This window comes from Hibiscus syriacus, unplaced genomic scaffold, assembly GCF_006381635.1.
Source record: "Hibiscus syriacus cultivar Baekdansim isolate YM2019G1 unplaced genomic scaffold, ASM638163v2 tig00017808_pilon, whole genome shotgun sequence".
Classification (NCBI taxonomy): domain Eukaryota; kingdom Viridiplantae; phylum Streptophyta; class Magnoliopsida; order Malvales; family Malvaceae; genus Hibiscus; species Hibiscus syriacus.
This window is the reverse complement of record NW_024062417.1, coordinates 1,350,451-1,422,539: the sequence shown is the minus strand read 5'-3', so window position 1 is coordinate 1,422,539 and position 72,089 is coordinate 1,350,451. Positions and strand designations below refer to the sequence as shown.

Sequence of the window (72,089 nt, the reverse complement as noted above, 5' to 3'; positions counted from 1 at the left end):
TCAAAAGTAGACATGTATGTCATACTGTTACTAAATTAGGTGACTCTGACTTGATGTCTGACGATCTCCTTACTCAGCTGATATTCAACCTACGCGTGAAATGAACACACGTTAAGTATTACTTAGTGAAGCATACATAATCATAAGTAGCTTATAAACATAGTATAGAGTAACAATTTCTAATATCGAGCAACTATTTACAATTTATTGTAAACCTTATAACTTTGCACCATTGGTGCTATTACAATCATTTTCCCAATTTCTATTCAGGTTCGTTTATTAGAATACACATTTAGTGTCTATACGAAAATTCACCAACTCATGATGGATTCTATGGGTTGCACAAATAATGTTTATACGGTGATTCATCCACTCAGGATGAATTCCATGAATATGCACACGAAGTGCATGTACGGTGATTCATCCACTCAGGATGAATTCCGTGAATATGCACACGAAGTGCTTGTATGGTGATTCATCCACTCAGGATGAATTCTGTGAATATGCACATGAAGTACCTGTAGTACACATAATACTGATATATTGATGCAATATATATTTTTAACAACATATCTCTATAAACCTTAATGTACAAAATAAATGCACTCACTTGACTATCCTTGCTATGTATCCAAAAGTTAAGGCTAATTACTCTGGTACTTTTCCTTTGGCCTTAGTTTTGCTTGTTTCGGGAGCTTGGTTTTGATCTACTCAAGCATCCATAAAAAAACATATACCATACCCAATGTTAGATAATTTTCTAACCATTATACTTAAACAATACTCAAAAGAACATATCATTAATTTTATATACCAATATCAGCCTATTTTAACATTTTTGGCTCCATAGTATCTATACTACTACCCTAGTACTGATACTTCTATACTATTGTACCGATACCCCCTTCGGGTATCGATACCAAAAATAGGTTCAATGTTGCCTGGTATCGATACCCTTACCATGGACCGATACTACCCTTCTACAGTACCGATACCCCCTACCGGTATCGATACCAAAATTAGATTCGATGTTTCTCGGTATCGATGCCCCTCATCATGGTATTGATACCACCTATTCGGTATTGATACTGAATGAATTAGTATCGGTACCAATTATCTAGTTTATCTCATTTTAGCCAAAAGTATCGGTACTGTTCTTAGCAGTATCAATACATTCACCCAGAATTTCCAGTTTTCAGCTCGAAAATCACCCAAATGGGGTCAAATTTCTTTATATTTACCCCATTCAATACTATTAAACTCTTCCTTAACTATCCATACTATCATTACTTCATTTAGCCTCTTAGAACATCTAATATCATTCCCGAATATTCGATTTCAAGAATCAAACCACTTTTTCTAATATGTTTTTAATCCAATCCAAGGCTTCTAATCTCTTATATATATCTTTTTCAACTCAAAACTACCAACAAACATCCATATACACTCCTATTTTAGCATATCACTCAAAAACTCATTTTCTTTAATCTCTAATATCTCATCCATAACTTAGTTTTAATCCCATTAAATCCTTCTTTAATCTTCTAACATACTCAATGCTTCAAAACCCAACCAAAAGAAAAGGAATAAACTACTAAATTGAAAACTCACCTTTTAGCTATGGAGGAAGATATGCACGGGAAAGAAGAAGAAGGAAAAGAGTTGACCAAGTTTTAAAACCCCTTTTCTCTCTACTTTAATACCCTAATAGAAATGAATTTTAAATTCATTTACTCCAATTGACCAGAATGTTCTTTATATTCTTCCATTACTACAATTTAGTTTTAAACTACTATTCCCAATTCATTCTCATCTTTTATCATTTAATCAAATAAATCTTCATATTTTTAAATCATTTCAATAAAGTCCTTAATTCAACATTTGGGGCATTAAAATTGTCCCCCACTTAATAAAATTCGTCCTTGAATTTAAAGAAGTACCTGAAGCAAAGAGATGTGGAAACTACTTTATCATATCCTCTTCTCTTTCCCATGTAGCCTTTTCAACCTTATGATTCTACCAAAGCACTTTAACCAATGGAATCTGTTTGTTACGCAATTCCTTGGTTTCCTTAGCCAAGATCCGTACAGGTTCTTCCTCATATGTCAAATATGGTCGGATCTCTATTTCTTCAGGAGTGATAATATGCGATGGGTCTAGTCTGTACCTCCTAAGCATCGATACATGGAAAACATTGTGGATCTTGTCCATGTCTGGGGGCAAAGCTAACTGATAAGCTGCGGGTCTAACACTTTTTAATATCTCATACGGTCCAATGAACCTCGGACTCAACTTTCCTTTTCACCCAAAACGTAACACCTTTTTCCAAGGCGATACTCTCAAGAATATTGTCTCCCTCCCATAATTCTATTTCTTTCCTTTTTAAATTTGTATAGGACTTCTGTCGATCTGAGGCTATCTTTAAATTGCTCTGAATAATCTTTACTTTATTCTCCATATCTTTCATCAAATCTGGACCAACCAATTTCTGATATTTCAATTCAAATCAATTTAACGGTGTTCTGCATTTTCTCCCATATAGAGCTTAATAAGGGGCCATCTTAATATTGGATTGATAACTATTATTATATGTAAATTCTGCTAAAGGCAAATATCTTTAACAAGATCCCATAAATTCAATCACACATGCCCTAAACATATCCTCCAGTATCTGAATAGCTCGCTCTGACTGCCCGTCTGTCTGGGGATGAAAAGCTATGCTAAAGTTCAATCGTGTACCCAATGCCTCATGCAAAGACTTCCAAAATCTTGAAGTAAACCTGGGGTCTCGATCGGACACTATTGATATCAGAAATCCGTGCAATCTAACTATCTCTTTTATATAAAGCTCAACATACTTATTCATTGGGTAATCTACTCGAACTGGAATGAAATGAGCCATCTTAGTCAATCTGTCTACAACTACCCAAATCGAGTCCTTTTTACCCGTGACAATGGTAGCCCTGAAACAAAATCCATCGTGACTCGCTCCCACTTCCATTCAGGAATGGATATTGGCTGTAACAACCCATATGGCACTTGATGTTCAGCTTTCACTTGCTGACATGTCAAACATTTGGCAACAAACTTTGTAAGAACTCTTTTCATGCTAGGCCACCAGTAACGACTTTTCAAATCCTGATACATCTTATTTCCACCTGGGTGAATCATCAAAGGGCTATAATGTGCTTCACCAATAATATCTTTCCTCAATACATCATCATCAGGAATGCAAAGTCTTCATCGATAATATAAATATCCATTATCCCTAATTTCAAAATCCTTGGCCTCTCCTTTTTCCACTTGCGTCAATATCATTAAGCATTTCTTATCTCTATTTTGCTACTCTTTAACCCGATCCAAAAACATCAGCCTTAACCTTAATTCGGCAATCAAAACACCATCTTCGTTTAAATGCATAAGTTCATCTAAATCCCTTAAAGCTACAAAAGTCTTTCGACTGAGCGCATCTGCTACCACATTAGCCTTTCCCGGATGATAATCAATGACTAAATCATAACCCTTTAGGAGTTCAATTCATCTTCTCTGTCTTAAGTTCAACTCTTTCTGAGTCAATAAATACTTTAGACTTTTATGGTCCGTGTAAACATAGCAACGCTCACCGTACAGATAATAGCACCAGATTTTTAAAGCAAACACTACGGCTGCTAATTCCAAATCATGAGTTGGGTAAATTCTCTCATGATTCTTCAACTGTCTTGAAGCATAGACCACGAATTTACCCTCTTGAATAAGTACACATCCTAATTCGTTATGGGATGCATCACTTCAAACAACATATTCTTTACCTGACTCAGGCTGCACAAGCATTGGAGCCACATTTACTATTCTTCTAAGCATATCAAAACTTTCCTGGCATCTTTTCGTCCAAACAAAAGGCATATCTTTCTGCAACAACTTAGTTAGCGGCAGAGTTAACATAGAATTTTTTTTCACAAAATGCATATCGTAACCAACAAGCCCCAAGAAACTCCAAACTTCAGAAACATTCTTTGGGGGTTGCCAATCCACTATAGCTTGAATCTTTTTGGGATCCACTCTTATGCCTTCTACAGATACTATATGACTAAGAAACACAATCTCAGCTAACCAAAATTCGTATTTAGACAGCTTCACGTACAACTTCTTATCGCGAAGTATCTGGAGAACCACTCGAACATGAGCATCATATTCTTCCCTTGACTTAGAATATACTAGAATATCATCTATAAACACTACCACGAACTGATCCAAGTACGATTGAAATACTCTATTCATTAAGTCCATAAATGTTGTAGGAGCATTTGTTAATCCAAACGATATTACTATAAATTTATAGTGTCCGCACCGAGTCTGAAAAGTCTTCTTGGAAATATCCTCCTTTTCAATCCTTAACTGATGGTACCTCGACCTCATATCTATCTTATCATCAATCCATGGAAGATGATACCTATTCTTTATTGTTACCTTCTTTAATTGATGATAGTCAATACATAAACGCATTGACCCATCATTCTTTTTCACGAATAACACAAGTGCTCCACAAGGAGAAACACTAGGTCGGATGAATCCTTTATTAAGCAGCTCCTGCAACTGTGCTTTTAGTTCCCTTAACTCCGTTGGAGCCATTCTATACGGAGCCATAGAAATAGGTTCGGTACTTGGGTAAACCTCAATTCTAAATTCTACTTCATGATCCGGAGGTAAACCCGGTAATTCTTTAGGAAAAACCTCTGGAAACTCCCTAACTATGGGGATATCCTGTAATCTCACTTCTGACTTTCGAGTGTCAATCACATTAGCTAGGAAATCTACGCATCCTTTTGACATCATTCTCTTGGAGGTTAAAGTTGATATCCTATTGAACAGGGATCTTTCCTTCTCACCTACTGCCACAATTTTGGAGCCTTCAGCATCCTTTAGGAATAATCATTTCCGACGATAATCTACCTATCCATGATTTGGAGACAACCAATCCATTCCCAAAATGATTTCAAACTCATCAAAGGGTAACTCCATCAAGTTTTCCAAGAATACTACCCCTTGAATTTTAATTGGCCATTTTCTACACACCCTAGTCACTCTTGCACTTTGACCCATAGGATTTATCGCTATCATTTCACTATCAATTGGTTCTAGAGAAATTCCTCTATTTCTAATCAGCTTGATACTAATCTAAGAGTGAGTAGAACACGGGTCAACTAAAACAAAAACATGCTCATCAAATAGGTGAAATGTATCTGTTATAATTTTCGGATCATCCCTATCTTCATTGGTCTTTATAGTATAAACTCGAGCCACTCCCCGAGTTTCTTATCTCTGACTATATGCATATTAACCTCCTGATCTTCCTCTTCCTCTACTTCTACTTGATGCAGCTACCGATCTTTCTGTTTACACTGGTCTATCTCGAACTTTTGCGGACAATTCCGAGCATAATGACCCACTTCGCCACAAACGAAACAAGCGCCAAAAAGCACTCTACATATTCCCTGGTGAAATCTGCCACATATCTGACATTGATTATTTCTTTCTCCAAAATCTCTACTTGAGCTCATAGCAGAAGAATGATACTACTTAGACTTCTATGTAGCTGTAGCAGCATCTTCTCTATTAGTATATCGATAACCTGAGCCTTTGCCTCTCTTAGCATGAGACGTAGATGAAGACATCCCAATCATTTTTCCTGACTATACACTCTGCTCTACTGCCAATGTCTCCTCTTGAGCTCTTTCAATCACCTTAGCTCTATTTATCACTTCCTGTAAACTAGGCAAACTCAAGGCCAACATCATCTCTTTCAACTTTGGCCTCAGCCCCTCAATAAACCAATCTTGTCGAGCTTTGTCATTAGGGACCACTTCAGTAGTGTAACGACTAAGCTTGTTGTATTCAACTTTATATTCATGCACCGCTTGGTCTCCTTGTTTTAGGTTGAGAAACTTCAATAACATTGATCTCATGAATTTCTCCCTTATATAATTGTTTTTAAACTCCTCTTGAAAGAACTGTTAGTTCACTTGCTCGGCTAACGCATACATTGTCATGTTTGTCCACTATACCTGAGCCGATCCTCTGAGTAACGATACAGCTCCTCCCAATTTCTCATGATCAGAGCATTGAAGGTTTTCCAACATCATCAATACATCGTTCAACCATAAGTCTACGTCCATAAGACCTTCACCTTCTTCTCCTCTAAACTCTGGAGCTCCCAAACTTCTCAGCTCATTCAGAATTAGCATTCACGGTACTGGAGGAGCAGGGGAAGGCAGAGAAGGTTGGAACCTTGTCAAAATTATGTCAAGAGCTTGCATAAAATCTCTAAATTCCGATACAGGCATACCCTGGGGTACCGATGTACTGGCATTGTCCGACGGAATCTGATGTTCGTTATTCTCTTCATAGCTTTCACTACCCGATTTGTCTCTACTCTTTTGACCAGCCGCTCTTCTCAAATTTGTAGAATCCAACATCTATCATAACTTTCATAAAAAATAATACTTAAATTAGTAAGAAGAGACATCTTATCATATCTATTTTATACCCTATCAGTAACCTTGACATCTTAGTGGCATGTAAACTCTTTTTACTTTAAAAATTTACACTCGATTCGGCCAAAAATTTACTAAACCTATAGCTCTGATACCAATTAATGTAACACCCATCTCCCGTATACCTTTATGTATACGAGCTACATATGTCACATCACTTTTAAAACCGTTTCCCATTTGAAAATCCATACAAAATTATTTCATTTTATAAAACCATTAGAATTCATTTATAATTAAGACATGCATTAACTTACATATACAAATAACAAGTGATGTTCCACAATTTAACGTTTTACAGTAGTTAAATTCAAAAGGTTTATAGAGCGTTTTAATAAACCTATTACATGCCAACTAAAATATATCAAAAATAGACAGGTATGTCATATTGTTACTGAATTAGGTGACTCTGACTTGATGTCTGACGATCTCCTTACTCAGTTGGTATTCAACCTACGCATAAAATGAAAACACGTTAAGTATTACTTAGTGAAGCATACATAATCATAAGCAGCTTATAGACATTGTATAGAGTAACAATTTCTAATATCAAGCAACTATTTACAATTTATTGTAAATCTTATAACTTTGCACCATTGGTGCTATTACAGTCATTTTCCCAATTTATATTCAAGTTCATTTATTAGAATACACATTTAGTGCCTATACAGAAATTCATCCACTCATGATTAATTCCGTGAGTTGCACACATAGTGTATGTACGGTGATTCATCCACTCAGGATGAATTCCATGAATATGCTTCACTAAGTAATACTTAACGTGTGTGCTCTTTTTTCATCTGCCCAGATTTTCGGGGAGTTGTTGGTGCCTTTTTTATTTAACTATTTACTTGATTTAGATAGATCGAAAAGTTTAAAGACGGTGGCCATTGGATTCCATGACGACGACATATGGAATCGACAAGTGGCGACAGTGATAGCCAATGGTCCGTGGTGGGGATGGGGTAGTTAATAGGTTTAAGGTTTTTGCAAACTTAGTTTATGTATGAGCTATTGGGCCTGTTTGGGTATGTTGGAACACGTCTCCTTGTATTGAATTTGAAAAAAAATACACAAAGGTTAAATATTTAATACTTAATAAATACATAATTATAATAATATTCTTATATGAGTACTATGATAATAACCCACTATTAAAACTAATAATAGTAATAAATTGATATTAACTAATATAATATAAAATAAAATAAATTTAGACAAAAATTTGTGTCTACAACTATCTCTCTTTACCCATTGGTGTGAAGACACGAATAGGGCAAAGACAAAAAGATAAACAATTTTCGTTTGGTTTCATCTATTGCTTTGAAATTCGATGTTGTTTCAAGTGAAATTGGAAATGATCTTTATTTAAAGGGATGTATTTTTTCAAGGTTTTGTTTCAAAAGAAACATTCTCAAAAAAGTTGAATTTTATTCTTTTAAAGAGAATATTGTCATAAATTGTGCTTTCAAGAGAAAGAAATTTTAAGCAATATAAAATTTGTTTAAAGAGAAATGATGTCAATATTTTGGATTCCAAAAGAAATTGTCTCAAACACGACAAAAATTAGTTTCAAAAGAAATTATCTTATGTGAGATAAAATTTTCATTTTTGAGAAAGAACTATCTCAAGTGATGCAAATTTTTTGTTTAAGTTTGTGTTTCAAGGGAAACTATCTTAAGCGAGATAAAAATTATTTTAAAACGAAACAAATTTTTTTGTTCTTGTTTCAATGGAAACTATGTTGAACAAGATGAAATATTGTTTCAAGAGAAACAATCTCGAGGGAGACATGTGACTTGTTCTTTCGTTGAGGAAGTCTAATCTTTGTTTGATGATTCAACCTTTCATTTAAAGACATCATGTTTGTTGATGACGTTGTTCCTTCGTGTTGAGGATGACTAGTCGCATTTGGATGACTGTGTATTTGAAGAAAATTTGTTCCTTTGTGTTAGGAAAATCTGATTATTTGGAGATAATTTGATTTTGAAAATGAAATTGCTCTTTCACGTTGAAGAGATCTGGTCGTTTTTAGGTGATTTGCTCAATGTCAAATCTGATGATGATATTGCTCATTCACGTTGAGGAGGTCTAGTTTGTGGACGACATTGTTCCTTCTTGTTGAGGAAATCTAGTCGTATTTGGGTGATTGTGTATCTAAAGACAATACGTTGAAGAGGTCTAATTTCCTTTATATAACTTGCTTGTCGGAGGTAACATTGCTCTTTCATATTGAAGAGATCTAGTTGTCATCAATCATTTTTGAAAGGTTTGTAAGAAATTTGCATGTATGAATACAACTATCTTGAATGTTTTCATGAATGTCGGGATTAAATGCATCTGGTTTTTGATCTTTTGAAAATGAGATTTCAAATTTTTCCTCATGAGAGGTGAAAATGGTCTTACCTAATACAAAACTTCAAGTGAAATTTTAAAAGGACCCTCGTGAGAGGGAAATATAAGTTTATTATGCTGCATGTGATGATGAATGTTTGATGAAAATATACAAATTCATGTAACGTGTATATATGTGTTGATGGATATTTTCTCAATTCAATGGTCAAGCACAGATGCATGAGCACTCTTCATTCTTTTCTTAATTTGATTGTCTTCGTTATTTTTCATACTAGAGAGTTCCTTTGTAATTTTTACTTGTAAGAACTTTTTCTTCTTGCTCCAACTCTAGTCATAAGCTTCTATATCTGAGAAACATTTGCCAATTTTCAAGATCTACTGCAAGAGATCGTCTTATTTGAATATGTTCTTCCTCCTTTCTAATTTTCAAAAGGTGAAAAAGTTTGATGAATAAGTTTTGAAAAATCATGCCCCTTTACCTTCAGTTCACAATTGAAACAAATTGTAAAATAAAAGTTCATTAAATATCAAATAAATCAACTGCTCTTTTAATCGTTCAAAATTATAGCTCTTTGACAAGTGTCAAGATTATGAAGATTGATTTTTAGGTTGACTTATTAATTTTTTATGGTTTCTCTCTTCGATTTGTTATTCCCTTCTTTGTCAATGTGAACATTGTGACATGCCCCTCCTTCTCGGCTTGGCATTTCAATATAATGCGAACAAAATGATGCAACTAGCATACTCAATTGCTAAACCTTTTTAGAACCCTTTTATTTCTGTTCTCTAAAGTTTTCCATTTGTTCAAGCTTCATAGACTCCTCTAGCAGAGGTAATGTAGAAATATCGGTCTAAAAATAAAATTCCTAAGTACTAATGTGAAATTGACTATAACATGTGTTTCTCAACTCCCTTAGTCTATTTTCCACCTAAACTGATTTGTAATTTAACCTTAGGCTTTTTCGTCTTTATTGAATCACATAAATTAATCATCATTTTTCCTTTTTATTCTCTTCTCTCTCTCTTTCTCTCTCTCTCTTTCTCTCTCTCTCTTTCTCTTTGTGTATTTTTTGCCTCTCATTTTTCCCTTACCTCGTGGATTTATCATGTCTCAATTAATGTCACGGTTTGAATATAACCACTTCATGAATCTCATACTTACCTCTATAGTTGTTTGAAATTGTTTCTAAGTTATTAGCTTATTTCTTTCAGTGGAGTGGCCCTATTTTATTACACTTGTAAATTAAACTTTTTTGAGTATTCAACTTCAAGATTTATTAAACATATTGAGAAGAACTTGTTATAGTCTGGATGTCGTTGAAGGTTAGGAAATCTCATATTTAGAGTTCAAATCCCAAGTAACTAACCTAAACTAAATTCATCCACTCCACTATTTTATCTGTGAAGATTATGATCATCATCAAATGTCCTCAATAGAAACATAATCCAATTAGTTTTACAATATCATATGCAAGAGATTCCCCATTTTGTTCGCTCCTATACATACCTGAATGCCAAACCCTTTGATCGTCTCTTCATGAGAGAAAAAGGCTATCTTGATCCATGCAAGAGAATGGTATGATGATTGGGTGTATCTTCTTGTAACACTCCTAACCCGTATCCTACCCAAATCCGAGTCCGAGGTGTCACATTGACTTTTCAAAACATATACATTTATAAAAACTATAGGAAAATTTCCACTTCTATTAAATAAAAGTTCATAATTCATATTATTACAAATATAATATCTTCAAAACTGATCAGAGCGTATATAATTTAAAAACATTAATTACATGCCAACTACTTTCAATAAACAAAATAAAAATGATTCAAAACTCTTGTCTGATATGGTCATCGTAAAGGAGGGGCTGACCTGTCTTGCTCCTCTTAGCTTCTCTTCTTGCTTCTCAGAACCTATGTGTGAAACATTCACACGCTAAGTCTATGACTTAGTGAGGCATAATAAAACTTATAACGAAATTTTAACTAATGAACAATGCATGAAATTTCATATCAATGATATCAAACAAAATAATATCACATCAACATAAAGTCAATTGTATACATCTACATATCTTGTCACTATCATCATTAACCTCGTTTTCTTATCTTTATTATATTCATTCATATTTCTTAGTCATATATTTTTGTACTTAACATTCTTAATTGTCATATGATTCGTTCACACAATACACACACAACTTCATATGATTCACATAATACATTTCATATCATAACAATATATACATCATATAATGCGTATATCATTTCACAAGGACACACATAACATCATACCAAGTTTATTTATTTTATCTCTTTATTAGCCCAAGTACATATGTGAGAACTTAAGGTATGCAATTACTTTAAGGTTGTGCACACATATAATGTCACCACTACTCGTAAAAGGGTCCACTGAGTGGCATGTGAAATATGTCCCGAAGGACCTATGCATGTGTCCCGAAAGACCTATGCATGTGCCCCAAAGGACCTATCCATAAGTACGGAAGGACATAGGTAATCCTGTCCATATGTCCCAAAGGACATAGGTAACCCTCGACTCTTGGCATGCCAACTATACCTCTAGCCCTCATGACACTTAACATGGGCATTATTATTATTTATATCATTTCACATATTCACATGTACATGTCGCTTTTCATATGATTTCATATTCATATGTCACTTATCTTATAACACTTCTCATGTGTTCATATAACATGTATGTTATTGCCATATCTTGTTCAAATATGTTTCCCATATATCATATATACACGTATATCATTTTCACGTAGAACATTTTCATATAATTCACATATCACATGGTTTATAACTTGTTCTTTTGTCTTCTCATAAACATATGTTCATCTAACTTCTTTTCATATCATTCTCATCATTTATTTTCACATAGCTCATAGTTATATGGATTATCGCATAGCCATATTTTTCATATAGTTCAAATCCTTTCTCACACAATTACATAACTTATTTAACATACATAATATATCATGTAACTCATGCAATAACAGATGACACATACACTCATATTCATAAGCTATAATATGGAAAATAGACTTATCACAAGTCTTATTTCCATCACACATCATATAATAACTAGTATGCACTCACCTGGCCTCACTAGTCAATATCGATCTCTTACTTCTTTCTTGCTCGATCTTATCTCGTTGATTTATCAAATACTCACTTTCGATCAATATCTACACAATCATACATTTGATATGCATATCAAAATTGTAAGTGTTATAATTTGATCCTTAATAATTCAATCTAATAAAAATGCTTAATACAATTTTAACTTTGAATAGTATTGGTACCACCATGCATGGTACCGATACTTCCCTAGCTATGGTATCGATACCCTTTTTGCATTCGAAATCATTGTTTCAAAAATGGGTACCGATACTGACTTTATGGTATCGGTGCTCTTGGTATCGATACTACCCCTTTAGGTATCGATACCCCTTGAATAACTTTACAAATTTTTACCTATGGTATCGATACTAATTCATGGAGTATCGATACCCTCTTTCATATTAAGTAAAAAGAGTTTTTAAGTGAATTATTGAAATGGAAGGAGTTAAGAGATTTTGAAGTTAAATTTGACTTTTCAATGGGTAAATTAAGAAATATAAGTGTTAGAATTGGAATTTGAACATGTTGCAAAGTTGGTGTAATTCTTGAGTTAGAAATGATGGATAGAATTTTGAAGTTAAAGATGTATGGAATAAGTATAAATGGGCTTAAGTATGTGTATTTGAGTTTAGTATATGAAAGGGGGTGAAATATGAAGATTTGAAGTTGAAAAGAATGAATTTTCGAGCTTAAAATTGATTTTTGGGCAAGGGTGTATCGGTACACATTCAACAGGTACCGATACCTCAAGAGAAAAATTTAGGACATTCAAAGAGTATCGATACCCCCTCGAAATGGAAAATTTCAAATGTAATTTGGGTATCGATACCTAAGGAGTGTATCGATACACCAGTTAAGGAATGTACTGATACCCTTTAAAGTGTATCGATGCCTACGTTAAACAAGAAATGAATTAGCCTTTCCTTTAGTTTAAGAAATGAAATATTTGAGTATGCCAAGCGTAATACTGATATGTATAATGTACGATTATGTAGATATAAATCAAAAGCAAGTCCAAATCAGCCGATAAGTATTAGGTATCGAAGAAAAGATAAGAGAACGATATTGACTGGTGAGGTCAGGTGAGTGCATAGTATTAGAATATGCATACTACCATATGGAAATTAGACTGGTGACAAGTCTGTTTCCAATAGTTTAATAGATGATTACATGAGTAGATATATGTTTATGTTTGTATTATGTTAATATGCTTAGTTCACATTATATGTTATGTGGTGTGAATGTATATGATATGTGTTATATGGAAATGATATATGAAACTATATTTGAACCTTATATGAGATATATGAGTATGTAATATAAATTACAAGATCAAGAACTATGTAAAATAGTAAATGACATATGTAATAACAATAGAAAGAAGATAAGTTATGTGATTATCTAACAATATTATATAAGTAATATGATTTAGACATAAGGGATTATATGAACCTATGATATGTGATTAATTATGCTACTTGATATATGTGAACTGGTATAAGGGATCTATGTGATATATAAGAAATGACATGAGGTCTATAAGTAAAGGGATATAGGTTATGGTCTAGGTAAGTATATGAAAATGTGATATAAACAATATAAATATGAGCTAGGCAAATATCTGATTGAATTGTATATTAATTTATGTGAACCAGTATAATAGAATTATATGATTAACTAAGAAGTGAAATAAGGTAAATAGTATTGACTATAGGATACTATAAAAATAGTATATAAGTTAGGAAGCATGATATAAATGATTATATGAATGTGTAAGATAAGTTATATTGGAAAATTTATGTAAATAAATGGAACTAGGATATGGGGTAAATGGTAAAGATCTATGAAGTTATATGAGAAGATTCTAGATGTTATGTGGAACTGAACTAGGTAAATAGATTATGTTTATATAATTGAAATGGGTACATGTGTATATATGATAAAATGTGGGATTATATGAAAATGTGACATGAACTATGAGATAATAAATGGTGTGTTTATATATATATATATATATATATATATATATATATATATATATATATATATATAGTTGAATGAGTTATGTGATAAGAATTGATGTGAGTAAATGATTAAAAGATATAAGCTATGTGATATATGTGAATTATATAAAAAGTGACATGAAATACGTGAAAAGAAGCTACGTGATATGTGAAAGTGAACTACGTGTTTATTTGCATATGTGAAATGATATAAAGGATAATGCCCACGTTATATAATATGAGAGCTAGAGATATAGTTGGTATGCCAAGAGTCGAGGGTTACCTATGTCGTTCGGGACATATGGACAGGATTACCTATGTCCTTCGGGACATATGGACAGTTACCTATATTCCTCGGAATATATTGATAGTGGTCCTTCAGGACATATGCATTGGTCCTTCGGGACATATGCATTGGTCCTTCGAGACATATGCATTGGTTCTTCGGGACATATTTCACATGCCACTCAGTGGGACTTATACGAGTTGTGGTGAAAACATATGTGTACAACCTATATGTACTCTCATATCTATAGTTATCACATGTGTACATGGGCTAACAAAGAGATAACATCAAAATATATTATATGTTTTTGAGATATGCAACATATTACATAAATTATATGATTATATGCATATTGTTTGGATTGGAATGTTAGGTATCATATTGTATGATTAAGAGATATGAATGATATTAATGTTAATAATGATAAGAAAAATAACAAGGATAATAAGATGATATGTATAGGTATGTATTTATGTTTAATGCATAATGTGTTTATACTTAATATGATTCCATGAAGAGTGCATAGTAGAAATGTTCATTCATGATTTTGAGTTAGAGTTTCAATTATATGTTTTATGCCTCACAACGTCATCGACTTAGCATGTGAGTGTTTCACACGTAGGTTTCGGAAAGCGAGAAGAGAAGCTAAGAGGAGCAAGACAGGTCAACATCTTCCTTATAAAGTTCAGATCAGAAAATAGATGTTTTAGATGTATTTTGTTATTTTGAATATAATTGGCATGTACTAATAGATTGAGTTGAATATACTCTGATAGGTTTTGTGAAACCAAACAGTTTTAATTATGTAAAATAATGAATTTTATTTAATGGAAGTTTAGATTTTCATGATTTTACAAGAGACAAATTTTGAAAAGTCAATGTGACACCTCGGACTCGGATCCGGGTTGGATACGGGTTGAGGGTGTTACATTTAATGGTATCATAGCTAAGGTTTAGTCAATTCTAGGCTTAAACAGAAGTTAAATGAGTTTTGAAATGTGTATATGCCAACTCAAAGTGAAAATTTCTAATCTGATAGTGTAAGGAGTATGTTGTCTTGCTAATATAATAACATTAGTATAAGATAGTTACGAGAATGGCCGAAGTGAATCGAGAGGCGATAAACTTGATGGTGGTAGTAATTCACCTACCCTGGCCAGGCAGGACGAATAGCGGACACCTCAGAAAGTGCCTCATAAGAGGAAAGGTTGATTTCAGAAAGTTGAAATCATATTAGAATCGTGATAGAAGGTTTTCACTGTTTTGAATCAAAAAAATGATATGGAGTAGTTTTTGTTATTATATGGATAAGATAGAATATGGTGGACGAGTGTTACCATAAGAACGTTAAAGGATCAAATGATGTAGTTAGAATTTGTAAAAGAGTTCAAGAATAAGTGCGTCAGTGACAAATTTATAAATAAATGAAATCAGAGTTATGAATTTGAAACAAAGTGATAGTACTGTGTAGAAGCAAGAGTGTGGATATGATAAGGGCTTGCATTCTAGATGGAAAAAGTTACCGTTGGCTAAAAAGAGTATGAGATGGAAATGTAAGGCAGTAAAGGAGATAAGGGAATAGTAGAGTATATGAATGAGAGTGTAGGCTTGATAAGTGAGTACATTATACCGATTTGATTTCAACTGAAACTATGTATATAATTAGTTTGATTAGGGCTTATGCCCTAGGTTGAAAAGTTGTTACGGATAAGTTGTAATGGTATGGACAGTAGAGTTATAAGATTTGAAGGAAAGATAAAGTTAAGTTAATCAAGTATGATATAGATCTGGATGTGGTTGTGTATTCTACTCATATAGATATGATGTAGGCAATGAGACAAGTATTTATGTGTTTTAAAGGGATCCTTGAGGAAGGCAAATAAAAGTACAAGAGATGGTAAAGAATAAGGTTTTGTATAAGTGAAGTTGATTATCAAAGTTATGAAGAGGTGATACAGATTGGTAATCAGAGATGAGTATAAGTAATAGGAAAAGAGTATTTGAACATGAAAGAAAATATATGATTTGTGTATAAGGAGAATTTGATTTTTAATTAATAAAGGAATAATGGAATAAGGAAATGAAAGGATGAAGTTTAAAGGATCAGATATAATAAGGGTTATGTTGAGGTATAGATTATAAGTTTGATTAGAAATAAGAAAGGTATGTCGGGTGATACGAGAGAGTGTTTGATTATACAAAGCGTATGTTTTAATCATCTATGATGAAGATATAAGGTTATATTTCTAGGTCAAGTAGACGTAGTCAAAAAAAAATAAAGAAGGATTATATGTATTAAGGAAGTTTTTGAGGTAGTCAAGTGAGGATGAAACAAAAAGTTTGGTTATTATTGCAAGACAATTGAAGATTGATAAGGAATTTGATTGAATTATTATTTTAAGTACTAATAATTGATGTTAATTTCTACATGATAACTGGCAGTAGAGGGAGGTATCAAGAGAAAGGTAGTTGACAAACTAAATGAGGGAAAGGCAAGTTTCTGACAATGACAGGAAAGATTAAGTAAAGGAAGCAACATGAGAACATTAGCATATATGCTTTTATTGATGTGTGCGATGAAAATTCGAGGACGAATTTTCCTTAAAGGAGGGGAGATTTGTAACATTCCAAAAGTCGAGTCAGTGACCAAAATAGAAGTTTTGAAAACTTAGTGACCAATCTCTGAAAAGATTAAAAGTTTAGGGATTTAATTAGAAAATTTTGATGTTGGATTTAATAATAAAATTTGAAAGTAATAAGGGTATTATAGTCATTTTACAAGGAAGATTTTTATTTCTCTTTATAAAGGGTATTAAGCACGTAGAATAGGGGAGGAAGGGAAAAGAAATTTTTGGAGGCTTGTTATCTTCTTCCTCCAATGGCTTTAATGGTAAGGTAAGTAGGATTCAACTTGATTGTTTTCTTAAGTTTAAGGTTTCTTTTGATTCTTAGAGTGACAAGAAAGCTTAAGGGAAGTTTTAAATGGTTTAAAACTCAAAGATGAACAAGTTATGAGAAAATAAGTAAAAAAAATTAAGTGAATTATTGAAATGGAAGGAGTTAAGAGATTTTGAAGTTAAATTTGAATTGTCAATGGGTAAATTAAGAAATATGAAGTGTTAGAATTGGAATTTGAACATGTTGGACAGTTGGTGTAATTCTTGAATTACATATGGAGGATAGAATTTTGAAGTTAAAGATGTATGGAATGAGTATAAATGGGCTTAAGTATGTTTATTTGAGTTTAGTATATGAAAGGGGATGAAATATGAAGAGTTGATTGAGTTTAGTATATGAAAGGGGATGAAATATGAAGAATTGAAGTTGAAAAGAATGAATTTTCATGCTTAAAATTGATTTCTGGGCAATTGTGTATCGGTACTCATTCAACAGGTACCGATACCTCAAGAGCAAAATTTAGGAAGTTATTCAAAGGGTATCGATACCCTAAGGAGTGTATCGATACCCCCTTGAAACGGAAAATTTAGAATGTAATTTGGGTATCGATACCTAGGGAGTGTATAGATACACCAGTTAAGGAATGTACCGATACCCTATAGAGTGTATCAATACCTACGTTAAACAAGAAATAAATTAGCCTTTCCTTTAGTTTAAGAAATTAAAGATTTGAGTATGCCAAGCGGAATACTAATATGTATAATGTATGATTATGTAGATATCAATAAAAAGCAAGTCCAAATTAGTCGACAAATATCAAGGCCGACCCTGACATTTTAAGGGCCCTAGGCAAAATAAGAGATAAGGACCCTTAAAAAATTAACTTAAAATTCAAGAATAAATTTCGATAAACGCCAAACAATTTTTTTTATTAAAAATTATACGAGTAGATTCGATTACTTTAACCAATATTATTTTACCAAATATATAAAGAGACATCACAATTTTTAACTCAATTTACTCCTATTATGTCTTCAATCATCTCTTAGAATCGTTTCTCTCAATCGAAAATTGACGCCTCTCACCTACAAAACAACATACAAAAATTCTCATAAGAAACGGTTTCTTCTAGCATTTTTAAGATGCAAAGTCATTGATAATAACATCAACATCAATGTTTCCTATCATCTCTTTCTCAATAGCTAATGTTGTTAAACCATTCAACCTTTCGTGTGACATTGATGACCTCAAGTACATTTTTATTAATTTAAGCTTTGAGAAACATCTTTCGGCTGAAGCTACGGTCATAGGAACAGTTAATAAAATCCTATAAGCAATTGAAGCATTCGGATAACAATCTACAGATTTGACAAACTTAAGAATTTCAATGGCGGATAACAATTCTGTCGGCAAAGTCATTTGTAAGACTTTCAATTCAAAGAAAAGATCATCTAAGTCAACATCCGATGAATTGCCATGAGAAAAGGTAGAATGAAAATGAGCACAACATTCTTTTAACTCATTATCATCTAATGACTTTAACTTATTTGAATCATATAAAAATCCAAAAATACTTTCAAATATCTTTAATTGCTCAAATCTATTCTTCAAAGAAGTAATTGCCATATCTACCACAACAAAAAAATAATTGACTCTAAATGACTCTTCAAGCGATTCAACTTCGTTATCCTCGTTATTCTATCCAAAAAATGTCTTCCTAATCACACGTCATTTTGTGGGAAAGATAGACTCCACATCCATTTCAAGTGCAAGACTTTTAGCTACAATCATACTAGTTGTAAAGCCTTCATCTCTATATTTTTCAAAGTAGGACATCACACCTTCTAATTGCCTTATGGTAGTATCAATGCACATAGACTTAGATTGTAATTTCTTGCTTACCATATTAACAACAAATAAAATGTCATACCAAATCACAACACCAAGCAAAAACTCAAAACTTGAGACTGCATTCACCAAACTTTCAGCTTCACTTTTTGACTTTGCATCATTTTCACAAGATTCATATAATTCACACAAAGCCAATCTTATTTAGGGACATTAAAATCTAATAGCTTTGACACTTTTAATTCGACTCTCTCATCGAGTATTTGATAAATATTTCACAGTTAATCCATAAACATTATCAAGTAAAATTTTCCATCTCTTTGTAGACCCGAAAATAATGCATATATGCGTTGAACAACTCCAAAAAAAATAGCTTTAACACAAGAATGTGCCATATCACCAAGAATGAGATTTAGACTATGATAAGCACAAGGCATGTATAATGCTTTTGGATTAATTTCAAGAAATATTTTTTGAACACCTTGGTGCTTTCCTTTCATATTAGAACCGTTATCATAACCTTGTCCCCTCACATCATCAACATTAAGATCAAGAGACTTCAAAACATTTTGTAGTTCATTAAAGAGTCCTAATCCAGATATATAATCCACTTGTAGAAACTCCAAAAAGAATTCCTCAATTTTAACTTTGTTATTTAATATATTAACATATCGAACTATGAAGGTCATTTGTTCTTGATGACTCACATCAAACGTACAATCAAGAATTATGGAAAAGTATTTAGCCTCTTTAATGATCTTAATGATAGAATTTCTCGCACTTTGAGACAAAAGAGAAATGAAGTCATTTTGAATTTTATGTCCAAGATAATGATAATGAATTTCACGATCCTGAATGCATCTAACATGATCTTGCATAATCACATCAAACTCTACAATCATTTCAATCAATCCATAAAATTACCATTGTTATCTTGATATAGTTTTTCATTGCATCCTCGAAATGCAAGATTATGTTTAGCATGACATTTCACAACTAAGAATATTCTTTGCAACACTTGTCTCCAATGCTCTTTCTCTTTCATAATCTCTTCTTGCAAATTTTTATCAATTGTTTGATTTTTATCCAATCTTACTCTCGATTTATTCCAAGTATTCATATTAGTCATATGTTCAACACTATTTTCATGTTGTTTAAGCCTTTGGCTAATATGTTTCCAATCACTTAAGCCATCATTTGCTAACAAACTTACATTACTAATCGATTTGAACAACTTGCAACCAAAACAATATACTTTGTCAACATTTTTTGGAATAAACTAACCATTTTCTATCACTAGTCTCACCATTGCTACTTTCTAGAATAACATGCATATGAGAAATGTCTATAATATTTATCAATAGGAAATTCAAGATCCATTTCTCTTATGGGCCCTTTTTCAATTAATATATCCCTTGCATTATTGTCAATATTCTCCCAATTTATAGGATCATAAATATTCAAATGAGGAAGTGTTTCTTCACCAATGCCTAAATATTCAGCATTTTCATCAATTGGCACATCATTAAAGTCAATTGGATCATTCGCTTCTTCATTCACATTTTCATAATTTCCAGGATTTTCAGTATGTAAATTTTCAGTTGATTGATTCAAAGTTTCATGGGAATCAGCCTTTTTAAACACAAATTTATCAAGAGCACCTTTTTGTGACTTCTTTAACTCCTCCTCTCGCTTCTTTTTTTTCATTTTTCACTTCCAAACAAATGTTTTTTAGGCAACATCTCATCAAAGAGTCAAACAAAAACCAATTCTAATAAATAAGTATAAGAAAAGAACAATTGCACTTGGATTCTTCAATTAGAATTGTAATCCATTGGAGTAAGATAAAATCCCAAATTCCCAATTTGATAATTGACACTGTTGACATAAATATTAATAGTTATAACATGAACACCAAAATAAAAACATCAAATAAGAGTCTAAATAACTATTGGATACATTTTTTCTCAAAAAAATCTATTGTACAAAATAGACATGTGATAATTACTTTAAAATTTATAATGTATAAGTGTAAGTTTGTACAGAATTTGAGAATTACTATTTGTACCATAGACAAAGCATATACAAAATTAAAAAATTACTATACATAAAAGAAATTTACAGAATTATTAGACATCATTGTAGATTTGTAGAATTTTTTTAAATCAGTAATATTATTATAATTATAAATTATAAGTTATGTTTTAATAATTAAAAATAGGAAAGAGGAGGGAGAAACAAGCATACCTTCTAAATTTTCAATTAGGTCAGTTCGCAATCGCCAATTGCCCTTTGCAAGACTGCGAGTCAAAAAAATTAGAATAGTAAATAAGGAATCAATTGATTGAATATATGATTCTAAAATTTGATAGATGATGATTTGATTATATATGGTTGATGAATCCATTCTTTCTCTATTTATATTAGGAAATTTTATTCCCGTTGCCACCATATTATTGGAAAAACTAGGAATTTGTGAAAGGAAAAGAAAAATTTAATGGTGTTTAATACTATGATTAATAATAAGACTATTGTAAACTTGAAACTTGAGCTTCGGAGAATCAGTTATGGTGGAATGAACTATTGAAGGTCGCAAGAAGAAGGAGATGAAGCGTCAAAAGTTTTTGAGAATCTGATGTAATTGTGATTCAAAGGTCAAAAAGTAATATTTTAAATTTTTTTTTAAATATGCATGACAGCCAGCAAGCATTAATTGAGGAAGTTTATTTTCCTTGTTGTGGACTTGTGGGTTGTGGCATCCCGTCATTAAACTTTGCAGTAGGTAAGAATAATTTTTTTAAGTAGTAGTAGACTAGCAGATTGGGAAGAATGGCCCCCTTTCAAACTTGAGCCCTAAGCGGTCGCACTCAACGCCTGGGCTCAGGGCCAGCCCTGACAAGTATTAGGCATCGAAGAAAAGATAAGAGAATGATATTGACTAGTGAGGCCAGGTGAGTGCATAGTATTAGAATATGCATACTACCAAATGGAAATTAGACTAGTGACAAGTCTGTTTCTAATATTTTAATAGAGGATTACATGAGTAGATACATGTTTATGTTTGTATTATGTGAATATGCTTAGTTCACATTATATGTTATGTGGTGTGAATGTATATGATATGTGTTATATGGAAATGATATATGAAACTATATTTGAACCTTATATGAGATATATGAGTATGTAATATAAATTACAAGATCACGAACTATGTAAAATAGTAAATGACATATGTAATAACAATAGAAAGAAGATAAGTTATGTGATTATCTAAGAATATTATATAAGTAATATGATTTAGACATAAGGGATTATATGAACCTATGATATGTGATTAATTATGCTACTTGATATATGTGAACTGGTATAAGGGATCTATGTGATATATAAGAAATGACATGAGGTCTATAAGTAAAGGTATATAGGTTATGGTCTACGTAAGTATATGAAAATGTGATATAAACAATATAAATATGAGCTAGGCAAATATATGATTGAATTGTATATTAATTTATGTGAACCAGTATAATAGAATTATATGATAAACTAAGAAGTGAAATAAGGTAAATAGCATTGACTATAGGATACTATAAAAATAGTATATAAGTTAGGAAGCATAGATATAAATGATTATATGAATGTGTAAGATAAGTTATATTGGAAAATTTATGTAAATAAATGGAACTAGGATATGGCGTAAATGGTAAAGATCTATGAAGTTATATGAAAAGATTCTAGATGATATGTGGAACTGAACTAGGTAAATAGATTAAGTTGATATAAATGAAATGGGTACATGTGTATATATGATGAAATGTGGGATTATATGAAAATGTGACAAGAACTATGAGATAATAAATTATGTTTATATATATATATATAGTTGAATGAGTTATGTGATAAGAAGTGATGTGAGTAAATGATTAAAAGATATAAGATATGTGATATATGTGAATTATATAAAAAGTGACATCAAATACGTGAAAATAAGCTACGTGATATGTGAAAGTGAACTACATGTTTATGTGCATATGTGAAATGATATAAAGGATAATGCCCATGTTATATATGAGAGCTAGAGATATGGTTGGCATACCAAGAGTCGAGGGTTACCTATGTCCTTCGGGACATATGGACAGGATTACCTATGTCTTTCGGGACATATGGACAGTTACCTATGTTCCTCGGAACATATGGATAATGGTTCTTCGGGACATATGCATTGGTCCTTCAGGACATATTTCACATGCCACTCAGTGGGACTTATAAGAGTTGTGGTGACAGCATATGTGCACAACCTCTATGTACTCACATATCTATAGTTCTCACATGTGTGCATGGGTTAACAAAGAGATAACATCAAAATATATTATATGTAATATATATGTTTTTGTAATATGTAACAAATTACAGAAATTGTGTGATGATATGCATATTATTTGGATTGGAATGTTAGGTACCAGATTGTATGATTAAGAGATAGGAATGATATTAATGTTAATAATGATAAGAAAAATAATAAGGATGATAAGATGATATGTATAGGTATGTATTTATGTTTAATGTATAATGTGTTTATAGCTTAATATGATTACATGAAGAGTGCATAGTAGAAATGTTCATGCATGATTTTGAGTTAGAGTTTCTATTATATGTTTTATGCCTCACTAAGTCATCGACTTAGCGTGTGAGTGTTTACACGTAGGTTTCGGAAAGCGAAAAGAGAAGCTAAGAGGAGCAAGACAGGTCAGCATCTTCCTTACAAAGTTCAGATCAGAAAAGAGATGTTTTAGATGTATTTTGTTATTTTGAATATAATTGGCATGTACTAATAGATTGAGTTGAATATGCTCTGATAGGTTTTGTGAAACCAAACATTTTTATTTATGTAAATAACGAATTTTATTTAATGGAAGTTTAGATTTTCATGATTTTATAAGAGACAAGTTTTGAAAAGTAAATGTGACACCTCGGACTCGGATCTGGGTCAGATACGGGTTGAGGATGTTACACCCATGCCCAGAATTCATTTTTAGCTCCAAATTTCACCAATACTTACATATACCTTTTATTTTAACTCCTTTCATGACATTAAACTCAACTACCATTATTCCAATCATCTTATTTTCATTTAACACTTCATCATCTTCAATATCATAACATAAATCTTGAAACCAAGAATCTTACTCACTTTCCAACATGTTCCAATTTCATTTCTAACACTTCTAACTTTTTAATTATATCATTTAGAAGTCAAATTTCACTTCAAAACTTATTTACTAGCTCTTTCTCAAGATTTCACTTATAAACTCTTTACCTTCAATCTTACATAACTTATTCATCTTTGATTTTTAAACAATCTTAATCTTCCTTTAAGCTTTCCTATCACTCCAAGAATCAAAAGAAACTTTAAAATGGAAGGAATAACCAACTTACCTTATGCAAGACCCCACGGTGGAGAGGAAGAAGAAAACTAAAGAATACTCTGGATATCTCTTACTTTTTATTTACCATTTCCACGTGGTAATATCCTTTATAAAGGAAAGATAAAAATCATTCCTTTGAAAAGATCAATTTACCCTTATTTCATTCAATATTTACTAAACAATCATTCACAAAATATTTCCAATTAAGTCCCAAAACTTTTAACTTTTTTCAAAATTGAGTACAAAGCTTTTAAAATTTGCATTTTAGTCACTAGCCCTGTTTTGGGATGTTACACTTCTAGAGTAGGATCAAGGGTCATTATTTTACAAGAGTTCAACCCTATTCTTAAATAGTTTTTAATTCAACTATTATCCGAAGAACTACGAGATTAAAATTTGTTTCATTGCTCATAACCTCAAAAGATAATATTTTATTTAATACGTTTGAATGTCAAATGACTTAAAAACATTTAAACAAAGGAAGAAAGAAAGGAAAAACAAGTTCAAACAAGATGAAATGCTTTTTTATGCAAGTGCAGTAAAGTTTCATGGTGGACATAATTCTTCTTGATTCACATCGTCATTACTCATCATATATCTAGGTGTTGGATTTAATCGGATTTGAGATCTTATCCTTTAATGCCTCGTTTGTTCCTCATTTCTCAATCAGTTCTCGTGTCAAAACTCCGCTATCAATGAGCTTCTCTATTTCCTCAATCAATTGTATGAATTTTTAAGTGGGATTCCTAGATTCCCCCAGGAAACCACAATAACCCTTTTGGGTCATAACCATTAGCAGATGAACTAGTCATTACTTCTAAGGGCCTTGGGGCGAGGTATTAACCCTTAATTAAATGGGGGTAATTGGTATGAAATAAGTACTTGGAAAATTTTAAGTGTCACGTTTGTCCAAGAAATCTTTTGTAGCCAATCTCGGGTTACCTCTACTTCAATCTTCTTGTATAGACATTCTATCATTTTCTTTTCATCTCCTTCCATCATCGGAGGTATTTTTATAGTCGGGTATGGTAATCTTGCTTTATCAATCCTACTTTCAACTTTATCTCATTTCTTCTTTTTCTTTTCCATTTTTTTTTGTTTGCTCTTTATTTGACTTGACTATGCCAACTTCAACATGATGATTGATTTCCAATTCTTTGACTAAAATAGGCTGATTGTTGGCATCAAACTCTATAACTTCATGATCTAGAAGGTTTTGAACTTGTCACTTGAAGTTACCACTCCTCTCAATAGAGTGCCCTCAAACTCCAATGTGACACTCGCAAGAAACTTTCTCATTATACAAACTTAGATATAGGGACACTAGAGGTTTAAATTGATGTGGTGTAATTAATCGAGCTTTAAGAAACTTATAATATAATATACTGCATGAAAAAGGAAATGACCATATGAAGGTTTCTTAGATCCCATCTTTTCCTCGTCTTCGCCACGACTACAACGAGGAACTGGTAAAGGATTCATCTAAGATGAAGAAGATTTTAAGGATTTATTTTGAAGGTTTAATTTTTAACTTATACTTTGTGGCAGACTAAAACATTGGCCCATAGATGTTTGACCTTGATTCTCTTTATTCTCTGTAGATTTAGGTTTATCAGTAAATTTTGAGCCTTTAGAGAGTTTATGCTTTCCATATTCAAAGCATAATGACCCTTCTACGATAAAGTTTTAAACCATTAATCTTAAGATCCCATAATTTTCTGTAGAGTGGTTGAAATCGTTGCAATGATATCCACATGAATTTTTGACACCTTCCTAACCTTATCGCATGTAACTATTAGCTCTTGGAGGAATTGGCGTCAAAAGACACTATTGAAGAGAAATGGTAGCAAATTTGAATATGACCTGGACCGAGACCACTGGTGTTTTCTTCTTGTTGTTGTTCTTGTTCGTTTTAGTCCTCTTTATTGGCATTTGAATTTCTTCTATGCCCCACTTCTTTGAATGAGACTCATCTTTCATGAGAGAAACTTCATCTTCTATTGTCATTTTACCCAACATGGCTTTTATGATGTTCTCTGGGACCATGCTTGGTTTTAGAAGTTAACTTGTGTTACCTTTCTCGTTAACATGCTCTTGATCATCTGCTTCTATCACTTGGGTCTTACCACCAATATTCATACCCTCATTCAAAGTCTTGGCCATTTCTTGCACAATGGGGTCCTCTAATGGCTTTTCCCCATTTATCACAGTAGTCATCATCTTCGTCAATTTAGACATATGTTCTCTTGATTCCTCTTGAAATTTCTTTGCTTGATCATTCATATCTTGTTGAATCAAAAAAGTGAAAAATCAATTAGAAAAAATCTAACAAAACCCACTAGAATACATAAAAAATCCAGGACATCAAATGCTCGATTTAGGAAAATAATAGCCCTATAGAGGAGGCTTCGTGTTCCACCACATATGTTTTACCCAAGAATCTCATAAAATATAACATGCAAGAACAAATTCGAGAAAAAAAGTTCTAAAAAATAGAGAAAGAGAAAAAAACATTCGAAACAACCAAAAAAAAGTGTACCTCTCGAGTTTGAACATCCTTTCTTTGTCGAAGCCAAGGAGATCTTCAGAGCATCAAAGATGGCCTCTCTTCCTTTGAGTTTTGGCCTTTGAGATGGTGTGAGAGGTCAAGATAATAATTTGGTGTTCGTTTTGTTAAGGGTTTGAAAAGATAAGATTTAGGGGTTGTTTTCTATGGCCATAGGTTCCGTTTAGGATGGTGACTGGAAGGAATTTGATCTAATGTTTGTGTAAAAGAGAGAAAAAGGAGGGGAAGGTAATGATGAATGACGCATGTAGTAAAATGAGAACTAGGGTTCTCTCAAGTTCTATGAAAGGGGTATTTAAATGTCTCCTAAAACGGTGTAGTTTTGAGAGTTAAGGTAATCATGCCAAACATTAGAGGATATTCGCACGAGGGTCATCCATTACTTGTAACATATTATTTTAGTAATTTAATAAATTTCATTTTATTCATGTTGTGAGCCTTCAATTTATTCTCTTTTGTGTTTTTGTCCTTGTTTGTTCATTGTTACATTTATATCTCCTTTTAATATTGGTCAAGATATTTATGTCGTTTTTATTTTAGTCGTTCGATTATATTTATAGATTATACTTTAGGTTTTATTTACAACCATAGCCCATATTATTTCTATTTTCTTTTGATTTTATTGTTTTATATATTTAGCCTCTATAATATTACATGATATTTTATGTTTTTATTATTACCCTGTGTATGTATGCATATATATATATATATATATATATATATATATAGGTACATTATATTATATAAAATATATGCTATATTTTACTTTGTTATGCATAAAGAAAATAAAAAGTTTTTTTAATATATTTATACTTTATATACGTAGCATGTTTCTTACCTTATTTGTTTTTATATATGCATGTGCTTTTTTATTGCTACAACTTATCATATTTATTACTTTCCGCAGTAGATATTAATTTTAATATATATATATATATTCGATTAAATTTCTATTTTTGTATATTTTATTATTCTTATAAATTATTTATATATATATTAATAATATATTTCAAGAACGCTCGTTAGGGTTGAGCAAAACTCGACTCGACTCAAAAAATCTCTTTTTTTTTCAATTTCGAGTTATTCAAGTCGAGTTATTTGAGTCAACTCGATTTATCAATTCGGTTTTCAAGTTCGAGTCAAGTTGAAATTTTGAAATTTCGAGTTACTCGGAAAAATTAAAAATTTAAATAAGTATTTTGATAGTTTTACTATTTAGTCTCTGATTTCATTATTCTTTCAATTTCTCTTCATTTTAAGTCATTTTTTATTAAATTTGAACTACATGTTCTAAACCATTGTAAAAATGTATTTGTACTTTCAATTCCTCTTTTTTGATAACAATTTTTTTATGTTTCAATTTAGGCTCTTAATTTTTTTCATATTTTTCGTATTTCTTCAATTCACCCTTTATTTTAAGTCTGTTTTTTTTTTTACCAAATTTGAACCACTTGCTCATATATCATAATAGAATACCTATGTAAATTCAATTCTTACTTTTTTACTAAAATTGTACTCTCTTTTTTTATTTTGTCCCTTAACCTTGCATTTGACTGAATTTAATCTTTTGACTACAATTGTTTGCAAATTCTTTCTTCCCATCAATTCTTTGACTCATTTTTTTCTCTCATCAATATTTTACGGTTTACCTCAAAATAATTTCTTTAAAATATAATATTATGAATATATTTCATAATATTATATTATATTTAATATATTAAATAACATTATAATGTAAAAAGAATATAAAATATAAAAATATCTTATATTCTACTCGAATAACTATTGTCATAATAATATAAATAATTATAATAAAACTAATATAGAAACTCGAATAACTCGACTCATTTTTTTCTATTCGACTCAACTAGAGAAAATTTCAAGTTAAGTTCGAGTTGTAAAATATGACTCGTCAACTCGAAATTTTTTACTCGAATCGACTCGATTGAATGCTCACCCCTACTCGTCATAGAATGGGCGTGATTAGAGATTCAAATTGCAGTCGCGGCCGTGTTATCGGTCGCGTAGCGTTTATCGCGGTCGCGAACATAACGGATTCTATCGCGGTCACTGCAGGTATCGCGGATGTGATTTTTTTTTTAAATTCACACAACTTATTATAAAATATAATAATTATAATTATAATTATAATTATAGAAAATCACTTTTAACGATTTTTAGAGTATTTTGTAACACTTATAGACTTTTATTAATATATAAACACAATTTTTACCATCATTAATTGAGGAAGTTTATTTTCCTTGTTGTGGACTTGTGGGTTGTGGCATCCCGTCATTAAACTTTGCAGTAGGTAAGAATAATTTTTTTAAGTAGTAGTAGACTAGCAGATTGGGAAGAATGGCCCCCTTTCAAACTTGAGCCCTAAGCGGTCGCACTCAACGCCTGGGCTCAGGGCCAGCCCTGACAAGTATTAGGCATCGAAGAAAAGATAAGAGAATGATATTGACTAGTGAGGCCAGGTGAGTGCATAGTATTAGAATATGCATACTACCAAATGGAAATTAGACTAGTGACAAGTCTGTTTCTAATATTTTAATAGAGGATTACATGAGTAGATACATGTTTATGTTTGTATTATGTGAATATGCTTAGTTCACATTATATGTTATGTGGTGTGAATGTATATGATATGTGTTATATGGAAATGATATATGAAACTATATTTGAACCTTATATGAGATATATGAGTATGTAATATAAATTACAAGATCACGAACTATGTAAAATAGTAAATGACATATGTAATAACAATAGAAAGAAGATAAGTTATGTGATTATCTAAGAATATTATATAAGTAATATGATTTAGACATAAGGGATTATATGAACCTATGATATGTGATTAATTATGCTACTTGATATATGTGAACTGGTATAAGGGATCTATGTGATATATAAGAAATGACATGAGGTCTATAAGTAAAGGTATATAGGTTATGGTCTACGTAAGTATATGAAAATGTGATATAAACAATATAAATATGAGCTAGGCAAATATATGATTGAATTGTATATTAATTTATGTGAACCAGTATAATAGAATTATATGATAAACTAAGAAGTGAAATAAGGTAAATAGCATTGACTATAGGATACTATAAAAATAGTATATAAGTTAGGAAGCATAGATATAAATGATTATATGAATGTGTAAGATAAGTTATATTGGAAAATTTATGTAAATAAATGGAACTAGGATATGGCGTAAATGGTAAAGATCTATGAAGTTATATGAAAAGATTCTAGATGATATGTGGAACTGAACTAGGTAAATAGATTAAGTTGATATAAATGAAATGGGTACATGTGTATATATGATGAAATGTGGGATTATATGAAAATGTGACAAGAACTATGAGATAATAAATTATGTTTATATATATATATATAGTTGAATGAGTTATGTGATAAGAAGTGATGTGAGTAAATGATTAAAAGATATAAGATATGTGATATATGTGAATTATATAAAAAGTGACATCAAATACGTGAAAATAAGCTACGTGATATGTGAAAGTGAACTACATGTTTATGTGCATATGTGAAATGATATAAAGGATAATGCCCATGTTATATAATATGAGAGCTAGAGATATGGTTGGCATACCAAGAGTCGAGGGTTACCTATGTCCTTCGGGACATATGGACAGGATTACCTATGTCTTTCGGGACATATGGACAGTTACCTATGTTCCTCGGAACATATGGATAATGGTTCTTCGGGACATATGCATTGGTCCTTCAGGACATATTTCACATGCCACTCAGTGGGACTTATAAGAGTTGTGGTGACAGCATATGTGCACAACCTCTATGTACTCACATATCTATAGTTCTCACATGTGTGCATGGGTTAACAAAGAGATAACATCAAAATATATTATATGTAATATATATGTTTTTGTAATATGTAACAAATTACAGAAATTGTGTGATGATATGCATATTATTTGGATTGGAATGTTAGGTACCAGATTGTATGATTAAGAGATAGGAATGATATTAATGTTAATAATGATAAGAAAAATAATAAGGATGATAAGATGATATGTATAGGTATGTATTTATGTTTAATGTATAATGTGTTTATAGCTTAATATGATTACATGAAGAGTGCATAGTAGAAATGTTCATGCATGATTTTGAGTTAGAGTTTCTATTATATGTTTTATGCCTCACTAAGTCATCGACTTAGCGTGTGAGTGTTTACACGTAGGTTTCGGAAAGCGAAAAGAGAAGCTAAGAGGAGCAAGACAGGTCAGCATCTTCCTTACAAAGTTCAGATCAGAAAAGAGATGTTTTAGATGTATTTTGTTATTTTGAATATAATTGGCATGTACTAATAGATTGAGTTGAATATGCTCTGATAGGTTTTGTGAAACCAAACATTTTTATTTATGTAAATAACGAATTTTATTTAATGGAAGTTTAGATTTTCATGATTTTATAAGAGACAAGTTTTGAAAAGTAAATGTGACACCTCGGACTCGGATCTGGGTCAGATACGGGTTGAGGATGTTACACCCCATGCCCAGAATTCATATTTTTAGCTCCAAATTTCACCAATACTTACATATACCTTTTATTTTTAACTCCTTTCATGACATTAAACTCAACTACCATTATTCCAATCATCTTATTTTCATTTAACACTTCATCATCTTCAATATCATAACATAAATCTTGAAACCAAGAATCTTACTCACTTTCCAACATGTTCCAATTTCATTTCTAACACTTCTAACTTTTTAATTATATCATTTAGAAGTCAAATTTCACTTCAAAACTTATTTACTAGCTCTTTCTCAAGATTTCACTTATAAACTCTTTACCTTCAATCTTACATAACTTATTCATCTTTGATTTTTAAACAATCTTAATCTTCCTTTAAGCTTTCCTATCACTCCAAGAATCAAAAGAAACTTTAAAATGGAAGGAATAACCAACTTACCTTATGCAAGACCCCACGGTGGAGAGGAAGAAGAAAACTAAAGAATACTCTGGATATCTCTTACTTTTTATTTACCATTTCCACGTGGTAATATCCTTTATAAAGGAAAGATAAAAATCATTCCTTTGAAAAGATCAATTTACCCTTATTTCATTCAATATTTACTAAACAATCATTCACAAAATATTTCCAATTAAGTCCCAAAACTTTTAACTTTTTTCAAAATTGAGTACAAAGCTTTTAAAATTTGCATTTTAGTCACTAGCCCTATTTTGGGATGTTACACTTCTAGAGTAGGATCAAGGGTCATTATTTTACAAGAGTTCAACCCTATTCTTAAATAGTTTTTAATTCAACTATTATCCGAAGAACTACGAGATTAAAATTTGTTTCATTGCTCATAACCTCAAAAGATAATATTTTATTTAATACGTTTGAATGTCAAATGACTTAAAAACATTTAAACAAAGGAAGAAAGAAAGGAAAAACAAGTTCAAACAAGATGAAATGCTTTTTTATGCAAGTGCAGTAAAGTTTCATGGTGGACATAATTCTTCTTGATTCACATCGTCATTACTCATCATATATCTAGGTGTTGGATTTAATCGGATTTGAGATCTTATCCTTTAATGCCTCGTTTGTTCCTCATTTCTCAATCAGTTCTCGTGTCAAAACTCCGCTATCAATGAGCTTCTCTATTTCCTCAATCAATTGTATGAATTTTTAAGTGGGATTCCTAGATTCCCCCAGGAAACCACAATAACCCTTTTGGGTCATAACCATTAGCAGATGAACTAGTCATTACTTCTAAGGGCCTTGGGGCGAGGTATTAACCCTTAATTAAATGGGGGTAATTGGTATGAAATAAGTACTTGGAAAATTTTAAGTGTCACGTTTGTCCAAGAAATCTTTTGTAGCCAATCTCGGGTTACCTCTACTTCAATCTTCTTGTATAGACATTCTATCATTTTCTTTTCATCTCCTTCCATCATCGGAGGTATTTTTATAGTCGGGTATGGTAATCTTGCTTTATCAATCCTACTTTCAACTTTATCTCATTTCTTCTTTTTCTTTTCCATTTTTTTTGTTTGCTCTTTATTTGACTTGACTATGCCAACTTCAACATGATGATTGATTTCCAATTCTTTGACTAAAATAGGCTGATTGTTGGCATCAAACTCTATAACTTCATGATCTAGAAGGTTTTGAACTTGTCACTTGAAGTTACCACTCCTCTCAATAGAGTGCCCTCAAACTCCAATGTGACACTCGCAAGAAACTTTCTCATTATACAAACTTAGATATAGGGACACTAGAGGTTTAAATTGATGTGGTGTAATTAATCGAGCTTTAAGAAACTTATAATATAATATACTGCATGAAAAAGGAAATGACCATATGAAGGTTTCTTAGATCCCATCTTTTCCTCGTCTTCGCCACGACTACAACGAGGAACTGGTAAAGGATTCATCTAAGATGAAGAAGATTTTAAGGATTTATTTTGAAGGTTTAATTTTTAACTTATACTTTGTGGCAGACTAAAACATTGGCCCATAGATGTTTGACCTTGATTCTCTTTATTCTCTGTAGATTTAGGTTTATCAGTAAATTTTGAGCCTTTAGAGAGTTTATGCTTTCCATATTCAAAGCATAATGACCCTTCTACGATAAAGTTTTAAACCATTAATCTTAAGATCCCATAATTTTCTGTAGAGTGGTTGAAATCGTTGCAATGATATCCACATGAATTTTTGACACCTTCCTAACCTTATCGCATGTAACTATTAGCTCTTGGAGGAATTGGCGTCAAAAGACACTATTGAAGAGAAATGGTAGCAAATTTGAATATGACCTGGACCGAGACCACTGGTGTTTTCTTCTTGTTGTTGTTCTTGTTCGTTTTAGTCCTCTTTATTGGCATTTGAATTTCTTCTATGCCCCACTTCTTTGAATGAGACTCATCTTTCATGAGAGAAACTTCATCTTCTATTGTCATTTTACCCAACATGGCTTTTATGATGTTCTCTGGGACCATGCTTGGTTTTAGAAGTTAACTTGTGTTACCTTTCTCGTTAACATGCTCTTGATCATCTGCTTCTATCACTTGGGTCTTACCACCAATATTCATACCCTCATTCAAAGTCTTGGCCATTTCTTGCACAATGGGGTCCTCTAATGGCTTTTCCCCATTTATCACAGTAGTCATCATCTTCGTCAATTTAGACATATGTTCTCTTGATTCCTCTTGAAATTTCTTTGCTTGATCATTCATATCTTGTTGAATCAAAAAGTGAAAAATCAATTAGAAAAAATCTAACAAAACCCACTAGAATACATAAAAAATCCAGGACATCAAATGCTCGATTTAGGAAAATAATAGCCCTATAGAGGAGGCTTCGTGTTCCACCACATATGTTTTACCCAAGAATCTCATAAAATAACATGCAAGAACAAATTCGAGAAAAAAAGTTCTAAAAAATAGAGAAAGAGAAAAAAACATTCGAAACAACCAAAAAAAGTGTACCTCTCGAGTTTGAACATCCTTTCTTTGTCGAAGCCAAGGAGATCTTCAGAGCATCAAAGATGGCCTCTCTTCCTTTGAGTTTTGGCCTTTGAGATGGTGTGAGAGGTCAAGATAATAATTTGGTGTTCGTTTTGTTAAGGGTTTGAAAAGATAAGATTTAGGGGTTGTTTTCTATGGCCATAGGTTCCGTTTAGGATGGTGACTGGAAGGAATTTGATCTAATGTTTGTGTAAAAGAGAGAAAAAGGAGGGGAAGGTAATGATGAATGACGCATGTAGTAAAATGAGAACTAGGGTTCTCTCAAGTTCTATGAAAGGGGTATTTAAATGTCTCCTAAAACGGTGTAGTTTTGAGAGTTAAGGTAATCATGCCAAACATTAGAGGATATTCGCACGAGGGTCATCCATTACTTGTAACATATTATTTTAGTAATTTAATAAATTTCATTTTATTCATGTTGTGAGCCTTCAATTTATTCTCTTTTGTGTTTTTGTCCTTGTTTGTTCATTGTTACATTTATATCTCCTTTTAATATTGGTCAAGATATTTATGTCGTTTTTATTTTAGTCGTTCGATTATATTTATAGATTATACTTTAGGTTTTATTTACAACCATAGCCCATATTATTTCTATTTTCTTTTGATTTTATTGTTTTATATATTTAGCCTCTATAATATTACATGATATTTTATGTTTTTATTATTACCCTGTGTATGTATGCATATATATATATATATATATATATATAGGTACATTATATTATATAAAATATATGCTATATTTTACTTTGTTATGCATAAAGAAAATAAAAAGTTTTTTTAATATATTTATACTTTATATACGTAGCATGTTTCTTACCTTATTTGTTTTTATATATGCATGTGCTTTTTTATTGCTACAACTTATCATATTTATTACTTTCCGCAGTAGATATTAATTTTAATATATATATATATATTCGATTAAATTTCTATTTTTGTATATTTTATTATTCTTATAAATTATTATATATATATAATATATTTCAAGAACGCTCGTTAGGGTTGAGCAAAACTCGACTCGACTCAAAAAATCTCTTTTTTTTCAATTTCGAGTTATTCAAGTCGAGTTATTTGAGTCAACTCGATTTATCAATTCGGTTTTCAAGTTCGAGTCAAGTTGAAATTTTGAAATTTCGAGTTACTCGGAAAAATTAAAAATTTAAATAAGTATTTTGATAGTTTTACTATTTAGTCTCTGATTTCATTATTCTTTCAATTTCTCTTCATTTTAAGTCATTTTTTATTAAATTTGAACTACATGTTCTAAACCATTGTAAAAATGTATTTGTACTTTCAATTCCTCTTTTTTGATAACAATTTTTTTATGTTTCAATTTAGGCTCTTAATTTTTTTCATATTTTTCGTATTTCTTCAATTCACCCTTTATTTTAAGTCTGTTTTTTTTTTTACCAAATTTGAACCACTTGCTCATATATCATAATAGAATACCTATGTAAATTCAATTCTTACTTTTTTACTAAAATTGTACTCTCTTTTTTTATTTTGTCCCTTAACCTTGCATTTGACTGAATTTAATCTTTTGACTACAATTGTTTGCAAATTCTTTCTTCCCATCAATTCTTTGACTCATTTTTTTCTCTCATCAATATTTTACGGTTTACCTCAAAATAATTTCTTTAAAATATAATATTATGAATATATTTCATAATATTATATTATATTTAATATATTAAATAACATTATAATGTAAAAAGAATATAAAATATAAAAATATCTTATATTCTACTCGAATAACTATTGTCATAATAATATAAATAATTATAATAAAACTAATATAGAAACTCGAATAACTCGACTCATTTTTTTCTATTCGACTCAACTAGAGAAAATTTCAAGTTAAGTTCGAGTTGTAAAATATGACTCGTCAACTCGAAATTTTTTACTCGAATCGACTCGATTGAATGCTCACCCCTACTCGTCATAGAATGGGCGTGATTAGAGATTCAAATTGCAGTCGCGGCCGTGTTATCGGTCGCGTAGCGTTTATCGCGGTCGCGAACATAACGGATTCTATCGCGGTCACTGCAGGTATCGCGGATGTGATTTTTTTTTTAAATTCACACAACTTATTATAAAATATAATAATTATAATTATAATTATAATTATAGAAAATCACTTTTAACGATTTTTAGAGTATTTTGTAACACTTATAGACTTTTATTAATATATAAACACAATTTTTACCATCATTAATTATTTTTTTTATTTATAAATTTCTTAAGAATATTATATTAACTCATAACAAATAAAAAATAGAAAATATTGAGTTCAACATAGAGTAGGGCTATAGAAAGTTTTCAATGCAAATATTGGATGTTACTAAAGAAATAAATTTTTATTGAAATCTTAAAACTACAAAAGAACGAATTACTTACCTGTCTTTGGATGCATTTGGGATGTTGAGTGACATCATTTTAATGAAATGCATAGAATCAATTTCTATAATTACTTACTTGTCTTACGAATATTATATTAAATCATAACAAACAAACCCGTAAACAACGACAAAAAATCGTAAAGCCAGAGAAAAACATGTCACAAATACATATATAAACGTGTCATAAAGACAGAGAACATGTCACAATGACATAATTATTCTTATTAAAATAACTAAAAACAGAAGAAGAAAAAAATCGGCGGGCGGCAACCAGTATTAAAACCGGTGTCGCCGTCGGTTAAATAAAATTAAAAAAAGATTAAATTGATCAATAAAATTGACACAAATTATAAAGAAGAAAAAAAAAGGAAAAGAGAGGAATTATTATCTAGGTTTAAGATTGTGTAGTTCTGCGGTGCGGCGCCTAAAAAACGGCTAATATACGGCATGACCAGTTAAACAAGTGACTGGTTAAAATTTACACCGGTTATGTTATATTATTTAACCAGAAATATTATCAAGTACAATAATATATTAGGTAACGCTTATATAATGTAATAGATAGCGCTTATATAATAAAATAGGTATTTAACGGGAAATATTATCAAGTACAATAACATATTAGGTAACGCTTATATAATGTAATAGATAGTGTTTATATAATAAAATAGGTATTTAATGGGAAATATTATCAAGTACAATAACATATTAGGTAGCGCTTATATAATGTAATAGGTAGCGCTTCTATTGACCTATTTTATAAGTAAATAGGTATATTTATACCGGTAACATTGCAAATTTACCTATTACATTATAATTATCGGTTTCGATATTTCATAAAGTGTCGAAACTTTTTATAAAAGTATCGACACTTTATGCTTGCACCTCGTTGGGCATTAATATTTCATTCTGGACAAAAATATCGACACAAACTAAAAAAGTGTTGATACATGATTTAGACCTATTCTCTCATAAAACCAGTATAATTATACTGGCTTCATTGACCATTTACCTATTACATTATACTTATGGGTTTCGATGTTTTAGGGATCGATATTTTTTTAATAAATGTATCGACACTTTTTAAGGGTACACCTTTTTTGGCATTCATTCTAGATCGTAAGTATCGACACTTTATGCTTACACCTCGTTGGTTTTAATATTTCATTCTGGACAAAAATATCGACACAAACTAAAAAAGTGTCGATACATGATTTAGACCTATTCTCTCATAAAATCGGTATAATTATACCGGTTTCATTGAACATTATACTTATGGGTTTCGATGTTTTAAGGATCGATACTTTTTTAATAAATGTATCGACACTTTAAGGGTACACCTTTTTTGGCATTCATTCTAGACCGTAAGTATCGACACAACTTTCACAAGTGTCGATACTATATGCTGACCTATTTTAGCATAAAAAATAGATAATTTTGTCCTAATATGTTGATATAGACCCTGAACTTGCACAACAAAATTTTTGCCATGGATAATACTGATGTAGACAATGTTAAGCCAGCCGATGAATGCCACGAAGTACATAATGTTGATGAATCTGACAGATTGGTTGGTCAGCTCTTCTGTTCACGTGATCAAGCTTGGTACTTTTACAAGGGATTCGCACGGGAACATGGGTTTAGTGCACGTAAGGGAACAACACGGCTTGACGTGGAAGGGAATGTGAAGACACAAGAATTTTGTTGTTCCAAAGAAGGGTTTCGAGTATCAAAAGTCAATATTGTTGATCGTCAACGTGCTCATACGCCAGTCACAAGAACAGGATGTAAGGCTAGAGTCATAGTTACAGCAACAAATACAAACGATCAGTGGGTTATAAGTAAGTCTGATCAGAAACATAATCATGCATTGTGCACACCTGCTATGACACCATTTATGCGTTCTAATAGAGCTGTAAGTAAGGCTGATATCGATGAGGCAACAACATTGAAAGAGGTCGGTGTTGGCACGTCACAAGTAATGAACTATTTAACGCAGCAGGCAGGGGGCTATCATAATGTTGGATTTACACATAAAGACCTCTACAATGCACTTCAAAGAGGTAAAGCAAAGGAAATCGTCGATGGGGATGTGAATGCGCTTATTGCCTACTTTGATTATAAGAAACATGATGATCCCGGGTTTTTTATGACATACTCGGTAGATGAATCGGGGGCATTGTATAATCTTATTTGGTCGGATTCTACATCGAGATCGGATTACACATACTTCGGTGATGTAATTGCGTTCGACACAACGTACAAAGATAATTTGTATGGTCGACCAATTATGCCTATTGTTGGTGTCAATCATCACCATAACACAATTGTGTTTGCCACTGCCATAATCGTTGACGAGACGTCTCAATCTTTCGAGTGGGTGCTACAGAATTTTTTAGAAGCCATGATGAATAAATCACCTATTTCAGTTGTCACCGATGGGGATAGGGCAATGCAGAGAACTATCAAATCTGTTATCCCTTATGCTAAGCACATATTATGTTCTTGGCATCTTTCTTGCAATGCACAAACTAACATTGGTGACCCAAAGTTTACAGCAGCATTCTCAAAATGCATGGCTTCCTGGTGGACAACCAAGGAATTTGATATTCAATGGCGTTCGGTTGTTTCAGAATTCAACGTCCAAAAGCATCCATGGGTGATTGAGAAGGGAAATACACGACACTTATGGGCACAAGCATATCTAACCGATCATTTCTTTTCCAATATTCGCTCAACACAAAGGTGTGAGTCTATGAATGCTTCACTAGCTATTGCACTGAAACACAAGAAGACATATTTAGATGTTGTTCGTGCAATTGAAGATGGAATTAGTAGAATGCGTATGAACGAGTTGAAAGTGGATTACTTAAGTTCCCATACGAAGCCCTTCCAGATCACAAAACTGGTCGAGCTTGAAAGCCATGCCGCTGCGATTTTTACCCGCGAATCTTTTCGTGTGTTCCAAGATGAACTTATACGGGAGACATTGTACCGGATTGAGGCAGAGATTAAGTCCTTATCAGATGAATGTCAACATTATATTTTGTCAAAGTACGCAGAAAAAAAATAGAAAATTTGAAATTAGTTTTGATTCTCGTACGAAAACTCTAATTTGCTCCTGCAAAAAATTCGAGACCGTTGGACTTTCGTGTCGCCATCAACTTCACATTTTGAAGCACTTGGACTACACATATTTGCCCGGGACTTTGATTCAAAGTAGGTGGACTAATGATGCGAAGGCTTCTGCACCCAGTTATGTTGATTTGAATGTGTCTCCAGAAGTGATGCAAATGGCAAGGTTCGCTGCTCTACGTTCAACGTCAAGTAGGTTATGCTACATTGAATCAAAGACAGACGAGTCTTTCAAAACCGCAAGAGATGAGATGAAAAAACTAATAGAAGAATTAGAAAACTCGTTTGGTTTGAATGATTCAATCAACCAGAGCATTGTAGTAAACAACGTTCGTGACCCTCAACGAAAACAATGCAAGCGAAAAGAAGTGCCGAAGAACAAGGTCGAGAAGAAAATTAGGCGATGTGGGTACTGCAACGGTGAGGGACATAACAAACTAACATGTCCTCAAGTCAAGCTCAGTTTGAGTACAAGCACACAGCCTACATCAACTGATTTTTTCGAAGACGGAATGGAATGACAACGATCTCCATATATCGTAAGTATCAACATGACTCCTATTGTGTATAAGAAACATGTACATATAAATATTTTGAATGAAGAAAGAAAAACCGCGTTACTTAAAATTAGCGACACAATATTAAAAAGTGTCGATATAGGTTGTAGACCTATTCGCTCATAAAACCGATATATTTATACCGGTTATATTACAAAATTATCTATTACATTATAATTCTGGGTTCCGATGTGTAAATGTCGATACTTTTTGACAAGGTATAGACACATTTTTCTTCCATTCTGGACATAAAGTACCGACACAAAATTAAAAAGTGTCGACATAGGTTGTAGACCTATTCGCTAATAAAACAGGTATACTTATATCGGTTATATTACAAAATTATCTAGTACATTATAATTCTGGATATAAAGTACCGACACAAAATTAAAAAGTGTCGATATAGGTTGTAGACCTATTCGCTCATAAAACAGGTATATTTATACCGGTTATATTACAAAATTATCTATTACATTATAATTCTGGGTTCCGATGTGTAAATGTTGACACTTTTTGACAAGGTATCGACACATTTTTCTTCCATTCTGGACATAAAGTATCGACACAATATTAAAAAGTGTCGATATAGGTTGTAGACCTATTCGCTCATAAAACCGGTATATTTATACCGGTTATATTACAAAATTATCTATTACATTATAATTCTGGGTTCCGATGTGTAAATGTCGACACTTTTTGACAAGGTATCGACACATTTTTCTTCCATTCTGGACATAAAGTACCGACACAATATTAAAAAGTGTCAACATAGGTTGTAGACCTATTCGCTAATAAAACTGGTATACTTATACCGGTTATATTACAAATTTATCTAGTACATTATAATTCTGGACATAAAGTACTGACACAAAATTAAAAAGTGTCGATATAGGCTGTAGACCTATTCGCTCATAAAACCAGTATATTTATACCGGTTATATTACAAAATTATCTATTACATTATAATTCTGGGTTCCGATGTGTAAATGTCGACACTTTTTGACAAGGTATCGACACATTTTTCTTCCATTCTGGACAAAAAGTACCGACACAATATTAAAAAGTGTCGATATAGGTTGTAGACCTATTCGCTCATAAAACCGGTATATTTATACCGGTTATATTACAAAATTATCTATTACATTATAATTCTAGGTTCCGATGTGTAAATGTCGACACTTTTTGACAAGGTATCGACACATTTTTCTTCCATTCTGGACATAAAGTACCGACACAATATTAAAAAGTGTCGATATAGGTTGTAGACCTATTCGCTCATAAAACTGGTATATTTATACCGATTATATTACAAAATTATCTATTGCATTATAATTATGGGTTACGATGTGTAAATGTCGACACTTTCGGATATGTTATTTATATTTAATCGATACAAATACAAAAGTGTCGATACTTTTATGTTAGGTGTCGATACTTTCGAAAGGATAATTACCTATTTCTTTGAAAGTGTCGATAATTTATTACACGTACTTACGAAAGTATCGACACTTTCAATATATCCGGTATCGTTTTACCGGTTTTATCATTTTGATACCTGTTTTATCATATTTTTACCTGTTATATCGTTGTGGATCGATATATTTTTTTAAAGTATCGACACATTATAGACGCTAAAACTGCTTCTCTTTTAAATTCACAAAGTGTCGATCCTTATATAAAGTATCGACACTTTCAATATATCCGGTAACGTTTTACCGGTTTTATCATTTTGATATCGGTTTTATCATATTTTTACCTGGTATATCGTTTTGGATCGATACATTTTTTAAAAGTATCGACACTTTATAGGATTTAAAACTGCTTCTCTTTTAAATTCACGAAGTGTCGATCTTTATATTAAAGTACCGACACTTTAAATGTATCCGGTAGCGCTTTACCGGTTTTATCATTTCAATATCGGTTTTGTCATATATCGTTTTAGATCGACACATTTTTAATTTGGATCGACACGAACTGACAAGTTAAGTTTGCCGGTTGCACAATTTTTTAATATTTCTTCATGACTTAGACCTACTACATTATTATTAGTCAACATTTCCGGTAGCGCTAAACCAAATTTGTTAAATATCTTTTAATATATCCGGTAACGCCGTATATTAACCGTATATTAACCCGTCTTTCCTGAAACAATCCCTTTAAGATTACTATTTTGATAATAAAAAAATTGTACGTGACTAACCTTCATTTAGAATAACGAAATATGGGTTCTCACATAAGTCGTGACCTAGAAACGGTACAATTATGGCGTATTCAGTACCATAAATCACTTCACCATCGTCACACAAATTGAATTTCATGTATTCAAAATAAGAAATATCATCGGCTGTAGTTTGAGTGTAGCCAATTATACAAGAAAATTAATAGTTTATGTATTAAACACATAATTTATTTATAATATTTTAAGGCATCTTCATTTCTAAAAGTAATGAAATCAAGTATTGATCTTAATTTTTTTTTTGTTTAATTTTCTTTTAAGAACTTTCTATTTTAAAATTAATGAAATTAAAATTGAATTTCCTTAGTTATTAGGATTTAATTATTTTTAAGACTTTATATATTTTGTTCTTTAAAAAAAACAAATTGCCAGATTTTATTAGAAAAGACTAAACTAAAACAAATAAAATCCTCCAGCTGTAACCCATTACATTTTATCTAAAGCAACCCTACAATGGTTAATAAAAGAAAATAGGAAACTAAAATTTATCCGCCCGTTTCACCTTCTTGTTCCTTTCGAAATGTGTCGTTGAAAAACTTATAAGAAAACTTTAAAATTTTTGTTAAACCTAAAGTGCTCTGAACCTCCATCTTATCCATAAAGATTCTGTAACCGGCGTCTATCCTCCTCCGCTTGTTTCGCCGGCATATCTGGAATTTCCTCAACCCATAACAAATCTTCTTCTTCATCCCTTTTTCCTGATGCGAGCAAGTGCGCAACTTGATTCCCCTCTCTCGTTGTAAACCTAAATTCACAGGTATGTAATTCTTTTATATATGAATTGCTATTTTTTTGAAGTAACTGTGATGTTGGTGATGTTTGGTGTTGTAACGGGGATTAACGGAAAAAACGGTCAGTTATAGTCGCGATCAACCGTTACCCAATTTTATCTCTTCAGATTTGTTGAATTTCTATCTTTTCCACTAGAGGAAAACCAGAGCAGCTAGGAGGAAAATGTCAGTGAAAAGTAAGAGCACGATGGCTGTTAAAAGTTAGTTCAAAGTTTGGCAACCAACTTTGAAAAATGTTTTTCAAAGTTTGGTAAATGTTTCTTTGAAAAATATTTTTCAAAGTTTGGTAGATGTTTGTTGAAAATAGGAATGGGTAAATTCACTTTAGTCATTGCACTTTAGGGTATTTTCAAAGATTAGTCACTAAGTTTCAACTATAAATACCCTAGCTTATTTAGCTTCAAAATTATCCCAAATCCCAAATCATTTCTCTCCCAATACTAGAGAGTTTCTTGTTAGTAGTGAGTGTTTTGTAAACACCTGTAAATTTTCTCTCTTAGTAAAAGATCTGCAGCAGTCCGGAGACGTAAGCACAATTGGCTGAACTCCGTTATCAATTTCGGGTATTATTTTTCCATTTTTATTTCGCATTCTTACTAATCTGGTTATAGGTAAATTACTTGTTTACTCGTTTATTTCCCAACAACTGGTATCAGAGCTTTTGGTTGTAAATTTTGTCAATTTTTGCGAGATTACTATTCATTACTATTCACATGAATAGTAAATTTTGTGAATAGTAAAAATTTCGTCGATGATACGAATTTGTCGATAGAGGTGTTCTAATACACGGTGGTTCGCAAGAATTGTCAGAAAAGATCTAAACAAAGCCAAATTCGAGTGGGAGCGATGGCTGCAGACGAAGGGAATGTGAAAATTAAAAAGTTCGATGGTGCAGACTTTGGCTTTTGGAAGATGCAGATTGAAGATTTTCTGTACCAGAAAAATCTATATCAACCTCTCTCAGGAAAGCAACCAGAGGGCATGAAGAATGAAGGCTGGGCTCTTCTCGACAGACAAGCCCTCAGAGTTATCTGACTGACGTTATCCCGCAATGTTGCTTTCAACATAGCAAAAGAAAAGACCACGACGGGTCTTATGGCAGCTCTCTCCAGTATGTATGAGAAGCCATCAGCCTCAAACAAAGTTCACTTGATGAGGCGATTATTCAATTTGCGGATGACGGAAGGGGCATCGATGGCACAACACCTAAATGAACTCAACATAATCACAACCCAGTTGAGTTCAGTGGAAATTGAATTCAATGATGAAGTTCGAGCTTTAATTCTCTTATCATCTCTACCAGACAGTTGGAATGATACTGTTACAACAGTTAGCAGCTCGTCGGGAAATAGTAAATTGAAATTCGACGATGTTCGGGATCTGGTACTGAGCGAAGAAATTCGACGGAGAGAATCGGGTGAAGCATCAACCTCCTCAGCCTTGCACACGGAGTCCAGAGGGAGAACTTCAGAAAGAAATTCAAATCATGGCAGATCGAAATCCAGACGGGGAAAATCCAGAACGGGAAAGAAAGATTTTACCTGTTATAATTGTGGTAAGAAAGGTCACTTTAAAAAAGATTGTCGAGCACTAAAGAAAAATACCGGCACACAGGAATCTGCCAACGTGACAAAGGCGACAGGTAATTTCATGATTCTAAGCCTCAACAGTCCGATTGAATCATGGATCTTGGATTCAGGGGCATCTTTCCACTCCACCCCATGCCGAGAAATCATGGAAAATTATGTCAGTGGTGATTTTGGGAAGGTTCATCTAGCTGATGATAAAACCTTGAAGATCGTCAGAAAAGGAGACATCCGACTAAAGTTGCCAAACCAGACCACCTGGACGCTGAAAGGAGTAAGACATATTCCTAGCCTCAAAAGAAATCTGATTTGTGTAGGACAGCTTGATAGAGAAGGTTATAGTACAACCTTTTCAGGCTGTGAATGGAAGATTACCAAATGAACACTCATCATTGCTCGTGGTAAGAAGACTGGTACTCTCTATGTAACCTCAAACTTAGAGAATATCATTGCTGCAGTAGATGCTGATGGAAAATCAAAACCTATGGCACCAAAGGCTTGGTCATATGAGCGAGAAATGAATGAAGACACTTTTGTCAAAAGGGAAGCTGTCGAATCTAAAGAGTGTAGATGTCGGACTATGCGAGGATTGCATCTTTGGCAAACAAAAGAAAGTCAGCTTTGCAAAGATTGGTAAGACACCCAAGGCTAAAAAGTTAGAGTTAGTTCATACTGATGTATGAGGACCATCTCCAGTTTCATCTCTTGCAGGCTCATTATATTATGTCACATTCATCGATGATTTTACAAGGAAGGTGTGAGTTTATTTTCTGAAGAAGAAATCATAAGTCTTTGATACCTTCAGAAAATGGAAGGTCATGGTGGAAAATGAGGTTGGTTTGAAAGTTAAGCGGTTAAGGTCTGAAAATGGAGGAGAGTACAAAAACAGAAGATTCAGAGATTTCTGCGCAAACAATGGGATCAAGATGGAGACAACAGTTCCCATGACACAGCAGCAGAATGGCGTAGCAGAGCGCATGAATAGAACTTTGAATGAACGTACCAGAAGCATGAGGATACATGCCAGATTGCCCAAATTTCTATGGGTTGAAGCTATCAACACTGCAGCTTACCTGATCAATTGTGGGCCCTCAGTTCCTTTGGATGGCAGAATACCAGAGGAAGTTTGGAGCAAGAAAGAAATAAATATTTTACACTTAAGAGTGTTTGGTTTTATTTCTTATGTACACATAGATTCTGCTGAAAGAAGTAAACTTGATGCCAAGTCCAACAAATGTGTATTTGTTGCTTATGGTGATGATGAGTTCGGTTATCGATTTTGGGACTATGAAAATCGGAAGATCATCAGAAGCAGAGATGTCATTTTCAATGAGAATGTGATGTACAAAGACAGATCAACCATGGAATCAAGTAGCTCCAACACCAAAGCTGAAATAAAGGAATTTGTTGAGTTTGAGGAGATTTCTGGAAATGATGTTCATATCGCTCCTGAAGTAGTTCAAGAAGAACCAGTCACACCAGAACTGAGACGCTCCTCCAGAATTTCTAAACCAACCCAACGATATTCTCCTTTGCATTACTTGTTGCTGACTGACAATGGTGAACCAGAGTGCTATTATGAAGCAATGCAAGTGAAGGATTCAGCAAGTGGGAGTCTTCCATGAAAGATGAGATGGACTCGCTTATGTCAAATCAGACGTGGGAATTAGTTGAATTACCACCAGGCAAGAAAGTGCTCCACAACAAGTGGATTTACATGATCAAGGAATAGCACGATGGGAGCAAACGCTACAAAGTGAGATTGGTTGTCAAAGGTTTTCAACAAAAAAAAGGTATTTACTACAATGAAATTTTCTCTCCAGTCGTGAAGCTGTCTACAATTAGACTGATATTGAAAATTGTAGCTGCAGAGAATTTATATCTTGAGCAGTTAGATGTAAAGACAGTTTTCATTCATGGTGATTTGGAGGAAGAAATCTATATGAGGCAGCCAGAAGGCTTCATAGAGGCAGGCAAGAAAAACCTGGTATGCAGGTTGAAGAAGAGCTTGTATGATTTAAAACAAGCTCCTAGACAGTGGTAGAAGAAGTTCGATAGCTTCATGGGTAGCAGTGGTTTTACCAGATGCCAAGAAGATCAATGTTGCTACATCAAGAGGTTCGATAATAGCTTCATTATTTTATTATTGTACGTTGATGACATGCTCGTTGCAGGCTCAAACATGCAAGAGATTATACACTTGAAGAAAAAATTGTCGAAGCAATTTGCTATGAAGGATCTAGGCGTTGCAAAGCAGATTCTTGGGATGAGGATCAAGAGAGACACAAAGTCGGGGACTTTGATGTTATCACAGGCTGAGTACATCAACAAAGTACTCTCTAGGTTCAACATGGAAGATGCTAAACCAGTAAGTACACCTTTAAGTGTTCATTTTAGACTCTCCAAAGAACAGTCACCAAAGACGGAGGAAGAACGCGCACACATGGTGAATGTGTCGTATGCCTCAGCAATTGGAAGTATAATGTATGCCATGGTTTGTACCAGACCAGATTTTGCTCAAGCAGTGGCAGTTGTTAACAGGTACATGAATAATTCGGGTAAGGTACATTGGGAAGCAGTCAAATGGATCCTCATATATCTACGGGGTACTACAAACAAAGCACTTTGTTTCAAAGGTGGAGATACGATACTGACAGGCTATATAGATACTGACTTAGCCGAAAATATTGATATCAGAATGAGCACTACAGGGTATGTCTATACTCTAGGAGGAACTGCAGTGAGTTGGGTTTCTCAACTACAGAAGATAGTTTCTCTCTCCACAACTGAAGCAGAATATATCGTTGTTACGGAAGCTAGCAAGGAGATGGTTTGGCTCCAAAGTTTCTTGGAAGAGTTAGGCAAGAAACAAGAAAACAATGTCTTGTATTACGACAGTCAAAGTGTTATCCATCTAGCAAAGAATCCGTCTTTTCATTCCAAGACGAAGCACATACAATTGAGATATCATTTTATCTTATCTCTTCTAGAAGATGGGATTTTGAAACTTGAAAAGATTAGTGGAGCTCAAAATTCGGCAGACATGTTGACAAAGACGGTGACTACGGACAAACTGAAGTTGTGTTCAGCTTCAGTTGACATGCTAGAATTACAAGACCAGAAATACTGCTGCATTGATCGAGGTGTAAAGACAGATTAAAATCAGTCTTCAAGTGGGAGATTGTTAAAAGTTAGTTCAAAGTTTGGAAACCAACTTTAAAAAATATTTTTCAAAGTTTGGTAAATGTTTCTTTGAAAAATGTTTTTCAAAGTTTGATAAAGTTTGGTAGATGTTTGTTGAAAATAGGAATGGGTAAATTCGCTTTAGTCATTGCACTTTAGGGTATTTTCAAAGATTAGTCCCTAAGTTTCAACTATAAATACCCTAGCTCATTTAGCTTCAAAATTATCCCAAATCCCAAATCATTTCTCTCCCAATATTAGAGAGTTTCTTGTTAGTAGTGAGTGTTTTGTAAACACATGTAAATGTTCTCTCTTAGTAAAAGATCTGCAGCAGTCCGGAGACGTAAACACAATTGGCTGAACTCCGTTATCAATTTTCGGGTATTATTTTTCCATTTTTATTTCGCATTCTTACTAATCTGGTTATAGGGAAATTACTTGTTTACTCGTTTATTTCCCAACAATGGCAACTATAGGGAAATTTATGTTTCGAGATTTGATTTTTGGGAACTTGTTTCTTCTAATCAAAGTTTCTCATATTTTTTCCGCCCGTCAACTCTCGGATACTGGTTCACTATCACTTTCTCCTTTGTTACCGTCGCTTACCGTGTAGGCCACCAAGATGGGATAATTTAAATATTTTAGTAAATATTTAAAATATTTTATTTTTAATATTGAGTGATGTGAAAATATGTGACATCCGCATAAACAGAAACTAACGATTATGTTAGTCAAAACAGTTAATGGTACAAATTGATACAATTAAACAACTTCAAAAGTAAAATTGATGCGAAAATATGATAATGACGAAATGTCGTGGACATCTCATTTCCATGAGATTACCCCGACCGTAACCCGATGTTAGGCCCAGTAGGTTGCGTTTGTGACACAAGGAAAAACTTGAAGAATGAAGAAAGAGGGCTTGTCAAGGTAATGACCCCAATTCAAACATTCCAACGTGTACTAGTGTCATGGCTAGTAAGTTTATTTAGCTCTTTAGGGGGAAGTGATCTGGTGTTGGGTCTCCTAGGTATAAGAGACCTTCTCCTAGGTTCGTGAGGAACCTAGGTGTGCGGACATCGGGACCAAGTGGATGGTACGGTGTCTCTCTAGGGTGATACCTAGGGACGGTTTGGGGTAAGTGGGCCTCATATCGTGCTCTGAGTTGAGGAGTGGGGTTGGTATCTAGTATTCGCTATGCCCTGCGGGATCTCATTTCCAAGAGTACTTGTGGCTTTGGAGTTATATTATGGTGCGAGATTAATTTGTGGCTTGTTTGTTCGGACAGGGTACTATGGGATTGACTAATGAATCGAGGGACGATTCTTAGCTAATGTGACTTGGCTTCACTATGAGTTAATTCGAGACATGGATCTATGTGGGGAAAGGTTGACTTGTCTGGGAGTTGTCCCATTCAAGTGCCGTACGGCATAACAACATGCTGGAGACGTTATGTCTGTGAAACTTGGTATCAGAGCCAAAACAGTTTGGTTTTGGAAGATGATTTGAGTTTCTTCGATTCTATTTCACGCCAAGCACTTCGACACGTTGAGTAGGCAAGGTGGACAATGTTCATGCCAAGCACTCCAATGTGTGGAGTAGGCAGGGTGACCTGGCCATATACCAAGCACTCTAGCGTGTGTTGTAGGCAGGGTGAAATAGTTTGGAAAATACACAGGAGTGCCAGCTTAATGATTGAAGCACAGAGGTGCTCATCTCGTGGACTAAGGCATGTTGATGCTTGGACCTGCGTATTGCATAGCGGTGCACATTCGCTAAACTTAACACAGAGGTGGTTGGTTGTCAATTACAACACAGAGGTGCTCGATCACTTGTAAAAGCACGGGAGGTGCTTGATTTTAGATGGTAGCACAGAGGTGCTCCATCATCTTAATGCACGGAGGTGCCATATCCTAGATTGAAGTATAGAGGTGCTCAATCAATTTTAGCTACACAGAGGTATCAGCTCTCGACTAATGCACAGAGGTGCTCAGTCATTTTTAACTGCACATAGGTGTCAGTTCCCGGTTGAAGCACAGAGGTGCTCAATCCATTTTAGCTACACAGAGGTGTCAACTTTCGATTGATGCACAGTGGTGCTCAATCGCTAATTCAGGCACAGAGGTGTTTGAATTCAGCACAGTGGTGCTATTTTCCTTTCTAATTTGAGCTCGATGGTGCTTATGTGTGTTGCAGGCATAGAAGTGCTAACGAATTAAAGAGAACGGGGTGGATCAATAAGCTCTCACGGAGGTGTAGAGCAAAAAGCAACCGAGCCGTTTGTATAAGAAACTAGTTCTGTTGAGTGATGAAAGCTAGAAGAGATCAAAGTCGTGCTAGTGACTCTTCTCTTTTTTTTTAGGCACGATAGTGCCTCATTTGTGGTGCAGGTATAGAGGTGTTTACAAACTAGTGTGAATGGTTCGTATGTGTAATGATGGGTCAACAAGCTCTCACAGATGTGAGAAGCAAAGAGTTATAATTCATGTCATACATGAGACGAGTTATGCGGATTTCGAAAGTTAGGTGAGTTGAAAGCCAAACTAGCGGTCGGTATTACTCATATGATATCTGCTGATCAAACAAGGAGAGTCGAGGAGCCAATTATAAAAAAAATCTCTACCTAACAATCTTCACTTTTTCCTCGAGAAAATTCAACAGAAACATACACTAAATCTCCAATATATTTTCATTGAATAGCTTAGACTAAAACCTCAATGGACGTATATATTGCTACAGAGAATATGTCATAGGCTAAGACTTGAGTTGCAGTGCAAGCAACTGACCATAGCAGATACGAATAATCCGAACCGTGACTCAAGACATCATGTCTCAGTCCAGACCTTTGGAAGTTTCTTTTTTGCTCGAAATCTCCATATCCTTAGTGCATCCATTGTTTAGAGACGCTTCAGCAAACGTCTTGATCATACTCTGATTCTTGCAAATATCTTCGGCGGCAGGTTGACATCCACTTTTGTCAACCAATGAACAATCAGTGGTACTATCATTGGCGTTTCGGCTTTCTTCAACCAGGTTCGATTCGACATTAACTTGATGACCTCCAACTGATTTCTCATTAGGATGCTCAGCAACTACCTTGAGATTCTTGAACTCAGATTCCATATTTTATACAGCTTCCTTTTGTTCTTTAACTCCCTCACCTGGTTTATTTTTCAAAACGTGTGCTCCATTTTCTCGCACATGCTCGACAAGCAAACTGTCCGACGCAGAACTCATGGTACAAACAGCTGCTTCCGATTCTTCCTTTGAGGAACCTTCAACAGTTGGACTAGAAGCGATGCCATTACACTGCTGAATTAGCAAATTTAACGACGAGGTAGTAGTATACTTAGCTCTTTGAGCTGCAGATTTTGGTGAACCAGGATGTGAGGTCGAAGATTGCACCTCCAAATGAGAAGAGGGGCCACTGGGTATGACAGGTTTAACCGAAGAGCCACCTGAAATGATTATATGAATAGCATTTTGGACTGGGCCGCCTTAAGCAGGGACGCAGCAGCCTCTGGGCTACCAATACGGGCTCCAGCAGCAACAGCAGTGGCATCTAGGATTGAACCTCTACCGGAAAAATATGTTGGTGGGTTCTTCAAGCATGCCTGAGATTTTAATGTAGAACCTGATGATCCTAAGGGTGAGGATTTCATTATCATGGGACCTTGTTGAGACGGGTTTGGGACTTGGACTGAAGCTACATGAACTTGCTGAGACAGATTCTTGGCAGGGACACACTACAATAAATTTCTATTATTATGACTAATTGAATTTTGTCAAAATTAATTTTGTCACTATTAATAGTTTTTTGGTGACAAAATAAATAATCGTCGCATTAAATTAAAATATATATACAATTATGACAAAAGTTAAAATCGTCATAATAATTTGTCACAATTAGTAAACATGTGTTACATATGGTGACAAAATAAATTTTATTATGAATTTTTGTCATAAATGTTTCCCTCCATTTTTTCGGAGCCAAATTAAAGGCATATAGTGACAAATTTTGTAACTAAAAGTTTTAGTAACTATGACAGAAAAAATTGTCATAACAAATAATGAGATTTAGATTTATTGTGACAAATTTTGTTTTTAATTATATATTTTAATTATAGTTACAAAACGTATAGTCATAAATGATTATCTCCAATTTTTTGTACAAAAACAAAATCATATAGTGACATGTTTTGTAACTATAAGCTATAATTATTGTTACAAAAAAAATTGTCACAACAAATAATGAGATTCAAGTTATTAGTAAAAAATAGTTTTTGTCGTTATATGTTTTAATTATACTAACAAAATATACTATCACAAAGATTTCCCTCCATATTTTTTTGCGCCAAAAAAGTCATATAGTGACAAATTTTGTAACTATAAGTGTTAATAATTATTACAAGAAACATTGTCACAAAAAATAATGATATTCATGTTTTTGTGACAAATTATATTTGTAGTTATAAATTTTAACTATAGTTATAGCATATATTGTCATAACTATTTGTTGAAAACATTTTGATATTTCGATATAACAAATTAAGTTAAATGAATTTTAAGATTTTCCAAAATGATTTTCTAAGTATATTCGATAGAATTATTCGAATATCAAAACATTACTCAAAATATTTCAAAAATCATTTTTAATCCTTACTTAAGTGTAAAATTAAGTTTTAATCTTAAAACAATTTCAAAATAATCTTTCAAAGTATTTCGAACCATTTCAAAGCCAAAAATTCCAGATTGCTCAGAGGGAACCGATTCCCCCCAAGGGGGTACCGATTCCCCCTGAATGGTTTGACTCCAAGATTTCCAGAATGCTCGGAGGGAACCGATTCCCCCATAGGGGATACCGATTCCCCCCTATTCAACGGTCGAAATATTTGAATTTTACACTTAGGGAACCGATTCCCTATAAGGAGGAACTGATTCCCCCACGCTCCAAGCTGTTTTATTAATTGTTTTCACACTAAAACGGCTATATTATCTTCATTAATTATCCCCAACGTTTAGAAGTGATTCAATGTGTATTTAAACAAGTTCTGAAGCCCTTGATCAACAAGAAATCATAGAGAAACAAGAGAGAAAGCATCAAACACAAAGTTTGTGCAATTCAAGCCAATTTTCATTCAATATTCATTTTGCTTTCAAAGAACACTTATTGTGCTCATTTGTAATTTTCTTTGAGTGTTCTTTTCTTGTTCTAGAATTGTGCAAACATCTTACCTTGTGAGGTTTTCTTGTAAGTTTGCAAATCTGTAATCTTCTCTTTGGGTAAAAGAGTGTTCTCAAGAGTTGGGGTATACTCTTGAGGGAATTGTAAGGTTATCTCTTTGGCCTCAAAAGAAAGAACAAATTAGTGAATTTGTTGGAAAATCCTTAGTGTGGATAGCTAAGGCAGTGGACGTAGACTTTATTTGAGAAAGTCGAACCACTGTAAATCGCTGTGCAATTACTTTCAATTTTCTGCAAAAGCTTCTACAAAAATTTTAATTACCAATTCACCCCCCTCTTGGCCGATTCCGTCAATCGATTAACTCAACAATTGGTATCAGAGCCTAACTCATTTGAAGGTTTTATCGCCTCTTGAGTCGATTCGGGAAGAGTTATATCGATTATTAAAGTCATCAATGGCCTCCGCTTCAAACTTCGACTCCGGTCTCGATTCGATGCCCGTCAACAAGCCTCCTTTCTTCAATGGAGCTAACTATGCCTATTGGAAGAATAGAATGATGTACTTCATTCAAGCAAGTAACATGGGAGCATGGAATGCTGTAGAAGAAGGATACATCAAACCTCTCACTCATCCAAGGTTGTGGAGTGAAGGAGAGACAAGAATGTTCCAGCTCAACTCCAAAGCCATCCATATTATTTTTTGTGCTCTTGGACCAGATGAATACGAAAGAGTTTCATCATGTACAACCGCCAAAGAAATATGGGACAAACTTCAAGTCACATATGAAGGTACAGATGAGGTAAAGAAATCAAAAATTAGTATTCTAACGCATAGCTATGAAAATTTCAGGATGAAACCAAATGAAGACATCAAAGCTATGACGGATAGATTTTCAACGATTGTCAATGGTCTCAAATCATATGGAGAGATCATCTCAAATGAAAAGCTTGTGAGGAAGTTAGTCTACTCCCTCCCAAAATCATGGCAATCAAAGAAGACGGCAATCATCGAGTCTAAGGACCTATCGTCCTTAACTCTTGAAGAACTTATCGGTTCACTCCTCACTCATGAGATGATGCTCGAAGATGAGGTGGACCTTGATAAAGTTGAAGAGACACCAAAGGAAAAGGAGAAGAAGAAAAATATTGGAGTTGCTCTCAAATCCACAAAAGATGAGAGCGATTCTAATAATGATGATGATGACGAGGAAATGGCATTGTTTGCCAAACGGTTCAGAAAAATGATGAGACCTTACCAAGGAAGAAAATTCAAACGAAACGAAGGCCTAAAAAATGAACCAAAAGAGAAGGACCCAATCATTTGCTATGAATGCAAAAAGCCGGGGCATGTCAAATATGATTGTCCACAATTGAAGAAAAAGGGTCAATCAAAGAATAAGCACAAGGCTCATGTGGCTACATGGAGCGATGAAGAAAGTTCCGATGAAGAGGAACAAGAAGTAGCAAACTTGTGCTTGATGGCATTCGGGGAAGATTCTAAGGTAACCTCTTACTCATCCGATTTTGATGATTTATCTTATGATGAGTTATTTGAGGAGTACAATGGGTTGGCTTCGGATTATGAGAAATTGTTTTTAAAATATAAAAATGATGTTTCAAAATTGAAAAATGAAAACAAACTCATATCCAAAACCAACAACGATCTTGAAAGTAAAATCAAAGATTTGCAAATCAAACTAGAAGAGTTTGAAAAGAAAAATTTAGATTTGCAAAATTTACTTTCAAAGATCAATGATGATCATCAAAAGAAAATTGATGATCTTAAAACTTCTTTTGATAAAGTTGGAACAAAACATTTTGAAAGAGGTGGAAATTCAAAATCCAACTTTGTTAGAAAAAGTTTTAGAAACTACAATCATAGAGGTCCCCAAAGAACCTCTAATGGAAAAATCATTAGAAGTATGTGGGTTCCTAAAGAACTCATTACTACTAAAGATAAAAATATCCTACACAAATGGATACCTAAGGGGACTAGGATTTTGGAAACTAATGAATATGGACCCAAAAGAATTTGGGTACCAAAAATCAAAACTTAATCTATGTTTGTAGGGAAAGGAGCATTGCTACAAGGCACGGGAAACAAATTTAACCTCATGGTACCTTGATAGTGGATGCTCAAGACATATGACCGGAGACAAAAGCCGGTTCATTGAGCTTAACGCCAAAAATGGAGGAGAAGTGACTTTTGGAGACAATTCAAAAGGTCACATTGAAGGTATTGGTACAATAGGTAATACCTCTTCCATACAAATTAAGAATGTTTTATATGTGAATGGATTAAAGCATAATCTTTTGAGTATTAGTCAATTATGCGATAAAGGATTCAATGTCTTATTTGAAATTAATGGTTGTAAAGTTATTGACATTGCATCTAATCGGATTATGCTTGTTGGTCATAGAATAGGAAACATTTACATGGTGCATTTAGATTCTATTGATATGACTAATTTATGCCTAGTTGCTAAGGATGAGCATGATAGTTGGTTATGGCATAGGAGACTAGGTCATGCTAGTATGAGTGTTTTGAACCGGTTAATTCAAGGAGACTTAGTAAGAGGGTTGCCTAAGCTTAAATTTGATAATGATAAAATCTGTGATGCTTGTGCTAAAGGAAAACAAAAACGAGTTTCTTTTAAATCTATTAATGATGTATCAACTAGTAAAGTATTACAATTGATCCATTTAGATCTTTTTGGGCCAACTAGAACTACAAGCTTGGGAGGAAAACAATATGCTTTTGTCTTGGTAGATGACTATTCTAGATACACTTGGGTTCTATTCTTAAGTACTAAAGATGAAGCATTAGAAAATTTCATCACATTTTCAAAAATAATTCAAAATGAAAAAGGTTACTCTATCACTAGTGTTAGAAGTGATCATGGAACTGAATTTGAAAATCTTGGATTCATTGAGTTTTTGTAATTCTAATGGTATTAGCCATAATTTTTCAGCACCTAGAACCCCTCAACAAAATGGAGTTGTTGAGAGGAAAAATCAAACTTTAGAAGAAATGGCTAGAACCATGCTTTGTGAAAATAATTTGCCAAAATATTTTTGGGCGGAAGCCACAAATACCGCTTGTTATGTTATAAATCAAGTAATGATTAGGCCAATTTTAAAGAAAACTCCATATGAAATTCTCAAAAATAAAAAGCCTAACATTAGCTATTTTCATCCTTTTGGATGTAAATGTTTTGTTTTAAACAACGGTAAAGAAAATCTTGGCAAATTTGATGCTAAAAGTGATGAAGGAATTTTTATGGGTTATTCCTTAAATTCTAAAGCTTATCGTGTATTTAATAAAAGAACTTTAGTTTTAGAAGAGTCTATACATGTTGTTTTCGATGATAATCCCCTTCAGAGGAAGGATTCTTCTGTTAATGATGATGTAGGTATTGTACAAGCAAATGACGTTAGACATGACGTTGGAGAATCATCATCAAAGGAAGAAACAAAAGATGAGGAAACTCATGATCCCCTCAAGAATCCAACCATTGAAGAAAGGGAAGTATCTTTTCCAAGAGAGTACAACTATGTCAAGGATGGTGAAATTATAGGTGATCCATCAAAAGGGGTAACTACTCGATCTTCTCTTAGAAATATCTGTAATTATGTTGCATTTATTTCATGCATAGAGCCTAAGAACATCAAAGAAGCATTAAAAGATGAACATTGGATTATGGCTATGCAAGAAGAATTAAATCAATTTGAGAGAAGTAAAGTATGGACATTAGTTGAAAGGCCTAGTAATAAATCTACTGTAGGTACTAGATGGGTTTTTAGAAATAAACTTGATGAAAGTGGTATTATAGTGAGGAACAAGGCTAGACTTGTTGCTCAAGGCTATACTCAAGAAGAAGGCATAGACTATGATGAAACATACGCTCCCGTAGCTAGGATGGAAGCAATTAGAATGTTATTAGCATTTACATGTTTCAATGAATTTAAATTATATCAAATGGATGTTAAAAGTGCATTTTTAAATGGTTTTATAAAAGAAGAAGTGTACGTGGAACAACCTTCAGGTTTTGAAGATTCAAATTTTTCGGATCATGTTTTAAAATTGACAAAAGCTCTTTATGGTTTAAAACAAGCTCCTAGAGCTTGGTATGAAAGATTGTCAAATTTTTTAATTGAAAAAGGTTTTTTAAAAGGAAAGGTTGACACTACATTGTTTTTAAAGAGAAAAGGTAAAGATTTATTAGTAGTTCAAATTTATGTTGATGATATAATATTTAGTTCTACTAATGATGTTCTTTGCCAAGAATTTTCTAAGCTAATGCAAAGTGAGTTTGAGATGAGCATGATGGGGGAGCTCTCATTTTTCTTGGGACTCCAAATCAAGCAAAGAAAAGATGGCATCTTCATTAATCAAGCTAAGTATGTCAAAGATATGCTCAAGAAGTTTGGACTGGAAAATGGGAAATCTCATAACACTCCAATGAGCTCTTCAACAAAGCTTGACTTAGATGAAGGAGGTAAATGTGTAGATGTTAAATTATATAGGTCAATGATTGACTCTTTGCTTTTTCTAACCGCAAGTAGACCGGATATTATGTTTAGTGTTTGCTTGTGTGCTAGGTTTCAATCATGTCCTAAAGAATCACATTTACTAGCTGTTAAGAGAATCTTTAGATACCTTAAGGACACTCCTAGTTTAGGACTTTGGTATCCTAGAGACTCTAGCTTTAGCTTTCATGCTTTTTCTGATGCGGATTATGGAGGATGCAAATTAGATAGGAAAAGCACCTCCGGTACTTGCCAATTCCTTGGAAATATGCTGATTTCTTGGTTTTCAAAGAAACAAAATTGTGTTGCATTATCTACCACTGAAGCCGAATACATTTCAGCTGGTAGTTGTTGTGCACAAGTTTTATGGATGTTTAAAATCGGATTTTAGCATTTTTGTGCAGAGGGAATCGATCCCCCCATGAGGGAACCGATTCCCCCCTTTGAAGGGGAACCAATTCCCCCCCACAGGGGAATCGATACCCCCCTGGGGTTCTGTTAAAATCGGGCAGAACACCCCAAAATTCCCAAAACCCTTATATTTTCTTCAAACCGTTTCTCACCCTCCTCAAACACTCAAATCTCCTTTCTTGCCTCAAATCATCGATATTAATCGGAATTCGCTTCAAATATCATCTTCTAAACCTGTTGGAATCATTAAAATCGTGCAAACAACATCTAAATCCCCTCAATCTTCATCTTTCAAGGTAAATTTTTCTAAACTCTCTATTTCATTGTTTTTGAACATAGGATTAGTTTCAATTAGTTCTAGGTTGAAATAGTGATCGGGCATTGATTATTTAGTGATTAGAAACTAGATGTTACAACTAATTTCATCAAAAACACAAGAATTTTTCAAAATTTTTTAAATTTTCGAAATAAAAAAAAATAAAAAGTTATTTTTCAAATTATTGTGTTTTGATTAAATTATGTTGTTATGAAAAACTATACATATATTGTTTCTCAAAACCATATTTTTCAAAAGTTTTTCAAAAAATAAAATTTGCCCATTAGGATTGATTTAGAGAATCTTGAAATATTGAGGACTCATTTGAGTTTTGGGATTAATTGAATTGCATACATTTGTTTTTAAAATTACAGGTTATCAATTCTATTCCGATTTCCTAAACCATGTCCAATCCTAAACGTGCTAGGTCTTCATCTAGTCGTTCTAGTCGTCAAACAAATCCTCCTCCTATTCCTCAAAATCCTATCCCAAATCTTGATCCTAACTTGACTATCCAAAATTCTTGTTTCAATCAACCGGGTCCTAAAGATTATCGTTATTGGTTTTACCAATATTTTGACTCATATAAGATTAGGGAAGAACGTATCCCATCTCTTTAAACTATGGTTGATATTAACTTTAAATATCTCCCTATCTTGCACGAATGGAAATTTGATAAACTTTTCGAACTTGAACCCATTGTCTATCATCAACTTGTTCGTATCTTCTACTGTAATGCCGTTAGTATCAAAAATCGTGACAAAACCAAAACCATAGGAGTGCGTTCCTACCTCCTAGGTCAATATTTCCATCTTGATCCTGATTACATAGCCAATGCCTTAGGCTTGGATAATGAAGGTTTATCAAATGAAAAACAAGTTTTAGGCTCACGATATAAACGGAATGATAGTACAAGTGTTTTAGATCTCCATGAGCGTTTTCTTCATCTTATGATCACTTGGTGGTTTCGACCATCCGGGGGTCGTTATTCTACTCTTAGAGCTTTAGACCTTTGGTGGTTGCATTGTTTTGAAAACAATATAAAAATAAACCTTTCCGAGATTATCTTTGCTGAGATCGTTGAAACCGTTAACTTAGTGCCAAATAAGAAACTCTGTTCTTCACTAGTTTACGGTTATATCCTTAGTAATCTCTTTTCTAAAGCCGAACTCCGAGTTGGTCTAGATGCCTCATTTCCTCTTAAGAAACAAATCAATCTTCTTTCTTTAACAAGAGCGGGATGGGTCAAAAATAAGGAAACCGGTGCATGGGTTCGATCTTCTACTCCGGGAGCTAGTTCTTCACAAGCTCCACCCGAAGCTGACGAAGATCCCGAGTTTGAACAATTAATGAGGGATATCGATGAAGCTGAAGAAGAACCTGAACAACTCGAGGAGCACGCACAACAATCGACTCAAATGCCTCCATATTTTCAATCCTTTATGGAGACATTTGATTTCCGTTATGCGACAATGGATTCACGCTTTTCCTCTATAGAGTCTCATTTATCCACAATGGGAGCTCAACAATTATAGATTCTTCAGGAGATGCGTGCAAACAATGAAGCAACCAATGCTCGTATTAATGAACTAACTCATGAAATGGCTGCTATGCGAGCCCGTTTTCCTCCTACCGATCCGGATGCTTAATTTTGTGTTTAGCTTTAAAACTTTGAACAAAATGAATATTGTTTCAACATTTTGAATTGTTTGATTTTGTGGATTGTTGGATTTTGGATTTATGGATGGTGTGAACTTATATGTTTGGTGTGTTTTATTCGTTATTTCATCATTTACATCATTATTATCAATATGACCAATTATGCCATATCACATTATTTATGAATATTGATTACGGAACTAATGGCTAACGTTTCTCTTAATTGTGATCTTAGCAGCTTATGCATACATATACCTAATCAAATGGCTTAATATTTTTCACGTTTATTTGAATCTTTTTTGATTTAACAAAAAGGGGGAGAAGTGTGTTTTAAGTGTGTGTTTTTAAAATGATAAATGGGAGAAGTGTTAAAGTAAGGGGGAGTAATGAGTAATTTCAAAACTTGATTTCAAAATCTTAAAATTACTAAAATGTTTTGTTATATCAAAAAGGGGGAGATTGTTGAAAACATTTTGATATTTCGATATAACAAATTAAGTTAAATGAATTTTAAGATTTTCCAAAATGATTTTCTAAGTATATTCGATAGAATTATTCAAATATCAAAACATTACTCAAAATATTTCAAAAATCATTTTTAATCCTTACTTAAGTGTAAAATTAAGTTTTAATCTTAAAACAATTTCAAAATAATCTTTCAAAGTATTTCGAACCATTTCAAAACCAAAAATTCCAGATTGCTCAGAGGGAACCGATTCCCCCCCCAAGGGGGTACCGATTTCCCCCTGAATGGTTTGACTCCGAGATTTCCAGAATGCTCGGAGGGAATCGATTCCCCCATAGGGGGTACCGATTCCCCCCTGTTCAAGGTCGAAATATTTGAATTTTACACTTAGGGAACCGATTCCCTATAAGGAGGAACCGATTCCCCCCACGCTCCAAGCTGTTTTATTAATTGTTTTCACACTAAAACGGCTATATTATCTTCATTAATTATCCCCAACGTTTAGAAGTGATTCAATGTGTATTTAAACAAGTTCTGAAGCCCTTGATCAGCAAGAAATCATAGAGAAACAAGAGAGAAAGCATCAAACACAAAGTTTGTGCAATTCAAGCCAATTTTCATTCAATATTCATTTTGCTTTCAAAGAACACTTATTGTGCTCATTTGTAATTTTCTTTGAGTGTTATTTTCTTGTTCTAGAATTGTGCAAACATCTTACCTTGTGAGGTTTTCTTGTAAGTTTGCAAATTTGTAATCTTCTCTTTGGGAAAAAGAGTGTTCTCAAGAGTTGGGGTATACTCTTGAGGGAATTGTAAGGTTATCTCTTTGGCCTCAAAAGAAAGAACAAATTAGTGAATTTGTTGGAAAATCCTTAGTGTAGATAGCTAAGGTAGTGGACGTAGACTTTATTTGAGAAAGTCGAACCACTGTAAATCGCTGTGCAATTACTTTCAATTTTCTGCAAAAGCTTCCACAAAAATTTTAATTGCCAATTCACCCCCCTCTTGGCCGATTCCGTCAATCGATTAACTCAACACTATTTTTTCTCAACTTTTTTTATTTCAAAAGTTATATTGATAATTTTTATAATTATAATTTATAGTTATTGTTATAGAAAAAATTATCACATCAAATAATAAAATTCAAGTTTTTTGTAATAAATTATTTTTGTACTTATATTTTTTAATCATTATGAAAAATAATACTATCAAAACCATTTATCCCTATTTTTAGTGTCAAAAATGTTATATAATAACAAAATATATTGTCATAAAGATTTTCCTCCATATTTTCTTGTGCCAAAAAAATCATATAGTAACAATTTTCGTAACTTTAAGTGTTTATAATTATTACAAAATAAACATTGTCACAAAAAAATACTGGTATTCACACTTTTGTGGCAAATTATACTTTTAGTTATAAATTTTAATTATAGTGATAACATATATTGTGATAAATATTTTTCTTCACTTTTTTTGTTTCAAAAATTTATATTGATAAGTTTTGTAATTATAATTTATAGTTATTGCTATAGAAAAAATTATCACATTAGAAAATAAAAATCAAGTTTTTGGTAATCAATTATTTTTGTAGTTATATATTTTAATCATTATGAAAAATTATACTATCAACAAAAATAAATAACTGTAATATAGATAAAATATAATCAACAAAAAACAACATGCAAAATTAACTATAATGTAGATAAAAATAAAAATAAAAAATAGCACCAAATTGTATTAAAAATAAATAATAGAAACATGAATGACCAAAATATATTCAACAAAAAACAGCATGCAAAATTAAAATAACTATAATATAGATAAATGACCATAATATAAAACAATAAATTGATATGCTCAAATTTGAAATAAAAAAAACATAAACTGTAAATACTCGGTAAAGTTAAGGGAACCTATACGATGATTAACCCCTAAACTAATGAATAAAACGAAAAAAATGAGCTAAAATTACTGGGATCATTTGACGATTAACCCATAAAATGGGTGAACAAAGCAAGAAGATCCAAGAAATGGGGGACCTGATACGTTATTTACCCAAAATAATTAAAATGAAAACCCCTCCCCCGTTTTTTCCGCTTCACTCTCAACTAACCTAAAAACTAATATACTCTCAACCCCCTCTCACACAGCAGCCACTCACCTCAACACAATAAAAAAAACAGACGCCGACCACCATGCTCTTTGCTATTTCAAATCAATCGGAGGAAATTGTTATTCTCCACTGGTTTTAGAAAAGAAGAATTGGTAGATAATTGAATAAATTAATAATTGCAGCTCCTGAGTCGGAGACGAGGAGCAACATATTTTACGTGCCAAGAGATGACTGCTTCTCGGAGGTGAAGCAGCTGACGTTCTCGGCAAAGACGATGTACTCGGTGTTTCACGCAGTGATACTGTCGCTGCAGATGACTATTATAGACAAGGATCTTGGGTTCTCGTACTTCACAGCCATCGACAAGCTTTTTAATGAGGGATTCACTTGCCTCCCTAGAAAGGACAAAGTTTGTGGAGATCAGTTCTACCCAAACTTCTCAAATCCATTTATGAAACGAATGCTTTGCGCTTTGAAACGCTTGCCACTATGGATCGTAAGTTCTCTCTCTCATACACAAATTTTAGGTCACATGGATTAAAGTATAACTACGTGAAATTTTATAGTTATGAATCACCATCGTAGTTATAAGTTTGTTTATGTTTAAAATGTTATTCCCTATTTGTTTCTTTTAGAAAATATATTGATTAATTGCAATTTTTCAATTGCATCGTTTTTTATTGAGTTGGATCCATGAATCAATCCTTGTTCCATGGTATTTATATGTGATTCAGCTTTTTCTATTTTTTATGCAAGTCTCTAAGAATGCCTAGTTGATCCGCAGTTTTTGTTTCACCTTTCGCTGCCTATTTGTTTGTTTCGAAAACTATATCTATCAATTACTTTCTGTTCTAATAGAGTTGTATTGATCCATGAATCTATCTCTATATTCCTCCTATTGATTCTCTCCATGAATCTATGCCTAATTGTGTACTTGTGCCAATATTTGTCTATGCATTGATCTTGGATATTTTAGCTGTGTTATGTATTGGGTACATGTATGCAAACTTATGCTGACATAGGAGGGGTACAAATTCTAAAATACGTTTACCCCTGGTTTTTATGCAGCTGATACATATCCAGCTCCAGCTTACACAACTCCTGTGCCAAGTGCTTCCACCTGCTAGCTAATGAGAATACTAATACCATAGTAATTGAGGTATCCTCAAGTTATTTTAGAAATTATCTCTCATCTCTTGGACTATCATACTTTTTGAAGATTTTTGTTGGGATCGAAATGTTACAGAAGAGGAATTGAAACAATTCTTTTCAACAGTTGGAGAGATTGTATATGTCAAGATTCCTGCAGCCAAAGGGTGTGGTTTTGTACTGCTTGCAACCATGTAAAATCTATGGACCTTACTAAGGAAAATTTTAGAGTTAATTAAATATGCACAAATGTATTTTGTTATTTGCCAATAAGATTTAAGAGATTCATGGGTTATAAATTCAAAATCAACACAAATGACATGATATTCCAATCATAAACCCTCAAAATCCAATACAAACGTGGAGTTGATCGTATCTTTGTTGATCACCCGATGTTCCTTGAGAAGGTTTGTATTTTGTTCTGTTAACCCTGTTTCCTTAACATGTTCTATTTTATTCTTCTATTTCCTTACACCAAAATGATGATTCAGGTATAGGGCAAATCTGGATAAAAATCTATGGCCCTAATGCAGGTGTGGACTACAAAGATAATCAATTGCGGTTTAGCTTATTATGCCAGGCCGCTCTAGAGGCACCCAGGGTTTTGAATTTAAACAACAACAAATATTTTTTCAGGACCATATGGTATGGATTGTTCCTCTTTGGCCTTAAACATGAAAGTTTCAACACATTTTTCCTGTGAAACTTAGGCATTAAGTGCTTCATCTTCTGCAGGGGAAGATGTTATCTTTATAGACAATGATTGTCACGCTGGTATTCTTTCATGTTATTTGAAAAGCATGTACCAGTCAGGGGGTTTAGAATGTTTCATCTTCTGCAGGGGAAGATGTTATCTTTATAGACAACATATAACTCTTCTATGACTTTACGTATACATTTATTTATTTGTTTGTGTAGGCAAACTTTTTTTTGGCACAAAATTTGCACTTTACTTTTCTCCTTATGATAGTGGTTTTGTTGAGTGTATAAGCGAACACATAAATTTAGTAACACATAAATATTATTTTCTCAATATAAAAAATTATGACAAGTAATATTTTTTTCACAATAACAAACTGTAACAAAATGATTTAGTCACAATAACACGATAAATTTAATCAAAGTAAAAAGTTATGTCAAATTTATTTCGTCATAATATTTTGTCAAAATAAAAAAATTGTGATAAATTTATTTAATCAAAATAACAATTTATAACTAATATTAATTTCTCATTATAAAAATTTGTGACAAATACTATTCTTTCATAATAACAATTTGTAACAAATTATTTAGTCATAGTACAAATTTATAAAAAAATATTTAGTGACGAAATAAAAGTAGTGAGAAAATAAATTTTGTTATAATATGTATTTTTGTCACGAAATTTTTTTTGGTTGATGTTATAATTTAAATTAATTATGGCAAAATTTACTTTTTGTGATTAAATAATTATTTTTATTTTAACAAATATTTTGTCTTTGTAACTTACATTTAGTGACGAAATAGCAATTGTGACAAAATAATTTTTGTTGTCTTATGTATTTTCGTCACAAAAACCATTTATATTTGATGTTTAAATATAAGTTAGTTATGACAAAATATACTTCTCATGAGGAAATAGTTAATTGATTGTGAAAAATATTTTATTAAGATAAGTTAACGAAATTTCATTGTTATAATAAATATTATAAAATGGTAACGAACACAATTTTGTCACAATATACTTTACATGACAAGATTGTTCTAACAAACATGGTAATAAATAAAATTGATCAAAATAAATATATAGTGACAAATTTAGTACTTTTAGTGATAAATAATTTTGTTGAAACAATCAAAATTTATTGTAGTGACAGATGCAACTAGACCTTTTTTATGCTCATTATGGGACGGGATGGGAATAACTGGAGCTTTTTGAGGTTGATTATGGGACAAGACAGAAGTGATTGAACCTTGTTGAGAATGATTCTGAGATTGGGAAGAAGCAATGGGACCTTGTTGGAACTGGCTTTGCAGTTGAACCGAAGCTTCAACACCAGTTGTTGGAAGTGCAGAGGTACTGGATGTGATCTTCAAACCTGGCTCGGAAGCAACTATATTAGTCTACTAGAAAGAGAACAATAGACCTCCTTTATTCAAAAAAGAGAACTGGAAGGGAAAAAAAGAAGGTTCCCATAATTCCATCTCTTAAAGAATATCCTCGCATCAAACACTTCAATTGAGCTAAAAATAGCATTAGATGAAGAAGATTACCAGGGTTATTTGTACAAGCTGCTGTTAAGTTTTTATCAGGCATATCAAGGGCCAAGGACAAAGCACTACGCGTTGCTAACTGTGCCTCGGAAAGTTGGGGAACAATGGAGTTTCCTTCCACATTTAGGTTACCAACTCGCTTCTTAATAATAGTCCATTTCTGCAAATAGTAGAGCAAACTTATCATAATTAGCAGCAAAAAAAAACAGAACGAATAGTATCTATAGCTTCAGTTGCATGACACAAATATAGCCATCCAATCAGGTTTCAAAGAATCGGTCAAAAATTAAAAATATACACAGTTGCAACAATTCCATTGCCGGGATTTGAACCCGGGATAAACTGGGCAAAACCCAGACATCATGACCGGACTAGATGACAACGGGCTTGTTACGGGCCAAGTCCATATTAGGAACGACCCTTGGTTTGGGTTATTTAATCAAGGCTTAGGTTATGCTTTTATTTCTTTCCACAAGTTTATTGATTATATTTTTTTTATTTCAGTTGATTTATTTTCCTTTTAAGAATAGCTTTCCTCTTTTTGTAAAGAGTCGGGTCTTTATTTAAAATGACATAAAACCCTAAGTCAGAATTTTATTAAAAGATCACTATAAAGTTTTTGTTCTCTCTTTTAACGAGTCAAGGTTCCAATCTCCCCTCCGGCAAGCTGAATCATTAATCTGAAGCACAATATCACTAAGATTGAGTTTTCAGAGCCAACGGTCCTCAACAATGGCAGAACAGTGTTTGACAAAACAATAAGTCGAAATATGCAAGAAGATACATCACACAATTATGTCGCAGCAAATTGCTGAAGTCGAAACTCAATCATCCCAACTCTTAAATCACCTGCATGGAGTAACTGACTAAATGCTGCTAAACAGGTCAGTGACTCCATGGCTGATACAAAGGTAGACCCTTTAGCTGAACGCAACCAAACCATCCATGACAACCTCTGCTAATGTCCTTCCCTTGTCCCATGCATTAAGCCCTTCTAAATCCATCACCAGCTTCTCGTCCTTGTATTATTCATCAACCATCCTAAACTCATTTCTGATAATCAGAAATTTTCTTTATACCCAATCCAAAAACCCTTCAATGCCATATCGAAAAAGTTTAATTGGTCTAACCCTGCTAAGTTATTTTTTAAAAATATTGAATGCAGGTGAGAAGTTTAAGGAGATGATTTTAAATGCCGACAAGAATCTTGAAGATTTTTATTCAATGGTGCTAATAAGTGAGAATAAATTTTTAGGGGTGCACGACCCTTACTGATTTCGACTATTACTAATGGAATAAACCTGTCACCAAGTTTATTCTGGCTTTGAGCTTGAGGACAAGCTCTTTTTGCGGGAGAGGAGTAATGTTGCGCTAAATCTATGTTAGGGAAGGCCCTTAATTTGGGTTATTAAATAAAGGCTCAGGTGCTTTCATTTCTTTTCATAGACTTTTTACCTTTTTTTCACTTGATTTATATTTTCATTTTAAGAATAGCATAATCAGTCGGGTCATTATTTAAAAGGACGCATGAAATAATAAAACCCTACGTATTTTATTAAAAAAAAAAACCTAAAAAGATATTTTTCTCTCTTTGAATGAGTCCTAGGGTTTCAGTCTCCCTTTCATAAGCTAAGAGGTTTTGATCTCCCTCCGACGAGCTGAATCCTTAATCCAAAGCACAAGATCACAAGATCGTAAAAGGATTGTTATTCTAAAGCAACAACTAGATGGCTAAAAGGAAGGATTGATAATTTGATAAAATGACTAAAGTTAACACACATAAAATAAATAAGTTATCTGGTTATAATTAGAAAACAACCTGAGCCAATTGTGAAGCAGTCCTCTCTCCTTTGAAGTCTCCTCGCAAGATGTTTGCCCAATTTCCAACACCACATTTCTGCACAGCAGAAATAAGTTCCATATCTTCTGCACAGCAGAAATAAGTTCCATATCTTCTGCTTCCGACCAAGGTTTTCTTTTCCTTCGAGCAGGTAGGTTTGCACCTGCTGATTCGTTTCCTTCCAATGTTTCAGCCGTTGCCACTGCAGGCAGAATCTGTTTCTGAACAGAAACTGGAACCGTAATATTCATCCCTTGAATGGAGCATGTGGGCTGCGAGTTTTCTGAAGATATTCTAGACGACTGCAAATTAGGTATATTTATTGTTAATGGGGCCTCTACCATTGAGCTGTTTGTGAGACTTGAGTCACTTGATAAACCAGAAGCAATCAAAACCTGACAAGAAAACCATTTCAGCTGACAGGCTTGGAAAAGAAAAGCAAGCAATTAGATAAATCAGTTGTGAAACTTGAGAGAAGAGCAGGTTAACCAAAAATACTATCTATTTGATTCCCATAAAGTTCAAATTAACCGTTCAATACTGGTCACGGGAAGCCATTGACCACATTATGTCAAAAACCATCTTCTACTGGCAACATTTCATACCACCTAGCCAGTTCAAAAGTTTGCAACGAATGGAACATTCAGATATCTAACAAGTAAGAGGTACTACCAACCAGGCCAAAAATGGTTTCGGTGTTAACTCTATCATTTATTATTTATATTTTATGTGCTACCATTACTGTTTTTCCATCCTAAAGATGTTACATGATCATCAACCAAAAATGATAGAAGATTAAACCTTTATCGTCATTTTTATGGTATATATATTTATTTTACTTACCTTCACACATGCTGCAGCCTCTGCTGAAGTTTCACCGCCAATAGGAGGGCAAGGTTCCAATTCATATTCTAAATCACTATCAGCATTCTGCAAGATAATAAGTTGATCAAATGACACTACAACCATAAGAACTTTGATCAATGGATGAAATACGATCATAAATTTTAATTTCCAAAGCAAAACCAGCATTTGGAAGGACATGAGTTACAATATCAGGAAAAATATACACCTCAATTAACCAAAGCTATCTCAATATACCAAAATCAAACAAATCCAAATGGTATACTAATCTAAGGGGTACGTTCTTTTGGAAGCAATTCTCTCCAGACATTTCAACATACAGATAAACACGTAAGGAAGTACAAGTAGATTTTAAATTAAATGCTTAGCATTGCCAGCAGATAGAAACTAATCGGAATAGCAGCCGTTATATAGCAGTAGCGATCCTGTCCAAAACCATTATTGCACGATCGCGATACTCGCAATGATCGCAATAACATTTGCTATGTCCACAATTGCAATAAACACAATGCAACCAAAAAGGAGGCCGCAACCATAATTTAAATTCCTGATACCAAATGCATCTCAATATACTCAAAAGATAGGCATCCAAATGGTATATTACTCTAAGGGGTATTTTTTTTGGAAGCAGACTTTATATTAAACCCTTAGCATTGCTAACTGAATATATATACCAAAGGTTTAAAAGAAAAAAAATCCAAAAAGCTGACCAAGGGTTGCGCTCCATGATCGAATTTTTCAAGCAATGAGTGGTGGTAGGCCAAATGGTGCCATAACATCTGGTATTCCCTAGCATTAGAAATCCCAGTAGAAGTCTTCTTGACTAAAGCATTCCAATTCAGCTTTACACCTGAATACTATGCCACTTCTTGCAACAGTGCCAGAATAGTGGTTTCTGTATACCTGCCCAAACCAAAAATCATAATTATAGAAAGAGAAAGCTTAAAAAATCCGAATATAGCCAGATAGATTGGGAAAAGGAGGGACCTTTGCAAAAGAGTTGAGGCATCTTCCTCACTGATTGAACCCTTTTTCTGTTTCTTTGTTTTCTCAATCATATTAGTTTGTAGCTGAGAAATCGCATGTCGCGAATGATGAAATTAGAGGGAAAGGAACTTCGAGATCTGTCAAAAACCCTAGTTGGGGTTTAAGGTGAGATAAAAACCCTTCCAATGGTGAGAAAGGAACAAGTTGAAGAAGGAAGGAAAGCGTGTAGAGAAGAGTGAATGAAAAGGAGGATCGTTGAAGAGCGTGGATATAACGCGCCAGACAGTGTTCTTGCGGAGAAAGTAGCGGGAATATCTCCGGTTGGGGGGATCTTGTTTTATTCTTTTACTAAAAGCCTTGATTTAAACAAAAAAACAGACAGATAGCAAGGAGAAGGTTATTAGATGGAGAATGCCTTGCCTTTCTCTGGGACTGAATACAATACGGGAGGTGGGTGGACGATAATACCCTTTCTATGTTCCTATTCTCGTATTATTGTTAACAAGTTTAATAAATTAAAATAAAATGAATTTATTCAATTAAAATAAATTTAATTAAATTTTCACATGTTTCATAATATTTGAAATCAGTGATACATGGTGTCATTTAATTTGAGGGTTAAATTAGTTTTAATTTATTAAAATTATAATTAAATTACTAGAATATATAAATAACAAAAATCAAATGTGTAATTATATCAAATATTTTAACTTTCATATCATATTCTTCGTTAAAAGTTAACGACTAGTAGTTTAATTTACAATAATATGACACTAATAAATAAACACGGACCAAGTGTCTTCCATGATAAGAGGATTATTATTAGTTTTTGAAGATATTGGTTAGAGCACCGAAAATATCGAAAGTGTGAACATTTAATATCAAAATGTTGAGAATAATCTTTAAACTGATATAGTCTTGTAATAGCCATAGTTTATCTTTTTAACTTTTGATGGTTTTAATCTAAATTCCAATTAAATAAACTGATGCATTGATTCTTATTTTTTAAAAATAAAATAAATTCTTGCTATTTCGCTCGATCTTCAATTTTATATTTATATCTAGTTAGAGTAATTATTATCCATTTATGATGCTGTATGTATAATTTTTTTGGATTATGTAAATCTTTATGGTGAAAAGGCATAATTTTTTGGAACAAAAATCAATTTTTATGGTTAAACATCTAACGCTAAATTGTTATTACGAATTATGAAGCTAATATTCTGCAGTTGTGTTATTTGCCTGTTCTTAATTCGAAATTTAAGTGGGATTGCAACCAGGTATACCCACTAAAAGGTGGGTCATTATATCATGGTCGCAACGTAGTATAACGACCACAACCACATTATAAATGTCGCAACCGTCTTTTGGATGTGTTCGAAATTAGGCTTCAACTTAAATAAAACACGTTAAAGTCATCACCGATCATTTATTTGTTCGTAAGAAAAAAAATGGTTGATCGGACACCATCTTACATGATCTGCGTTTTACCATAAATGTGTCGGATTCGGGAGTCGATTACAGTCAAGGAAGGATTAGCACCCTTGAACTGCTCTTTTGGTACCATTTTAATTTATCAGTTGTCTTAATTACGAAAATTAAAATTAAAATTTAAAGACTCAATTTGAATTACTTACCTTTGATCAACTAAAATTACCATTAAAAAGTCAAAAAGATGTTAGATTGTAAAATAGAATAAGTAAATAAATAAATATTAAATAAAAATAAAAAAGGGTTTTAAAAACGAATAAAATCAAGTTAAAAAAAAAGAATAATAGAATAAAAATAACTAAATAAAAAATGAAAAAAT

The 72,089-nt window shown here is 33.0% G+C and overlaps 1 protein-coding gene and 1 pseudogene across 1 annotated transcript; both read right to left on the bottom strand.

The window, feature by feature from the left end:
- Positions 1–19,369: 19,369 nt before the first annotated feature.
- On the bottom strand, positions 19,370–20,830 carry LOC120208915 (annotated as a pseudogene).
- A 30,801-nt stretch (positions 20,831–51,631) lies between these two features.
- LOC120208914 lies at positions 51,632–69,771 on the bottom strand. Its single transcript, XM_039208036.1, has 8 exons — positions 69,667–69,771; positions 69,272–69,358; positions 68,408–68,823; positions 67,668–67,719; positions 66,589–66,748; positions 66,190–66,413; positions 52,035–52,251; positions 51,632–51,963 (listed from the first exon to the last, which is right to left on the bottom strand). Exons 1-8 carry the CDS (start codon positions 69,769–69,771, stop codon positions 51,632–51,634), a joined length of 1,593 nt encoding a protein of 530 aa, XP_039063967.1.
- Positions 69,772–72,089: the final 2,318 nt, after the last annotated feature.

Coding starts and splice junctions, on each gene's coding strand:
- LOC120208914 (XM_039208036.1), bottom strand. CDS start 69,771: ATGTTATTGCGATCATTGCGAGTATCGCGATCGTGCAATAATGGTTTT. Junction 68,824..69,271: donor AGGCTGCAGCATGTGTGAAG/GTAAGTAAAATA, acceptor TTTTCTTGTCAG/GTTTTGATTGCTTCTGGTTT. Junction 52,252..66,189: donor AAAAAGGTCTAGTTGCATCT/GTCACTACAATA, acceptor AATTTATTGTAG/TGTGTCCCTGCCAAGAATCT.